This window comes from Triticum urartu, chromosome 7A, assembly GCF_056163025.1.
Source record: "Triticum urartu cultivar PI428250 chromosome 7A, HENAU_Tu73, whole genome shotgun sequence".
In the NCBI taxonomy this organism is placed as follows: Eukaryota; Viridiplantae; Streptophyta; class Magnoliopsida; order Poales; family Poaceae; genus Triticum; species Triticum urartu.
In genome coordinates this window covers 691,364,456-691,434,802 of record NC_141879.1, presented here as the reverse complement: position 1 = coordinate 691,434,802, position 70,347 = coordinate 691,364,456, and the positions used below count along the sequence as shown (strand labels likewise).

The following is a 70,347-nucleotide window of genomic DNA, read 5'->3' as shown; positions in this document are numbered from 1 at the left end:
GGGGCTCACCCCCGGTTCCATTCTATAGGAAGAAACCACGATCACAATGTCTTACAGGGCTCAAAATAAAAAACGTAGGATACATGCTAAGGAAACTACCTGCTCTCCAGGGTGACACTCTCAAAAAAGCTAAAACATCTTGTTCAAGGTTATGTCACCAGCAACTTATTACCGGATTTTAAAGCAACACGGACATGACGCGTCGTGCTAGGCAATCGTCAAAACCCTGAGAGCACCACATGGATGGAATCTGCCTCTTCAGGGTGCATCTTCTGGCACCCTAAACTAAAGAGCTCAAATGATAATAGCCTTCAGTCTTTTTTTTTAATAGTTGGCACTAGTTTCATCAGTTCTGGAGGGCTGCATTTAATTTGTGCAATCTTCAAAATGTAAAAAATGTAATCTTAATATTCTTTTAGAAAATCAGAAATGTAGAAAGTTAGTTTCTAATACAGATCTGATGGTGAGAAGCGCTTCCGCACACCCCCCCCCCCCCCCCCTCTCACAAAATGTATAAAGGGCAATATGGACCTTTGACGTATTGTACACCGCCGGATATATATGGCCGTACCTTAGCCTAGGCGTCAATACATTGTTAGTTGCTCATTAGGCGGTCATGGGCCATTTACGTTTTTCTCTTTCTTTTCAGCAATAAACTAAAAAAATTAGAAGCTGTGCTTTGTGGGATTCAAACCCAGACTGTCTACATATAGTAGTGTGGCCGCTAACCACTGGGATACTTTAACTATTTTACCATAGAACTTCTTTCCTACTTCTTATCGAAATATAACGCTAATAAAAAACACCTGATTTTCTTCAGTTTAGCCCTTGTTCTGTGTTTCTTTTTCATTTTTCCTTATTACTTTCTATTTTGTTTTCTTTTCTTAATTCACAGACCTTTTTAAAATTTATGATTTGTTTTTTAATCAATTTTTCCCAAACTCATGACCTTTTTTCAAATTCATGATTTTTTTAGTCTGCGATTTTATTTCAAATTTGTGATTTTCTTAGAAAAAAAATCATGAGCACATGGAACTTTTTCAGTGGTTTCATGGTTGTAACCAGACACACCGTCTACAATCTAGTACGTTCGGGTAGGCCGGAAGGGCATGTTTCGAACCACTTTTTTCACCTCCTCCAAATGCACCCAATTTTTTCCCACACATTGGCATCACCATGCCCAGCATGCATGACACGTTTCGTTCGACTCCGACATTTGATGTATTTTCCTGGTTTTTCCGTTGGAAAAACGCTAAACACTGGCCGGACGTGACGCAATATGAGTTCGGTATCCGAGTTTGTTCAAATTTTGCGTGGTGGTGGTGGGGGGGGGGGGACCTGGGGCATGCCCAACCTAGGGCTGAAGGAAATATGCCCTAGAGGCAATAATAAAGTTATTATTTATTTCCTTATATCATGATAAATGTTTATTATTCATGCCAGAATTGTATTAACCGGAAACATAATACATGTGTGAAATCATAGACAAACAAGAGTGTCACTAGTATGCCTCTACTTGACTAGCTTGTTGATCAAAGATGGTTAAATTTCCTAGCCATTGACATGAGTTGTCATTTGATTAACGGGATCACATCATTAGGAGAATGATGTGATTGACCTGACCCATTCCGTTAGCTTAGCACCCGATCGTTTAGTATGTTGCTATTGCTTTCTTCATGACTTATACATGTTCCTATGACTATGAGATTATGCAACTCCCATTTACCGGAGGAACACTTTGTGTGCTACCAAACGTCACAATGTAACTGGGTGATTATAAAGGTGCTCTACATGTGTCTCCGAAGGTACTTGTTGGGTTGGCGTATTTCGAGATTAGGATTTGTCACTCCGATTGTCGGAGAGGTATCTTTGGGCCCTCTCGGTAATGCACATCACTTAAGCCTTGCCAGCATTGCAACTAATGAGTTAGTTGCGGGATGATGTATTACGGAATGAGTAAATAGACTTGCCAGTAACGAGATTGAACTAGGTATTGAGGTACCGACGATCGAATCTCGGGCAAGTAACATGCCGATGACAAAGGGAATAACGTATGTTGTTATGCGGTCTGACCGATAAAGATCTTCGTAGAATATGTGGGAGCCAATATGAGCATCCAGGTTTTGCTATTGGTTATTGACTGGAGATGTGTCTCGGTCATGTCTACATAGTTCTCGAACCCGTAGGGTCCGCACGCTTAACGTTTCGATGACAGTTATATTATGAGTTTATATGTTTTGATGTACCGAAGGTTGTTCGGAGTCCCGGATGTGATCACGGACATGACGAGGAGTCTCAAAATGGTCGAGACATGAAGATTGATATATTGGAAGCCTATGTTTGGATATAAGAAGTGTTCCGGGTGAAATCGGGATTTTACCGGAGTACCGGGAGGTTACCAGAAACCCTCGGGGGCTTAATGGGCCATAGTGGGCCTTGTGGAGAAGAGCAGAGGCGGCCAGGGTAGGGCTGCGTGCCCCTCCCCCCTAGTACGAATAGGACAAGGAGAGGGGGGCGACGCCCCCCTTTCCTTCCTCTCTCCCTCCTCTTTCCCCCTCCACTCCTTGTCCAACAAGGAAAAGGGAGGGAGTCCTACTCCCGGTAGGAGTAGGACTCCTCCTAGCGCGCCCCCTCTAAGCCGGGCGCACCTCCCCCCTTGCTCCTTTATATACGGGGGCAGGGGGGCACCCTAGAGATACAACAATTGATCGTTTGATCTTTTAGCCATGTGCGGTGCCCCCCTCCACCATAGTCCACCTCGATAATACTGTAGCGGTGCTTAGGCAAAGCCCTGCATCGGTAGAACATCATCATCGCCACCACGCCGCCGTGCTGACAAAACTCTCCCTCAACACTCGGCTGGATCAGAGTTCGAGGGACGTCATCGGGCTGAACGTGTGCTGAACTCAGAGGTGCCGTGCGTTCGGTACTTGATCGGTCGGATCGTGAAGACGTACGACTACATCAACCGCGTTTTGCTAACGCTTCCGCTTTCGGTCTACGAGGGTACGTGGGCAACACTCTCCCCTCTCGTTGCTATGCATCACCATGATCCTATGTGTGCGTAGGATTTTTTTTTTAAATTACTATGTTCCCCAACAGTGGCATCCGAGCCTAGTTTTATGTGTAGATGTCATATGCACGAGTAGAACACAAGTGAGTTGTGGGCGATATAAGTCATACTGCTTACCAGCATGTCATACTTTCGTTCGGCGGTATTGTTGGATGAAGCGGCCCGGACCGACATTATGCGTACACTTACGCGAGACTGGTTCTACCGACGTGCTTTGCACACAGGTGGCTGGCGGGTGTCAGTTTCTCCAACTTTAGTTGAACCGAGTGTGGCTACACCCGGTCCTTGAGAAGGTTAAAACAACACTAACTTGACGAATTATCGTTGTGGTTTTGATGCGTAGGTAAGAACGGTTCTTTCTTAGCCCGTAGAAGCCACGTAAAACTTGCAACAACAAAGTAGAGGACGTCTAACTTGTTTTTGCAAGGCATGTTATAAGTTTTTTTATGAGATGATCATGTTTTGTTGAAGTTATCGGCAACTGGCAGAAGCCTTATGGTTGTCTCTTTATTGCATAAGATGCAAGCGTCAAATAATTGCTTTACTTTATAGCTATGCGATAGCAATAGTTGGCGAGATGACCATGTAACGACACATTGATATAGATCAAGATGATGGAGATCATGGTGTCATGTCGGTGACGATAGAGATCATGACAATACTTTGGAGATGGAGATCAAAGGCGAAAGATAATCATGGCCATATCATGTCACATATTTTGATTGCATGTGATGTTTATCTTTTATACATCTTATTTTTCTTAGTTCGACGACAGCTTTATAAGATGATCTCTCACTAAATTTGAAGATAAAAGTGTTCTCCCTGAGTATGCACCGTTGCGAAAGTTTTTCGTGCTGAGACACCACGTGATGATCGGGTGTGATAGGATCTACGTTCAAATACAACGGGTGCAAAACAGTTGCACACGCGGAATACTCAGGTTAAACTTGACGAGCCTAGCATATAACAGATATGGCCTCGGAACGCTGAGATCGAAAGGTCGAGCGTGAATCATATAGTAGATATGATCAACATAGTGATGTTCACCAATGAAACTACTCCATCTCATGTGATGATCGGACATGGTTTAGTTGATTTGGGTCACGTGATCACTTAGAGGATTAGAGGGATGTCTATCTAAGTGGGAGTTCTTCAGTAGTATGATTAATTGAACTTTGATTTATCATGAACTTAGTCTTGGTAGTATTAGCATATCTATGTTGTAGATCAATAGCTCGCATTGTTGCTTCCCTATGTTTTATATATGTTCCTAGAGAAAACTAAGTTGAAAAATGTTAGTAGCAATGATGCGGATTGGATCCGTGATTTGAGGTTTATCCTCATTACTGCACAGAAGAATTATGTCCTTGATGCACCGCTTGGTGACAGACCTATTGTAGGAGCAGATGCAGATGTTATGAACGTTTGGCTAGCTCAATATGATGACTACTTGATAGTTTAGTGCACCATGCTTAACGGCTTAGAATCGGGACTTCAAAGACGTTTTGAACGTCATGGACCATAGGAGATGTTCCAGGAGTTAAAGTTAATATTTTAATCAAATACACGAGTTGAGAGATATGAAGTCTCCAATAAGTTCTATAGCTAAAAGATGGAGGAGAATAGCTGAAGCAGTGAGCACGTGCTTAGATTGTCTGGGTACTACAATCGCTTGAATCAAGTGGGAGTTAATCTTCCAGATAAAATAGTGATTGACAGAATTCTCTAGTCACCATCACCAAGTTAGTAGAACTTCGTGATGAACTATAATATGCAAGGGATGACGCAAGTAATTCCCAAGCTCTTCGTGATGCTGAAATCGACGAAGGTAGAAATCAAGAAAAACGTCAAGTGTTGGTGGTTAAAAAAACCACTAGTTTCAAGAAAAGGGCAAAGGGAAGAAGGGGAATTTCAAGAAGAACGGCAAGCAAGTTGCTGCTCAAGTGAAGAAGCCCAAGCCTAGACCTAAGCCTGAGACTATGTGCTTCTACTTCAAAAGGGACTGGTCACTGGAAGCGGAACTGCCCCAAGTATTTGGTGGATAAGAAGGATGACAAAGTGAACAAAGCTATATTTGATATACATGTTATTGATGTGTACTTTACTAATGCTTATAGAAACCCCTCGGTATTTGATACCGGTTCAGTTGCTATGAGTAGTAACTTGAAACGGGAGTTGCAGAATGAACAGAAACTAGTTAAGGGTGAAGTGACGATGTGTGTTGGAAGTAGTTCCAAGATTGATATGATCATAATAGCACACTCCCTATACTTTCGAGATTAGTGTTGAACCTAAATAAGTGTTATTTGGTGTTTGCGTTGAGCATGAATATGATTTGATCATGTTTATTTTAATACGGTTATTCATTTAAAGTCAGAGAATAATTGTTGTTATGTTTACATGAATAAAACTTTCAATGGTCATACACCCAATGGAAATAGTTTGTTGGATCTCGATCATAGTTATACACATATTCATAATATTGAAGCCAAAAGATGCAAAGTTAATAATGATAGTGCAACTTATTTGTGGCACTACCGTTTAGGTCATATTGGTATAAAGCGCATGAAGAAACTCCATGCTGATGGGATTTTGGAATCACTTGATTCTGAATCACTTGATGCTTGCGAACCATGCCCTATGGGCAAGATGACTAAGACTCCAGAACAATGGAGCGAGCAATTGACTTATTGGAAATAACACATACTGATGTATGCGGTCCGATGAGTGTTGAGGCTTGCGGCGGGTATCGCTATTTCCTCACCTTCACAGATGATTTGAGCAGATATGTGTATATCTACTTGATGAAACATAAATCTGAAACATTTGAAAAGTGTAAGGAATTTCAGAGTGAAGTGGAAAATCATCGTGACAAGAAAATAAAGTTTCTACGATCTGATCGCAGAGACGAATATTTGAGTTACGAGTTTGGTCTTCAATTAAAATAATATGAAATAGTTTCACGAATTCGTGCCACCTGGAACACCATAACATAATGGTGTGTCTGAACGTCATAACCGTACTTTATTCGATATAGTGCAATCTATGATGTTTCTTATCGATTTACCACTACCATTTTGGGGTTATGCATTAGTGTAACACCCCCAGTGTCATGCTACAGTAATCCCCTGTTCATGGTGCCAGGTCACCGTGCTTACTGAGCTATTTATCACTTGATGAAAAATCAAAGTCAAATTCAAATTCAAATTATGAGTGAAATCCAAAATTTCTCAATCATGCAAACTAAAATGTTCATTAAATAGAAAATAATTCATAACTAATTATCTTTAGAAAAACAACATCGCATAAATTCATTATGTGACTCAAACAACAGGAAACAACATCAAACCAGAAATTTAAAGTGCCTTATCATTTATTAAAAATTCAAATGAAATCATTTTGGCTCCAAACCATTTTTTTGGTAGTGGTAAATATTGAACTATAATTGTTGAGCTAAGTCACATATTTTACAAAACTCTAATGGTGGCTAAGTAATTTGCAAAACAGGAATAAATCAAAAAAAGGAAAAGAAAAGGAAAGCAGAGGGAGGAGAGAGAAAGCCCCTGCCTCACTGGGCCAAACGGCCCAGCTGGCCGTCGGCCCACGCCAGCCGGCCCAGTCGCCTCCGTTATCCCTCCACCACCCGCAAACCCTAACCGATCCATCCCCACTCCCACTCCCGCACGATCCGCTCGACCCCCCTCGCTCCTCTCTTCCTCCCCGATCGGTTCTGGATCGGGCGAACCGCCCTGACCCCTTCGCCCCCACCGTTGTGCCCCGTCGCCGTTGCTGCCTCACCTCGCCCCCGACGCCCATCTGCGCGCCGCCTCGTCCCCTCCGACCCTGATTTGGAACTGGGGCTCGGCCTCGACGCCGCCGCGCTCGGAGCCCCCCTCGCAGGAATCAAGACGCCGCCAACCGATGCCACGCCGTCGTAGGGCCTCCCCCCGCTCACCGGATCGTCCCCGTCCTCCTTGACGCCGGCTCCTACGAGCCTCGCCGACCCCCCTACTCGGCAACGGCCATGAGCGCACCCCCCTTCATCTCCCCTCTCTCTCTATCGTCCCGAGCGCCACCGCGCTGGCACACGCGCCTGTACCGGCCGCGCTCGCCGCGCCTATGTGCTCCGCCCGCCGCCGTTGCTTGCTGTTCGTCGTGCCCCGTGCCAGCACCCCGCACGAGGCCACCCGTGGCCACGCCCCCTCGGCAGTCGCCCGCCTCTGGCGCGCACCCCAGGCGCCATGCACCGCCCCTGGCCGCGCCTCCCCTCTGGCCACAGCCGCGCATCGCCTGCGCGCCCGTTCGTGCGACGCTGCGCCCGTCAGGCGCCCACGCCCGTTACCACGCGCCCGCCCCGGTCGGCCTCCTGGGCCACTGCCGTGTGGGGCCCGATGCCCCTGGGCCACTGACGTAGGGGCCCCACACCCCTAAAACGAAAATAAAAAGGAAATGAAAATGTAATTAATAAAATTAGTTAATTAGTAAATTAATTAAGTTAAGTAATCTTGTTTAAATTAATGTAATTAATTTGTTAATTTAATTAAACAGTAATTAATTAGCTAAACCCTAATTAAACTAAACAATGTATGACATGCGGGACCCACACGTAGTTGACCCAGTCAACTGCACAGTTGACTGCTGACGTCAGCATGATCATTTACTATTCTGGATAATGTTGAAATAAATAATTAAATTCCAGAAATTAATAAAAACTTTAGAAAATCATATTAAATAATTCGTAAATCCGATGAAAATAATTTATACATGAAACTTGCTTAGAATTTTGATACGAACCCGAATACGTCCTCCATATTCCTGTCAGATGCCCATAGCTATATGATCATGGAATTTTTAGACCGATTTCAGTGAATGAATAGTGCCCAACTTTAATTAAATAAAGCCAAATAAATTCCTAAATTAACTAAATCATTTAGTTAGGCAATAGAACACCTCTGCATATCATTTAGACATGTCTTGCATATTATTTGCATTATTGCCGTGAATTTATTGTTTCTCTCCCCCTCCTTCTCTCCGATAGACCCCGAGACTGATGCCGCCCCTGTGATCGACTACGTCGACGACGACCCCTTCTTCCCTTTCGGTTGAGCTTCCAAGCAAGCCCCCCTTTGATCATCCCGATATCGCCCCTTTGATTCTCTCATGCTTGCATTAGATTTTGCTACTGTAATTGATTGCTCCTATTCCGATGCATAGCCTGCTTTTGTAACCTGCTTATTATTACCTACCTGCTTATCCTAAACTGCTTAGTATAGGTTGGTTAGTGATCCATCAGTGACCCCACCTTGTCCTTGTTGCCCCTGCTTCATCATTGAAGACCCGATCAACGGGATCGAAGACCAGGCCCCGGCACCGCACATCACATTCCCCTTTCGTTGCTCGACTCTTCAGAGTTACTATCAAGTGCCGAGGGTGAGACCTCTACAACACTTCTGATGTTAACCCTGCAGTGTAGCTATTTGGTCGTGGTTATCAAGGGTGATTCCGCCTTAACCACTTCCGATACGACTCTGTCGTGCAACCCCTCAAATGTGAACCTCGGGGTGGTTCCTCTTACATTCAACTTGATGATTACATCGAGTGGAATTCACCGGGGGTGATTCCTCGGGTTTTCCCCTTGATGTTTGGACACAAGGATAATTGGAATTTACCATGGTTACTTGGAAAGACGTGTCGGCCCCTGAGGAGTACCCGTGCGAGCTTAATTGCGAGTGATGTGGAGTCGGGTTGACCTGGAGGGTGCCCGCAAGATAATTACGAGGCGTGGCCTGGCATTCTTAGCCCTTGCAGCAAGTCCTCGAGACGGGGCGACGGGGTCACATCTTTTGTGAGTCTCTGCTTGTTACCACGCGTTCCTAATCCACTACGATTTGGATATTTTATCCGAGGGGCCTCTGGCCTGATAGCACTAACCATCACGTGGGCATAGTATGGGCGTTCTGCGTCGTATACATCAGCTGAAGCTTAATAGACGTCAGCGACTGAGCGGCGCGCGGCGGGTTGGACTGCGTAAGCACCTGCCTTGTTGAAGGAGGTAGCTAGGTCTGCTCACCGGCCGCGTACGCAACGTGCAGGAGTTCCCGGGGAGATGTCCCATGACCCCTGGGGGCATAGGTTTAGTCCGGCGTGCTGGCCTCTCTATTAAGCCTAGGTCGGGTTGCAGCGTATTGTTTGGCCGAGGCCGGGCATGACCCAAGAAAGTGTGTCTGGCCAGAGTTAATCGAACATGGTGGGTAAGTTGGTGCACCCCTGCAGGGAAGAAAACATCTATCAATAGCCTGTCCTACGGTAACGGACACTTGGAGTTCTATCCCGATCGATAGAACTAGAACTGGATACTTGTGATGAGGATTGGATTATGATGAGAACTAGATAGTCACTAGTAGAAAAAGGGTCAAACGTGAAGCACATTAGTGCCGGTTTGTATTTGAGCCGGCACTAATGTATACATTAGTGCCGGTTCCAACGGCTAGCCGGGCCGCTTTCATTAGTACCGGTTCGTGGCCAACCTTTAGCACCGGTTCGTGCCACGAACCGGTACTAATGAGAGAGGTGGCAGGATGTTGTCAGACTGGGGCCCCTCCAGCCCCTTTAGTACCGGTTCTTGGCACGAACCGGTACTACAGGTCGTCCTACATAAACCCTTCGTCCAACCGAGCTCGCTCTGTTCTTCCCCTTTCCCCTCTCCTCTCTCTGTTCTTCCCCTCTTCCTCTCGAGCTCATCCCACATTTTGCCCAAAATTTGTCCAGATTTGAAGGCCCCCATCCATTCAAATGATCACAAAGGTTAGCAACTTTGTCCTTTCATCTCTCATTGCTAGATTAGCTCTTGCAATGCTTTATATAGTGATTAATTTGTGAGTTTAGTAATTTGGGAGGATATATATATATATATGTGCTAGTATTTGATTTATATGCAATTTGAGGTCAAAAATAACACTTAGTTTGCATATGTAGGTGTGGTTTACTTAGTGCCTTCTAAATATCCGTCGTAACCATCATCGATCGCCCGCACCGTCCCGTCGCCGGCACCACCTAGTGGTGAGCCTCTTGTTCATGAAAGTTTATATAAAAATTGATGTTTGTGTGATTTGGATATATAGTTACTCGTATAGTTATCTTACCCGTACGTTGTTTGTTATACATATAGTGCCATGGTTTTGATATCCGTCCCCGTCGGCCCTCGTCCTTGTTATGATTCGGATGTGGTATATATATTCTCTTTTAAAACTAGTTGCATTTCGTGTTTATGACAAATTATGCCCATCAAGTTGACATAGAAATTTTTTCTAGGAGGTATGTGAACCGGAAATTCCAACCGACCCTATTGTCGAGAGGTTACATTTAGTTGAAAGAGAAAATGAGTACTTGAAAGAAAAATTGAAAAGAATTGAGGGGGAGAAGATGGAATTGGAGTTGCATGTTGCCAATGTCGTCGATGATCACAAGATCAAGATGGAGAAAATGCGCTTGAAGATTAGAAAGATTAGAAAATATGCCATCGATAGTGAGGCTTGGTATCATTATGCTGTTGGATCCATTGTTACCTTAGTTGCGATCTTGATCGCATTTGTTGTTGCATTTAAATGCTTTAGCTAGAGAGTTATTTGTTTGTTGCAATTAAGTGTTGTATGAACTTTATGTATGAACTTGTATTAATTTGGTCTATTCGGTGTTGTGTAATGAAGATGAGCCGGCAATGGATGTACGATGACCGATGCTCTCCCCAGTTCATTGAGGGCGTGCATACTTTTCTGCTTGCGGCTGAGGAAAACAAGCGGGCGGATGGTTTTATGCGTTGTCCATGTGCTGGCTGTAAGAATGGTCACAATTACTCTACGTCAAGAACCATTCACGTCCACCTGTTTAAGTACGGTTTCATGCCCCACTATAATGTTTGGACCAAGCACGGAGAAAGAGGGGTTATGATGGAAGACAATGAAGAAGAAGAGGACGACGACAGCTATCCTGGCCATGGGTTCCCTGAATACGATGATACAACAATGGGGGAAGAAGCTAAGCCGGTAATGCGGGAAGAAGCTGAGCCGGCAATGCGGGAAGAAGCTGAAGAAGAGGCATAAGATGAGCCCGTTGATGATCTAGGTCGGGCCATTGCCGATGCAAAGAGAAACTGCGCAAGTGATTTGGAGAAGAAGAAGTTGCAGCGCATGTTAGAGGATCACAAAAAATTGTTGTACCCGAATTGCGTAGGTGACAAGAAAAAGCTGGGCACCACACTGGAATTGCTGCAATGGAAGGCAGAGAATGGTGTATCTGATAAGGGATTTGGAAAGTTGCTGGTAATGATAAAGGATATGCTTCCAAAGGACAACCAATTGCCCGAGAGTACGTACGAAGCAAAGAAGGCTGTCTGCCCTCTAGGGTTAGAGGTGCAGAAGATACATGCATGCCCTAATGATTGCATCCTCTACCGCGGTGAGTACGACGATTTGAATGCTTGCCCAGTATGTGGTGCATTGTGCTATAAGATCAGCCGCGATGACCCTGGTGATGTCGAGGACGAGCGCCCCAGGAAGAAGATTCCTGCCAAGGTGATGTGGTATGCTCCTATAATACCACGGTTGAAATGTTTGTTCCAAAACAAAGAGCATGCCAAGGCGATGCGATGGCACAGAGGAGACCATAAGAAAGACGGAAAGTTGAGAGTACCCGCTGACGGGTCGCAGTGGAGAAAAATCGAAAGAAAGTACGGGAAGGAGTTTGCAGATGACGCAAGGAGCGTATGGTTTGGTCTAAGCGCAGATGGCATTAATCCTTTTGGGGAGCAGAGCAGCAACCATAGCACCTGGCCTGTGACTCTATGTTTGTATAACCTTCCTACTTGGTTGTGCATGAAGCGGAAGTTCATTATGATGCCAGTGCTCATCCAAGGCCCTAAGCAACCCGGCAACGACATTGATGTGTAACTAAGGCCATTATTTGAAGAACTCTTACAACTGTGGAATGGAACAGGTGTACGTGCGTGGGATGAGCACATGGGGGAAGAATTTGACCTAAAGGCGTTGCTGTTCGTGACCATCAATGATTGGCCTGCTCTCAGTAACCTTTCAGGACAGACAAACAAGGGATATCGCGCATGCACGCACTGTTTGGACGATACCGACAGTATATATTTGGCTAATTGTAAGAAGAATGTGTACCTGGGACATCGTCGATTTCTTCCGAGCAGGCATCCCGTAAGAAAGAAAGGCAAGCATTTCAAAGGTGAGGTGGATCACCGGACGAAGCCTCGCCACCGTACTGGTGCTGATGTACATGATATGGTCAAGGATTTGAAGGTGGTCTTTGGAAAGGGTCCTGGTGGACAATCTGTTCCGAATGACGCTGACGGACGTGCACCCGTGTGGAAGAAGAAATCTATATTTTGGGACCTGCCCTATTGGAAAGACCTAGAGGTCCGCTCCGCAATCGACGTGATGCATGTGACGAAGAATCTTTGTGTGACCCTGCTTGGTTCTTGGGTGTGTATGGGAAGACAAAAGATACACCTGAGGCATGAGAGGACCAGCAACGTATGCACGGAAAAGACGGCATACATCAGGGTCATGCAAGCTACGCTCTTACCAAAGAAGAGAAGGAAATCTTCTTTGAATGCCTGCTCAGTAATAAGGTACCGTCTGGCTTCTCGTCAAATATAAAGGGAATAATAAACATGGCAGAGAAAAAGTTTTAGAACCTAAAGTCTCATGACTGCCACGTGATTATGACGCAACTGCTTCCGGTTGCATTGAGGGGGCTTCTACCGGAAAACGTTCGATTAGCCATTGTGAAGCTATGTGCATTTCTCAATGCAATCTCTCAGAAGGTAATCGATCCAGAAATCATACCAAGGTTAGAGAATGATTTGGTGCAATGTCTTGTCAGTTTCAAGTTGGTGTTCCCACCATCCTTCTTCAACATCATGACGCACATCCTAGTTCACCTATGCGAAGAGAATAACGTTTTGGGTCCTGTATTTCTACACAATACGTTCCCCTTTGAGAGGTTCATGGGAGTCTTAAAGAAATATGTTCATAACCGTGCTAGGCCAGAAGGAAGCATCTCCAAGGGCCGTCAAAATGAGGAGGTCATTGAGTTTTGTATTGACTTTATTCCTGACCTTAAGCCGATTGGTGTTCCTGAATCGCGGCATAAGGGCAGACTGGATGGAAAAGGCACGCTAGGAGGGGAACAAATAATATGTATGGACGGACATTCTCTCACTGAAGCACACTACACAGTTCTACAGAATTCCGCCTTGGTGGCTTCGTATATGGATGAACACAAGAATTTGCTACGCTCCAAACACCCGGAGCGGTCTGATGACTGGATTACACGTGAACAAACCAGGAGTTTCGCCAGCTGGTTGCAGACACGTATCATGCATGACACCTCTATTGAAGATGACCTGTACTTGCTGTCCCAGTTACCATCTTCGAATATAATGACTTTCAAAGGGTACGAGATAAATGGTAATACATTTTACACGATCGCCCAAGATAAGAAGAGCACCAACCAAACCAGTGGTGTCCGCTTTGATGCAGAAACCAAGACGTGAAAGGAAACATATTATGGTTATATACAGGACATATGGGAACTTGACTATCGACGTGGTTTGAAGGTCCCTTTGTTTTGGTGCAAATGGGTCAATATGACACGAGGCGGGGTAACGGAAGACCCGCAGTATGGAATGACAACAGTGGATCTCAACAATCTTTCGTATGCAGACGAACCATTCGTCCTAGCCAATGATGTGGCACAGGTTTTCTATGTGAAGGACATGTCTACCAAGCCAAGAAAAAGAAAAGATAAGGAAGGGAATGCATCGTACGATGAGCCAAAGCGGCACATAGTTCTTTCTGGGAAGAGAAACATCGTGGGAGTGGATGACAAGACAGACAAGTCAGAAGATTATGAAAAGTTTGATGAAATTGCTCCATTCACAGTGAATATTGACCCGAGCATCCCGTTAATTATGTGTTTTGGCATTTGAAACGCGAGGAAATTTTATGTGCAAACAAATTCTTTCATGCCTTTACTGATTTTTAAAGTTAAGTTATTCACAAACTAGTGATTCACACTAATTTCAAATAATTCAAAATTTAAACTATTCAAATTTGAAAACTACGGGCACTAATAGAAAGTTTGTAATTTTTTGTACCTAAAGCAAAAATATTCACAAAGAAACTCTAAATACACAAAAAAACAACTCAAAAATAAATAAAGCAAAAAAAATAAAAAAAAGCCCGCTTACTAGGCCAGAGCGGCCTGCATACGACTAGAAACCCAACCTGTTGTTGGGCCAGGATGCAGGCCCGCAAAGGCCCAGTAGGCCAACAGGGCAGCACAGAACATGTAGGCCCAGTAGGCCTGCTTTGGAGAGGAGTTCGAGAGAGCTACCGCACGGGGGTTTATAAACCAGTGCGGTCGCCCCTCGGCTAGCGAGGTGGGACTAAACTTGCGGACCGCACCTGCGCCAGCGCACCCCCTTTAGTACCAGTTCGTGGCACCAACCGGTACTAAAGGGGGGCCTTTAGTACCGGTTGGAGCCACCAACCGGTACTAAAGGGGGTGCAGTTCCCGCCGCTTGGCCTGGCCAAAACAGGCCTTTAGTATCGGTTGGTGGCTCCAACCGGTACTAAAGGTTCCTTCTATATATACAACACTTACGAAAATTTCATTCTCCCTCTGTTTCTTCCTTTGTTTCCCCATTGAAGTACCGCCCGCGCGCCCCGATCGATCGACGCCGTCGCCGTCGCTGCCCCCGTCCCTGTCGCCGCCCTCATTTCCGTCGCCGCCCCGGGCCCGTCGCCGTCGCACCGTCCCCGTGTCGCCGCCCCCGCGTCACGCCCCGGCCCGTCGCCGCCCCAGGCCGTCGCCTCGCCGTCGCCGTCGCCCCGCTGTGAGCTCTCCCCCTCTAACCCCTCTCCCTCGCCCCCGGCGGCCACCATGGCCGCCGCCCCTCCCCGAGTCCATACACACACACACAAGCATGATGAACACACACACACATACATATGTATGAATTAATGCATGTATATATTAGTATATACGTATTTTGTATGTTTAATTAGTTTAGATTTTTTAGATTATTATTTTTTCACTAGTATATATGTATGAATGCATGTTAGATGGATATAATTAGTGTTTAATTAGTATGGAATTTTTTTATATAATGTTGTTTTTCAGTTTTTTAATGGATGTATAAAAGTTGTGTTTTCTGTTTTTAGTGTTAGATGCTTAATTAGTATGAAATAGCATATAGAATTTTGACATATGGAATGATAGCATAATTAGTGTTATATAGAAATGTTAGAAATTTTAGTTATCAAAATCCAATCATTAAAAAAATGTTACTTTTTGCGGGCATATAGCTAGTATTTGTTCTCGACGATGCCCGGCCCGCATCCTCGCCGTCAACCCGTCCGCGACGACGTCCGACTGACCCATGTCCGGGACTGGGCTCCGTCGGGCTGGCACTGGGAGGTGCTGCCTGGAGGGGCGCGCAGCTTGATGAGGAACCCGGCCCCGGGTCCCGTCGTCGACCCTGATCTCGTTTGGTGGCGTTTGCGTGGGCCAGTTTCGGTGCGGAGGGAGCCGGCCCCGCCGGAGGTGGTACGTCGCCGTGTCAGGGAGGAGGACGAGCATGTCCATCGCTACATGGTTGCGTTAGAGGGCGGAAGGTTCTCCAATACCTGGCAGTTTCTTCAGGGATCTCACTTCAGCTATGATCCTGTGAGGGTTCCTTCTCTTTGGGTGTCCACCGCCCGCGCCGCAGGAACCGCGAGTGTCCTAGATTCTTCTGTAGTATTCGATCTTTAATTAGCTACCTAGCTAGTGATGTACTATTCAATATTATATATTATTTGAGACGATGTATTCGAGATTATATCTATTATTCGAGACGATGTATTCGAGATTATATCTATTATTCGAGACGATGTATTCGAGATTATATCTATTATTTGAGACGATGTAATTTGAATACTAAATTGTTTTATATTTCTTTTGGCATAGTTAAATAAAAGCTATGGTGGACAATACCAACAGAGAGGGAGAACAGACTATGTTCGATATAATACGTGGGCCAGATGATGATCAGAATGAAGAAGATTATGACGGCTCCGAATTTCTAAACAACACCGGAGAGGGTGATATGATATTCGATCGCGACGACCGAATTGATGAAGTCATGACCGGCGAGGTATATATATTTATATAAGCAGGCATCTAGTGATCATCACATGTTTTAAATGAGTTGAAGATATATTAACGAATCGATCTTTCTTCTTTCAGCCATCCGGATCGAGCAAATCTTCAGGCAATAGGATGAAACGAGGCCCGAACAAAAAGTTGAAGGAGGGCGTAAAGTATAATATCGAGGCAATCAAACCTAATGGTGAACCATTAGCGCCTAACAAAATTGCGGACAAGTTCGTTCGTCAGTGCGGAGTTCTTGTGAAGGACCAACTCCCGATCTCCCGTCAAGAATGGAGAGAGCCAGCAAAGCCACGTCGAGATCTTACTTTTGTCGACGACAGTCAAAAAAGTCTGCTTTGGGATACTCTCATGGAACATTTCACCCTACCAGATCATTTCACACAAGCAGATGTGCAGAAAGTCAAGGACGCTGCTCTTAGGAAGATGACGGTTGCATTCAAGAACCACAAGAATCGTGAATGGGACAAGTACGTCAAGGGAGGAAGGAAGACTCCAGTATTCGAGGGAACAGTAGAGAATCAAAGTGCTCATTGGGACGATTTCATGAAATTCAAGGATTCAGAATTAGCTAAGGAACGGTCGAGAATAAACAAGAAGAATGCCGAAAAAAAGGATAAGTTCCATAACCTGGGGCCAGGTGGCTACGCGGTGGCAATGCCTAAGTGGGATAAGTCTGAGAAAGAGATGGAGGATGCAGGTGTCACTCCGGTTACTAAGAGCTGGCCCCCCAGGTGAAGGACTTGGTTCTATGCGCATGGGGGGGAGTTGGACCCGAAGACAGGCAAAGTTTCAACGAAGGCATGTCTGAATGGAGCCGACGATAATATACTTGTTGTAATAGAAGAGGCTCGAACGGGGGTGTTCCAGCCCAACAGAGAGAACGATGAGCTTAAGCGTGCCCTGGGAAATCCTGAACACCCGGGAAGAACACGAGGCAAGGGCGCTATTCCGTGGTATGAGGGGTTTTCGGACTGGAACGCCGACTACAGAACCCGTGCGAGAAGGAAGATTGCGGAGGAGAAGTAGAGGAAGATGGAGGAGGAGAAGAGGAAGCTAGACCATGAACGCCTTCAAGGCCTAGAATCAGCGCACGCGGACTTGGTAGTCAAATTCCAGCGGCAGCAGGAGCAGATCGACTCACTTAGCCAGCAAAGGGGGTCTCAGCAACTGCAGCAGCTAGCGGATGATCCAGCATTGGATACCACCGCCCCATCCATGCCGAGAAGCAGCGTGGGTTCCGCCCCGTTTGACGCAATGCTGGATAGATACCCCGTGGATGACATCGCGAAGAACACTAACTGCGAGCTACACTTCAAAATTAAGAACATATCCTTGAAGGTGGCGGACGACGTTGCTTATACAAATTCCCCCGATGCAACCTTCCATTGCAACCCGATTCCAGCAGGCTATGCTCGTGTCGTGGTTGATGAGGTGGTGGACCAATATTCGGGGCTAGAGCTTGACATTCCTGGAGGTGACGAGGAGCACACACTCGGAGATGCCAAACATCGTATCATCCTATGGAGAAAGGATTGCATCATCTTTCGAAGGCCACCGACACCGCGTCACCCGACTCCTCGTCGAAGTCCGCCATCGAGTCAGCAGACTCCCGCTCCTCCAAGTCCACCAACGCATGAGGCCACTCCTTCTCCTCCAAGTCCAGCACAACCTCAGGCCACTCCTCCTCCAAGTCCGGCACAGCTTCAGGCCACTCCTCCTCGTCCAACTCAGCCCCGTCAGCCGTCTCCGCCGCCTCAGCAAACGCAGAAGAGACACCCCGCAGCTATGATGCGTAGCGGTACGAGTCGAGGTCATAGTACAGGAAGTACAGGCGGAGGCAAGCGATATAAATATGGTCCAAACCTCACTACTCCTCTTCCTGAGAGGGCTTACGACAGGACCGAGGAGCAAACCAATGCCATAGTGCGGGCAGAAGTCGACGCCCATTTTGGACCGAAACCGCCACCGCCGCCAAGGGAGAAAGTGCCTATGGAAGTAGTTGACCACTTCATTCATATGGCTCAACCACCAGCTCCTAAGCCTGTTGACACAGACTATGAGCGCCACATTAGGAAGTTACATCGACAACGTCTACAGAAGGAGGCGAGCTCGAGCTCGAGCAAACAACAAGCAGCTGTCAAAAAATGCGGGAAAACCGTTGCCCAGCTGGGAGAACAGGCGGCGCAATCGATCCCCCCGTTTGTTGTGCCGCCAACAACACGTGACAGTACACGCGCCCAATATTATTGTGGGCAAACAGTTTACGTTCCCGAGGTGGGCGATGTGGTAATAACCCAGGAGCATATAATGCAGACTGAAACTCTCAACATCACTGTTGGACAACTCCTCGAGATCGAGGACATGCCTGTGCTTACAAAGGAGGAAATAAAACGGAAATATGCCCGGGGCCAACCTTTGGTCAAGCCAGAAGAGGTCAAGAAGCTCCCAACGAGAATGTATGAATTGCATCAATGGTACATGGACATTACCAAGAGATCCGATCGAGAGTCCCTCATGGTGCAATTCAAGAAGGATCATTACTACCATGAGAAACCTGTGATCGTTGAGTATTCTGAATTGTTTCAGTTATACAATCAAGACACACTCGACAAATCTATCGTCAGTTGCTATTGTCTGTAAGTGATTTCTTTCTGTAATTTAAGTCTCAAGCTAGCTGTAGTGATCCTTTTGATCAATCATTACCTGTAATTATCCTCACTATATTCTTTTCTGTGGTATTATGCAGGATGAAGATGTATGAAATGAGAAAAGGTGGACGCTATGGCATTGGGTTCATTGACCCAAACACCGTTAATGAATACACATGGGAAATAAACAAGCATCATGAAAAGTAGGTAGAGGATAGCATGCTAGAGTTCTTGAAGTGCCTCAAATACAATGAAGATATACTACTTCCTTACAACTTCCAGTGAGTCACACTTTCTTGTACTACAAATTCTCTGTTTTTGCCTACTAGCTAGCTAAATGTTTTTGCTTACATATGCCCGCTTAATTAAGACATGCAAACGTGTGTGCATGCAGATTTCACTGGATCTTGTGTATCATTAAAGTTGACGCCGGAACAGTTGAAATACTGGACTCACTACTCAAAGCAAATAGTGACTATAACATCTTGTTTGGGATAGTCAACATGTAATTTCAATCATTATTAACTATATATCTTGGCCTATTTAGTTCGTCATTTCATGATATGAACTATTTAATAACCCCTTTATTCATTTTCTTTGTGGGCGGGCAGGGCTTGGGCAAGGTTCATCAGCGTCACGGAAGGCGAATGGAAACGACAGCTGAAATGGTTTCGACCCAAGGTAAGTAATTAAGTAGTACTAGCTAGCTAGCTAGCTACCATCTCTTTAATTATCATGCTTGATTAATTATTATCTGATCAAATTAAATTCCATTCTCGTAATAAAGGCCCTGAAGCAGGCGCAGGGGACTAATCTATGTGCATTCTGCGTTTGCAAGAACATTCGCATGATGGCGTCCGAAAGGAGCAGATCTCAAAGACAGGAATGGGTACGCTTGTCAGAACACTATTCACAATTTTTACACCATTATCGATATCTAGTCACACAACTAATACACATGCATATTGATCTCCTTCTTAACAGTTCACAGAGGTGCGGGACAAGCTCCTAGAAACGGAGCGCGTAGAAGCACTTCAAGAGGAAATAGCGGGATTTTTGCTCGACCAGGTCATAAATCCGAAGGGAGAATACTATTACCCGCTACCGCCCCCATCGACCAGGTCATGAACCACTTCCAATTGTCATTGTGCTCCGAAGGCACCAATTAGGCTAATGCCACTGGCTCCGAAGGCAACATGCATATGTAGGAGAAATTGTATATAGCTATATATACATGTGTGTATGTGTGAATTAATATGGTGGTTTGTGAGACATTGATGATATATATATGATTGGTTCTACTAGAAATTCTATTTATATATATATATATGCATAACGTGTACAATGTGTAGTATCGTAAAATACCAGCAAATGAAAAAGAATTAAAATGGAAAACACAAAATTAAATGAAAAAGAAATCATAAAACCAAAAACCCCCCAAACATTTTAGTACCGGTTGGTGTTACCAACCGGTACTAAAGGGCTCCCGGCCCCCGGAGCTGGCTCATGCCACGTGGTTGCCCTTTAGCACCAGTTCGTGCTGAACCGGTACTAAAGGGGGGGGGGGGCTTTAGTGACCACACATTAGTGCCGGTTATGGAACCGGCACTAAAGGGCCTTACGAACCGGTGCTATTGCCCGGTTCTGCACTAGTGAGTATGGCTCTGGGATTGCTTTCTCGCAGGGAGTCGAGAAAGGGTCTCTGGCCGAGGTTGATAACACTTCTACTACTTTACTTTATGCTACTCTACTCCCTCCTTTTCCTGCAAGATGGTGGTTTCCAGAAGATGCTAGTCTTCGATAGGACAAGGTTCTCCCCTCTATTCTGGCATTTCTGTAGCCCAGTCCACATATACAACCTTCCTTTGATAATGTTGCATATGTAGTGTAGATCCTTGCTTGCGAGTATTTTGGATGAGTACTCACGCTTGCTTTGCTACCCCTTTTCCCCCCTTTCTTCTTCTTTCCGGTTGATGCAACCAGATGTGGGAGCTCAGGAGCCAGATGCCACCGCCGATGCCTACTACTACGTGGAGACCGACGATGACTGAGGGAGTCCTGGATTAGGGGGTGTTCAGGTAGCCGAACTATACCTTCAGCCGGACTCCAGGACTATGAAGATACAAGATTGAAGACTTCGTCCCGTGTCCGGATGGGACTTTCCTTGGCGTGGAAGGCAAGCTTGGCGATGCGGATATTCAAGATCTCCTACCATTGTAATCGACTATATGTAACCCTAAACCTATCCGGTGTCTATATAAACCGGAGGGTTGTAGTCCGTAGGCAATCAACTCCATATACAACAATCATACCATAGGCTAGCTTCTAGGGTTTAGCCTCCTTGATCTCGTGGTAGATCTACTCTTGTACTACCCATATCATCAATATTAATCAAGCAGGACGTAGGGTTTTACCTCCATCAAGAGGGCCCGAACCTGGATAAAACATCGTGTTCCCTGCCTCCTGTTACCATCCGGCCTAGACGCACAGTTCGGGACCCACTACCCGAGATCCGCCGGTTTTGACACCGACATTGGTGCTTTCATTGAGAGTTCCTCTGTGCCGTCACAATCAGGAAGGATGCCTCCTCCCGTCTTTAAGACGGCGCCGTTGCTAAGGGAGCCTTGGCTGTCGGCCAAACCCTCCGGCTAGGTGGTTTCCTCATGACCGCCTGTTCAGCTGTTGCGCCGACGGTGACCTCTCGGGTCATCAAAAGCATCCTACACGTCAGCTCGGAGCTCGTCGAGCAGCTAGATCCAATGGAGCTCTCTTCCGTAAACGAGCTCTTGGATCGCATAGCCGCCCTGGGGGTCGCTATGGATTACGACCAGGTTGGGCTTAAACCCGATCTAAGAGAAATTAACTCTCCCCAAGTCACCCACCACGTTGTCGTGGTAGAGGCGCAGTGCGGCGACCCTTCATCTATTTTAAGGACTAGCCACGTCCGAATTCCTGACTCCTCCAAGACGGATACCCACGGAGAGGAGGATGTAACTCAAGACATGAGCTTAGGATTAGGCAACGGGCTAGATTCATTGGAAAACATCCAAGAATCCAAACTTCAGATTTCGGAAACTCTTCGGCCTCCGAATCTTGGATTGGGTGAGGTTTCAGATTCAACGACACCCGCCCACCCGAACATAAGCGATCTCTCCCAAATCAGGCAGAGGCCCGAGGAAACAGTACATCATTACTGGGCCAGATTCCTCCTGGTTATGAACAGTATAAAGGATTGCCGCGAGGGAGACGCAATCTCAATTTTCTGCAGTAATTGCACGGACGAGGGAATCCTTAACGCTGTAAGTCATCGTGATATTACACGCTTCACTGACTTGGCGTCCATAGTACAAAAATACTGTGCGATGGGAAGCGCCTGGAAAACCGATATAAAATTTTGGGATAATCCGGCCTTGAATAGTAATCTCGTCCGAACTAAGAGGGTGCATCATCATAGGACACCCGGGATGAACACCAAAAAGCCAAAACCCTCTACAAGGCATGGAACCGTACTGTAAAGGTGTCTTGATGGACCCTGTAGAATTCACAGTACAGAGGACGCTACACCAACTCACAGCCTTAGAGCATGTTGGATACTCTGGCAGGTGGCCAAAATTGGCGAGGACCTCTTAATTCTGGAGGCCGCAGAAAGCCAGCCCGAGGACACCAGTACCATTCTCACAGTCTTCGAGACTTTCGCATCAAACAATATGCGAAAAAGAACACTCTGCAGCCTCACCGAAGTCTATCTAGTTGCAACAATAAATCCATGGAGCGACACTGCTATTACCTTCAACGCAAGTGATGAACCTAGATTCCGAACAGCCTGAGCACCAGCCGCATTGGTCCTCAGTCCCATAGTGGACGGCTTTCGCCTCACCAAGGTGCTCATGGATGGAGGCAGCGGACTGAACCTCATTTATGAGGAAACCCTTCAAAAAATGGAAATAGACTGGAACCACATCGAGCGAAGAAGCACAACCTTCAGAGGAATAATCCCCAGTCAGGAAGCGCGCTGCATAGGAAAAATCACACTAGATGTGGTGTTCGGCACGCCGGATAATTACAGGTCCGAAGAAGTCACGTTTCAGGTGGCCCCGTTTAAGAGCGGATATCACGCTTTACTAGGGCGGGAAGCATTCACAATCTTCCAAGCAATACCCCATTATGGGTACATGAAGCTTAAGATGCCCGGGCCGAATGGAATTATCACTCTAGCTAGTGATCCGGACATAGCACTCCGCGCCGAAAACAAGACGGCCGCATTAGCCCTTGAGGCGCTATCCGAAGCCTTAGTGGCCGAGGAACTAACTGCGCTGCGCTCCACGGTTAACAGGGATGATGTGATACTCGATAAGAGATCCAAATCCACATCCTTCAAGCCAGCCGACGAAATAGTCAAATTCCAGGTCCATCCAACGGACCCCAATAAAACAGCTTCAATCGGGGCACGACTGAACCCTGATGCATACGCCGCACTACGAGAGTTCCTACAAGAGAACTGGAACATCTTCGCGTGGCACCCTTCAGACATGCCAGGGATCCCATGCAGGCTGGCCGAACACAGCTTAAATATCCTAAAAGGATTTAAACCTGTCAAACAAGCCCTTCGGTGTTTTTCCGAACCCAAGAGACAGGCTATGGGAGAGGAGCTAGCCAAGCTACTGGAGGCCGGATTCATCAGAGACATAAAACATCCGGACTGGCTAGCAAACCTGGTGATGGTACCAAAGAAGGACAAATCCTGGCGCCTATGTGTCAACTTTAAAGACCTTAACAAGGCTTGCCCAAAGGATCCCTTCCCCCTCCCCCGCATCGATCAAATTATCGATGCCACCGCAGGACACGATTTGTTGTGTTTCCTCGACGCATACTCCGGTTACCATCAAATCAAGATGGCAGAATCAGACCAAGCTGCAATAGCATTCATCACACCATACGGCCCATTCTGCTTCAACACAATGCCCTTCGGGCTAAAAACGCCGGCGCAACATATCAGCGCATGATCCAGACATTTCTGGCAAACCAGATCGGCAAAACAGTGGAGGCGTATGTGGATGATGTGGTCGTCAAATCAAGACATGTCGAATCCCTAGTAAACGACTTGAGGCTTACATTCGATAACCTCCGACAATATGACATCAAGCTCAACCCAGAAAAATGCATCTTCGGCGTTCCAGCTGGAAAGCTCTTGGGCTTCATTGTATCCGGTAGAGGAATTGAAGCAAACCCAGCCAAGATCCGAGCTTTGTCACAATTGGATGTCCCAAAGGACCTTAAACAAATACAAAAATTAACCGGGTGCGTGGCAGCTTTAAGCCGCTTCATCTCCCGCTTGGGAGAAAAGGCACTACCCCTTTATCACCTCCTTCGGCGCACCGAACACTTCGAGTGGACGGATGCCGCCACGGCTGGACTTGATGAAATAAAAGCCATATTGGCAACAAACCTAGTCCTTGCCGCGCTAATCACCGGCGAACCAATGTTATTGTACATTGCAGCAACACACCAAGTTGTCAGCGCAGTGCTCGTTGTCGAGCGGGAAACGGACAGACACAAATTCCCCCTTCAAAGGCCGGTCTACTACGTGTCCACTGTCCTCACTCCATGCAAATCACGGTACCCGCATTATCAAAAGATTGCATACGCGGTATTCATGGCATCCCGGAAGCTACGACACTACTTTCAAGAGTGTTCCATAACAGTAGCCTCGGAAGTGCCACTAAACGATATTATCAACAACCGCGATGCAATGGGCCGGATTGCAAAATGGGCCATCGAGCTTCTCCCATTCGATATAATCTATAAGCCACGGCGAGCTATTAAATCGCAAGTTTTGGCCGACTTCGTCGCAGAATGGACGGAGGCCGAGCTCCCTAAAGAGTACGGCACATATTCAAACTGGATTATGCATTTCGACGGCTCCAAAATGTTGGCCGGACTAGGGGCTGGCGTCGTCCTGACGTCCCCCACAGGAGACACAATCCAATATGTGCTCCAGATCATGTACACGGATTCCAACAATGTAGCCGAATATGAGGCCCTCCTACATGGTCTCCGGATAGCAGTATCCATGGGTATCCAGCGCCTAGAGGTACGCAGGGATTCAAACCTCGCGATATCCCAAATAAATGGAGACTTCGACGCCAAGGACCCAAAAATGGCAGCTTACCGCAACGCCGTCCTAAAAATGTCAGCTCGGTTCGAAGGGATGGAGTTTCACCATATAGCCCGAGAAAACAATCAAGCAGCGGACGTCCTGGCACGCATCGGAGCAAACGCGATGCAGTCCCCCCCAACATCTTTTTGGAAAGATTGTTCAAGCCATCCGTAGCATGGGAGGGGGAACCCGCAAATAATAGCCCGGACCCAGCCGCACCACTCGACGCCGAACAATCTGACACAATCGGAGGCTCTGCCAATGAAATTACACCTTCAGCCCACGTAATAATGGCGGTTATCGCCCCGTGGACAGAACCATTCCTAGCCTACCTTACTAGGCAGGAACTCCCGGAGGACCAAAACGAGGCCCGCTACATAGTGCGGCGATCTAAAGCCTATAGAGTCCATGAGGGAGGGCTTTATAAGAAAAGCACTACCGAAGTCCTTCAAAGGTGCATCTCCGAAGAGGAAGGGAGGAACCTTCTGGCTGAAATTCATGCCGGACTCGGTGGTCACCACGCCGCTGCTCGGTCCCTTGTTAGCAAGGCTTTCCGTACAGGCTTTTATTGGCCGACGGCCCGGGCAGACGCTCAGGACCTAGTACAACGATGCACTGGTTGCCAACTTTTTGCCAACCAAAGCAATATGCCACCCACCGCACTCCAAACTATACCCATCACCTGGCCTTTTGCGGTATGGGGGCTTGACATGGTCGGACCCCTTAAAGGTGGGACCAATAGGAAAAAATACTTACTGGTCATGGTGGATAAGTTCACCAAATGGATAGAAGCCAAGCCTGTAAAAACGGCCGAATCCGGACCTGTGATAGACTTCATATCTGGGGTTGTACACCGTTATGGCGTCCCCCACAGCATCATAACCGATAACGGTACAAACTTTACCGCCGACGAGGTAAAACTCTGGTGCAAAAACATGGGCATCAAGCTCGATTATGCTTCCGTCTATCACCCACAAACCAACGGCCAGGTCGAACGCGCAAATGGTCTTATCATGAGTGGCATTAAACCCAGACTGGTGCGGTCCCTCAAGGAATTTAACACGCACTGGGTAGAGGAGCTTGACTCCGTGCTATGGGGGCTGCGGACCACGCCAAATCGCACCACCGGATACACACCATTTTTTATGGTGTACGGCGCAGAGGCAGTTCTGCCCTGCGACATAATTCATGATTCACCTAGAGTGCGCATGTACGAAGAAAGAGAAGCCGAGCTCGATCGGCAGGACAACTTGGACGCCTTGGAGGAGGAGCGTGACGTGGCAAAAGCCCGTTCCGCATTTTATCAACAGCACGCCCGAAGATATCAAAGCAGAGAAGTACGGGCCAAAAATTACAATGTTGGCGAACTAGTTCTACGCCTGCCGGATAAGAAAAAGGACAAACTCAAGCCCAAGTGGGAAGGTCCATTCATAATCGACCAAGTCCTGACTGGTGGGGTGTACCTCCTGCGAGATGCATCGGATAACCGACTCGAGCCGAACCCGTGGAACGCCACCCCTCTCCGAAGATTCTATGCCTAGCGCCGGACTCTGTGTTCGTCTCCTTCCTCTGTCCATTTTTTTTGCATTTTTTTACATTTCTCGCCTTCCCCTCTTTTCTTTTATAGCCCTTAAAGGCTCATCTAGTGACGCGCCACTCGCGCTCACTAAACCTAGGGGCTTCTTTAACAGAAGCTTATTTATACGGGCTTCACGCCCAACACATGCGTCAAACTTCCGCATGTACCTTTTTCTTCACCATTATATGCATCGATATGACTTAAGTTTTGGCCAAGCTGGGTTGCCTGGCTCCTGTGCTTACCCCTACGTTCCCGATTGTTCGGCTAGGCGGTAAAGGGAGCACCTCTGCGATTGTTACTGCCGGGTCAGCCGGATGTGTACCTCAGACTGGGTGAAGCCGAAAGCTAGCGTTCTTAAGAGAATATTCGGTCGGTGAAATAAAAGATGATCTTTTTACTCATTTTATGCGCCCCCAGATGCTTTTTCTACGTCTTTTCACGCATTCCGGACATGCACTTTAGGGCATGCCTCCGAGCGAAAGGATCCCTTAATGGAACTATTCTCTATGGAAGGTGTTTCTTACTAACCATGTAATATAACATAACTAGTTGGGCACTTGTCTGATAAAGCACTAATGACCCCTACACCTGGTCTCCACGCATACCCCGATTCTTATATAACCGCTATGGTATTCGGACACACTCCGGACCGTTAGGTCCTGAGGTTGAAGCGAAAGGTCGGCAACGACAAACGATCTACAATCCGGCTAGAAGGAATTACACATGTCAATTCAAAATTACATAGTCATTCTGACTGATTGTATTCCTCTTCTATACCATCTAACAGGCTGTCTAATTTACAGTCCTGCTGGGAATACTTCGCGGCTAACTCTACTTGGCCGTATACTAAGCTTACAGGGATCTCCTTCCCGTCAGGCCCCACTGGTCCGACCTCGGCCATGTGGTTTGGGTCAGACTTCGTAAAACGGGTCTTCACCATGGCCCAGGCCTCCCTAGCGCCTTGTCGGCAGGCCGATATCTTCCACAACCGGAAGCGCCGCCGAGCTCCCTTCAGTTTCTCCGCAAGATCTCCAAGGCCCTCGGGCATGGAGTGGGCAGGCCATAAGGCTTGGGCAACGCCTCGCATCGCCTGCCGAATTCGCTCGTACAGTTGCGTGAGTTCGGGAAGAAGGTCACCCGTAGAACCGGGCATCTCCTCTGCAGGACGACCTGTGAGCATACCTACAGACATTACTCTGTTAGTCGACTTTCTCGCCGAACTCTTTTTTCAAAGTTCGTTCAAGCACTTACTAAATATGCCGCGTCGAAGCCGCTGATTCTCCTTTGTGGAGTCCGACAGCTGGCCACGAACATCTTTAAGTTCGACGTCCAGCCGGGTGTTGGCATCCTGAAGATCATTCTTCTCTCGCCTCACCTTTTTCAACGTACTCTCACCGGCCTTTAGCCGGCGTAAGAGTTGTTGCTTTTCCGGATCGAGTCCGGCGCCATCTGCAACATGATTTGTCAGATTTGCACCCACACCGCACAATATAAATCCTTCGAAGTGTATCTTACCTAAGGGGGTCTCTTTGGGCTCCCCTGCTGCGGCTAGTGCGGCCTCTAGTTGGGCCTTGCACTTTTCCAGCTCCTGGGATAGTACAGTATTCTTCTTTGTAAGAACCTGCATATTAAATGATCCTTAAATCAGTTGCTCTAACTGTTTCAAGTCTCGGGGGCTACTGGTATATATATATTTGACCAAAATTTTCTTACCCGTATGTCTTTTACATACTGCTCCGTGGCTCTGGCTAAACCATTTTGAGCGGCACGGAGGTACGCATCTCCCGAATTAAAGACATCTAAAGCCTCTTGGGAGAAACAAGCGTCACGTAGAACTGTCCGGCGACGCCTGTGGTTCATGGCACTCTCCACTTCAGAATTTGTGGCAGACAGCCTGCCCGCATCCTCCGTCAGAGGAGCGTCCGGTGTGCGCCTTGTGCTCGCCTCCGCTTCCTGGCCAGACGTTGGAGCCTGGCTGGTGGAGGCGCGATTGGCAACCTCTCCGGATGTATTCCGACGAGGTCTCTTCATCCTGAAGATAGCACGAACGTTAATATGCCCTGACAGAATAACACCAGGGAAACAGAGGGTGCGCTATATCTTTGCGCCGGCATCTCAGTCCGGACTCCTTTTTGCCCCATGGGGCCCTGCGGCCCCTCGTTGGCTAGCCGCCGCAGGATCGGCCTCCTGCCTCGGAAATCTCCCCTGCAAAACACGGTTGTCGTCAGAAACACCAGAATACGTGAGAGTGGAATCTCTCTCAAGGGAATGAGACTCCGGTTTCTGGCACCTGGGGGCCGGGATTAACCCTGGGTAATCAACCGTGATGGCTACCAAGGTATTGTCCTTGCTTAGCTGATGGAACACCCCGTCGATAAGCTCCACCGATATGTCCGGATCCTCTTCGGAGTCCGGATCGAGGGACCGTTCTGGGTCCTCGGGCTGTGGAGGGCGGCTGTTTATATCCTTTACCACCTGTCGCAGTTCCTGCATTGAAGTTGTTAGACTACATATCTAACCGTGGGAGTATAAAACAAACGGGCAAGCGCAGTTGTTCACTTACGCAACTTGGAGGATCGTACATAGTAAATCCGGCATGCGGGTTGACGCGGAGGAATTCCTCCTTTTCTCCCTTATACAAAGAGGATAAGATCTTTACTAGAGCGGCAGCTGAGGCGGGCCCCTTACGACCGTAACGGGTGGCGTCATCCTCCCCGTTGAAATCCCACATGGGGTGGCCTCTATATTGAAGTGGCTGCACCCCCCGCATAATGCATGCGGCCATGACTCCAATCATGGTTAGTCCGGAATGAGCCAACAGTCTTATCCGGCCCATCAGGTAAAGGACGTCTCTTTCGCTTTCTCTCTGAGAGCTCCGCGGACGCCAGCTCAAGCGTTTCTTCAATGGAGCACTGTTGAACTCAGGGAGACTGACCCGGATAGGGTCCGGTAGCGGGACGTCATCTACGTAAAACCATTCCGAAGGCCAGTCCTCGGACGCCTTCTTTGGGGTACCGGATAGGTATCCGGTCCCGGCGATGCGCCATACTTCGGCTCCGCCCACTTGGTATATAGACCCCTCTCGAGAATGGGGCACCAGGCAGAATAAACTCTTCCACAGCGTGAAATGAGCCTCAACGCCTAAAAATAGCTCGCAAAGGGCGACGAAACCCGCAATATGTAATACGGAGGTGGGCGTGAGATTGTGCAGCTGGAGGCCGTAGAACTCCAGAAGCCTGTGGAGAAATGGATGAATTGGAAACCCCAGTCCCCTTATTAGATAGGGGACGAGGCACACCCGCTCTCCTTTAGAAGGATTGGGGGTGCTCTCCGCTTGTTTTCCGCCATTGTAGGTGGCGAGACCGGCTCGGACCGGGACCATGTATGCCTGAGGGAGAAATCCCTTGGCCTGAAGCGACACTAACTCGCTATGCGGGATGGTGCAACTCTCCCAGTCCCCGGGTTTGGGACCGGAGGGGCGAGGGGAGGAGCTGCGACGGCTGGTCATGTTGGAATGGACCTTTGCTGGAAGCGCTCTGATGATAACTCGCGGAGAGGAGAAGATGTGGTTTGGACCTAAATCCCCATCCCGTTAAACAGGCGGCTCGTTTATACGGCTAGGGGTGTGGATGTAAAAACGCCCTGGCTTTTCGCATTCGTTTGACACGTGGAAGACGGCCATTATTGGGCGTGGGAGCCGAGGAGCGCTACATTACAAAAATTGGACATTATTCCTACAGGTACACAGGATTTCGAGAAGAACCCGCCTTGCAATGCCGAACAATCTGCGCGCCGGACTCGTCGTCATTGAAGCCTGGTTCGGGGGCTACTGAGGGAGTCCTGGATTAGGGGGTGTTCAGGTAGCCGGACTATACCTTCAGCCAGACTCCAGGACTATGAAGATACAAGATTGAAGACTTCGTCCCGTGTCCGGATGGGACTTTCCTTGGCGTGGAAGGCAAGCTTGGCGATGCGGATATTCAAGATCTCCTACCATTGTAACCGACTATATGTAACCCAAACCCTATCCGGTGTCTATATAAATCGGAGGGTTGTAGTCCGTAGGCAATCAACTCCATATACAACAATCATACCATAGGCTAGCTTCTAGGGTTTAGCCTCCTTGATCTCGTGGTAGATCTACTCTTGTACTACCCATATCATCAATATTAATCAAGCAGGACGTAGGGTTTTACCTCCATCAAGAGGGCCCGAACCTGGGTAAAACATCGTGTTCCCTGCCTCCTGTTACCATCCGGCCTAGACGCACAGTTCGGGACCCACTGCTCGAGATCCGCCAGTTTTGACACCGACAACGACCAGGAGTAGTTAGGAGGCTCCCAGGCAGGAGGCCTTGCCTTTTCGATCGTAGATGCTTTTGTGCTAGCCTTCTTAAGGAAAACTTGTCTAACTGATGTCTGTACTCAGATATTGTTGCTTTCGCTGACTCTTGTGTTTTCGGGCTTATGTATTTGAGCCCACGAGGCCCTTGGCTTGTAATATAAATCTTGTATGATTTTAATTTGTGTCTAGAGTTGTGTTGTGATATCTTCCCGTGAGTCCTTGATCTTGATCGTACACATTTGCGTGTATGATTAGTGTACGATTGAATCGAGGGCGTCACAAGTTGGTATCAGAGCCGACTGCCTGTAGGTAGCCCCCTTTCCAACTCCTTGGCCGAAGTTGAGTCTAGTCGTTCAAAACTGTTTTACTAACTTGGCTGTGTGTCTTACGGGCCCACGTCGCCATTGGGTGGTATTAGGATCTTTTATTCCTCGTCTATACTCTGGGATTCTGATCTCTCTTCTATTCGGGTTAAATGATTTTTCTAAAATCTAACTTTAGGTTCTCGAAAATACTTCCTCCTGGAGAGCCCCTTTATTCCAGATGATGGTTTGGTTCATCAGAAGACCCCGAGATACTTTTCGATGTTTTTCCGAGACCCTTGTGTCCATCGCTTTTGCAATTCCCTTCCATCGATAAATCCCTATGGATAACTAAATACACTTGCCGTTCATACAATCATTCCCAGTTGCTCTTGTTGTTACAAGATATGTCGAATTATTCTCCGACTTTTTAAGAATCCTTTGAGCTACTGCCTTGTAGATAACTTGTGGGCTAAGATTGCCCGGTGTACCTAGCTAAACCGGCCATAACACTTCTCCCCGCCTGCACAAATAGCTCGTCCTCGAGCTGTAAGGTGGGGAAGCGCTTGCGGAACTCCTGGAGGCGATCATCCAGCGTCAATCACCTTCTCAACAGCTGGGGCGGCCAGGTCGGCGGCGACGGCGTCCTCCGGAATGTAGTCTGCAACCTGAGTCGCGGGCAGGCATGGCCGGGCGTGTAGGGCTCGTCGCAGTTGAACCACAACCCTTGGCGGCGACGCTCGAGTAGCTCGGCTGAGGTGAACCGGCGGAACGGTGCGCCGCGGTCACGGCGAGGGGTGCCGCAGAAGTCTGTGCAGGCCGACCCTGCGCGGAATCCGGCCCGGGTAGCAACCCAGCGGTCCGGAACGGTGATTCCTGCTGGATGGCCACCGCGCGGCGCTCGAACACGCGGGCATAGTACATGGCCGACTAGAGATCCTGGGGTCCCCGAAGCTCCACGTCCATGCGGATGTGATCCGGAAGTCCACCGACTAAGAGGTCGGCCCGCTGCTGTGCCGTCACACCCGACGCATAGCATCAAGAATCCAAATCTTGAGTTATATATAACGGTGTTATTACGTCAACGACAGGAATTTGCTGAGTAAATCTGAAAGGTAGCAGCGAACAAAATCAAAATATCCAATATAGAGAACATTTTTATTCTCTAGCACGACTAATATGTATAATTGGGATGAAGATAGTCAGCTGGTGTGATAATTTAAACTAAAATTTACAATCAGAAACGAGCATGCACATGATGAACATCATAAACGAGATAAAGTATTAGCTGAGTTAACTGCAGGAAACTAGACCACAGCACTAAACAGATGAATAAAAGGCAAACCTTGCAACGTTATTATTCCGGATCTCATCCTAACTTTATCGCAGGGAATTTAGGAGGCCAGACCATCAAAAAGGGAGTGACACTGAAATAGAGTTTATCGCTTGGTGTCAGCTTGTAGACCTGCCTTGCTGCCTTGCGTTTAATATCCAAAAGGTAGAGGACACCATCCAACTCCATGAGAACAAACTCAGAATTGTCCCAAACTGCATGCATTGTAAGATCAGAATCACCAACACCCTCGAAGATGTGAGTTGGTATCATATGATTAGCACAAATCTCAGGCAAATAAATGGTATCCACAAGAAACCAGCTGTGGACTCCGTTGCTATCCATCCCGATAAGCCAGATGCGGAGCTGACAGTCCTTTACATGGGTCAGATGAACCCCAGTACCGTGCGTGAGCTTCAGACCCATTGTCCAACCATCTTCAGCTTCAGGTAGGTTAACTAGTGAGAAAGATGAAGACACAAGATCTAGCACGAATAACTTAGCAATCTCGCCCACACTGACCAGATTGTAGATCTTCATGTCAGCGATCAAACTGGCGGTTATCAATTCGACCTTCGGGATTTCAATTACTACCGAAGTGTGGATGGCACAGATATCGTCTTGTAACACATACAGATGCACAATTGTCTGTTGCTCCTTCCAACCTAATGCCAAACAGAAGAAAGACAGGGCATTGTCGCCACCGTTGGGGAAGATGTCATGATCCCAGTAGCCTACGAAGCCGTCATCGAGATCGAAGAAGGTGGGGACTGGTGGGAGGATGGTCGTATTTCTCGTAGGGTACAGGGGCCAGCGCACCGTTCTTGTGCCCTGCTCGTCGAGGGAGGTGAGGAGGAGGAGGCCGTTCCAGCATTGAGGTGCTTCCACGTGGCCGATCAAGGAGTCTAAATTGAAGCTGCCGCTATGGAGGACGGCCTGGAGCTCAGGGGGCTGAGGCATCGGCACGAACCGCGGTCCATTGTTATACATGCTGAAGACGTAGACGCCGAGGAGGCTGGGCGGGTGGAGCTTGCGGAAGCGGCGGAGGAAGGCGGGCGCGGAGGCGAGGCTGAGCCAGCGCTTGCAAACGAGGGCAACACGAACGAGGCTGGTGGGGAAGGTGACGCGGAGGATGATCTCGCCCAGGAGATCATCATCATCGAGCACGGCCGAGATGGCCGCCGGCCGCGATTGCGGCATCTCCTGCCCTTGCATATTTTGGGCCAAGAGAAATAACTTGGAAGGGTTAGGGTTCGGGTCATGAAGACACCTTATAATAGACGGTTCGAGTTGTAATCAGATCGTATTTCACCACTTCGTCAGCAACGGGTCCTTACGGATATGTTAATTACGCGATGGTGCAGCTTTGCTTGATCTGTTACCCTACCTAGTTCATTCACAAAATTCCATTCAATTTGATCTGTTGTTGAATAGTAATTATGTGCTAACCATCTTTCTTAATGAGAATATATACGTCTGTTCCATAATAAGTGTCGTGGTTTTAGTTGAAATCAATATTTTTCAACCAAACATTGTATTAGTATTCTTCAACCAAAGACCCGTCCGTCCATCCTGCTGGCTCTTATCCTCGCTCACCTATTCGGCGGCTTTAATGAGAATATATACGTCTGTTCCATAATAAGTGTCGTGGTTTTAGTTGAAATCAATATTTTTCAACCAAACATTGTATTAGTATTCTTCAACCAAAGACCCGTCCGTCCATCCTGCTGGCTCTTATCCTCGCTCACCTATTCGGCGGCTACTACGAGCGCCACAACGTCACAATGGAGGACGACCAACGCTTCTCCTTCTCTGATGCCAACACCGGGATCGTGGCTCTCATCGCGAGCTTTGAGTATTTCAAATGGCTCGGCATCCTTCTGCGCTTCCCCAACCCGGCTACGACATGATGCACGTCCTTCTCATCATCACTCTGTTGAAGAACTTAGACACTAGTGCAGAAATGTTCAGGCAAAACAGCACGCGGCCGCTAAATTGGCTTATCTTCCCAGACGTTCAGATGGAAAGGTCAACGTCGGAATGTTGGATGTGTACAGAGCTTCTCCACTAGCCAGAATTCCCTCGCGCGATCGTCATAAGGTTAGGCGCCTGGCATTAGATTGACATGATGCGCGTAATCATATAAAGTTTAAGTACCACTCTGAAAACAGTACTGATGTCTTTCAAATCCGCGTCCACCCTTGTGTGATTTTTGGATTTGCTTTGTCTCCAGTTGTGTTAACCCCTTGTTGATGCTTGTGATTAACACCCTTGACTACTTCTCGTGCAAAAATGATTTCGAAGCTATTAGCATCCTGATGGTTTTTTCAAATCTTTGTTCCGCTGAGGTCAGAGTATTTAACAGAAAACTATCATAATTTGACCGACCCTGACGATAAAGGGTCAATAGCTCCTGTGCGACATCTTTGAGGTGCAATGGAAGGAGTGCGACGTAGTTGACGAAAATAGCTGTAGTGCTACGTTTCAGAAGTCCAAATAGCCAAGGCCCACTCGGGCGATTAAACTGGTCGTCAACGGGAGTGAGGTTATGTTTAAGACATGTGGGTCCCACTTGGCAGTGCATCTAGTTACGGGCCCCACTTGGCAGTGCATCTGGTGAAACGTGTCCCCGTGCCTGTCTGAACGTGTACCCCTGTCTAAAGCCGTTGCTCCCACCCCCTCCTCTTCGTTCTCGGCGGTGAGCCAGTGACCGCACCGGAGATTTTGTTCTCGGTGATAGCAGCGTGGAGCTTTTGTTCTCCGTGACGGCGGCGGCTGTGGTTAGTGAATCCGGAACCATGTCCCGTTCCCTCCGTGTCGAGCTAGATCTCACCGCATCGCCTCTGTTCCCTCTGTTTTTTTGGTGTTTTTGGTCGATTTGATCCAGATTTGGGTGGGTGGGAGAGGGGGCTGACCGCGATGGAGCCGCCAGAGACAACAACATCGACTAGGTAATCCCTTAATGTGCATCCTTTCCAAGCTATGCGATTTGTGCCTTGTCTGCTTTCGTTAGCTCACCTCACACCGCCCCGCCATTGACAAACAGGGGGGATGGTGCTCGGACATTCGAATTCAGTGTGGAATTCCTTCCTTCTAAGGCGTAGCTAGGTGATGGTAGCATCCGGGACAGAGAGAGAGAGATACAATTGTGAAGTGGGAGATTGATTTTGCAGAGATTGATCCACAAGACCTACAGAGCATGGAAGAGAAGGCCGTGAAGAATGTGGTGGAAAAAATTGGGGAGAGCATTTTTTGGGGTCCCGGGCAAGAGATAGCATTGTTATAGTTTCATAATTGGAAAGGAGAGTGTGAGAATTGAGGATGGTGAAGAGATGCTTGATGAAATCGATCGACAAGATGGCTAGACAACCAAACAGACTATGTTTCATGCAGAGCTTGTTGATCTGAAATCAGATTTTAAGGTTGGATATGTGCCTTCAAAATTAGCTTCACAGATGGTAGATGATGATTGGGCTTCGGAGAGGCAGATAATGCCCATGTGTACTGGTGAAGTGACAGTATTACCTGAGGGGGGTGATGCAGACGAGGGCTCTGATGGTGTTGCAAGTGTTGTTTCTATTGATTGGAATTCAGTAGGATTAAATGACCCAACTGATTTAGTCATTCACCCATGGATGACACTGAGATGGCCAATTTTTTTGGCATTCTAGTAGCTGATGAAGATAAGGAGGATAAGGATGGTGAATCTAGTATGCCTACTGATACTCATGCTAACAGAGATAGAACTGAAGGTGTGGATGGACAGCTGATGGAAGATGCTGCAAATGATGTAGATGATGATGAGTTGGTAAATGTTATTGCAGTGGGGAAGTTGTTCCCAAACATGGATGAGTTTAGGATGTGTTTCAAGACTCATGCAGTCAAACATGAGTTTGATGCCAAGACTAAGTGGACTAATAGAAAGAAGTTTTATGCAAGATGTAAAGGTTTTGATGGAAGTGTCAAGCCTTCCAAGTGGTACATATCTGCTAGACGCCGACATGATGGAAGTACCATTAGGGTGAATCAAATCCCACACCAACATACTTGTATTACAAGTTCACAGAGAGTATCAACCATGACATCACAGCTTTGGAATGCAGAAAAGATCACTCCTATTTTAGCCAAGAAACCAAAGACTACTGCAAAGAAACTTAAAGTAGACTTGGAAAAGCAATACCCCATTAAGGTGAAGTATAACACGGTGTGGAAGGCAAAACAAAGGGCAATTAAACAATTATATGGTGACTGGGCAAGTACTTTTAGGATGCTTTATAATTTCAAAGCAGAGGTGGAGAAGAGGTCACCTGGTAGTGTTGTGGAGATAGATACTGAGGTAACAGAGGATAGAAGAGTCCTTTTCTCTAAGTCTTTTATGGCTTTAAAGCCTTGCATTGATGGCTTCAAGGCAGGCTGTCGTCCATATTTGAGCATAGACTCATCATTTTTGACTGGAAAGCGGAATGGTCAGTTGGCAGCTTGCAATGCTTTGGATGGACACAACTGGATGTTCCCTGTTGCTATTGGCTTATTTCAGTCAAAGACAGAGGTCTTGTGGACATGGTTCATGATGCAGTTGAAAAGATGCATAGGGCCAGTGTCACCTTTGACAGTCCACACAGATGCATGCAAAGGGCTAGAAAAAGCAGTGAAGAATTTTCTCCCCCATTGTGGGCAGATGTAGTGCTTCGGCCATATGTGGATGAATTTGATCAAAAAATTCAGAGGGGAAGAATTTGGTCTCATGTGGCCAGCAGCAAGATCTTACACTAAAAAGACACATTCATATCATCTTGGTAAGATAATGATAGCATGCCCTGAGTACGGTCCATGGGTGAACACCTACCATTCTCTATTATGGTATAGGTCAGGACTTAACACTGCCCTCAAGTGTGATCATATCAACAACAACTTGGCACAAAGTTTTAACAACAAGGTGAAGCAGTTAAAAAATTTGCATGTGCATGACATGGTTGACCAAATCAGGATCATGATCATGTGCTTGTGGGAATTGAGAAGAAGGATTGGTGGTTGTCTACAAGGGGATAAGCTTCCTGCAGTGGTACAACAGGTGGTCAACAGGAGTAGAAATCTTACGCACTTATCTGTTGAAAAATCTTCTGTGTGGGGTGCTGAAGTTAGAGATACCAAAACTGGTAGAAGGCATGTTGTTAACACTGAAATGCATGATTGCACTTGTTTGGAGTGGCAGCACACTTGGAAACCATGTGATCATGCCATACTTTTCTTGGCCTCCCGACGGAAGATAAACGTGCACCCATATTTGCACGAATACTACTCAGTAGCAAGATTCAAGGCTGCATATGCAACTCCAATTCCAGCACTTACAGATCATTCTCAGTGGCCTGAAGTGGAATATGAATTTTCCATGTGTTCTCCCCTAACAAAAAGAAAGGTTGGCAGGCCTAAAGAGAGTAGATTAAAGGCATGATTTGAGAAAGGTGAGAGTAGTAAAAAGGGCAAGGGAAAGAAGGATGCAAAGCCAAAAAGGTCCCAAAAAAGTAACAAAAATAGATGCAAGTTGTGCCAGGAACTTGGGCACCGAGTTGAATCTCCCAAATGTTGTTACACTTCTGAAAGGCCAAAGTATGTGGGCATATGTTTGCATTGTTTACTATTTTGCTGCATTTTTCAATTACTAACCAGTTGACATGCTTTATCTTTTTAGGAGGAAGCGTGCAGGTGAGCCCCTTGTTGTTGAAGAGTACTGGACAAAGAAAAATGCAAGAGGCAATGGCTGTATAAGAAAGAGAAGTTTTGGTGAAACTATACACATTCAACTAGACTTGGATGGTGTGGTGAAAAATGAGCAAGACTTGGATGTGTTGCTGCAAGATGAGCAAGATTTTGATGTTCTGGTGCCGACTGAAGATATGGGTACCTCCGAAGATATTCCAACTGATGTTGTGCAAGATGAGCCTATGTTGGAACTTGAGTTGCCAACTGAAGATATTCCAGCTGATGTGGTCCCCACTGAGCCTATATTGGAAGTTGTGTTGCCAACTGGTGATATTGGGTCCGATGATACTGCAACTGTTGTGGTGCGTAATGAAGCTGCTATTCCGGGCAGTCCATTGAAGAAAATCAAGAGCTTGAATGAACCGGGTGTTGTACAACAAAAAACAAGCATTGGTAAAAAGAAGAAGAAGAAATCGAGTGGTAGGAAGAAGCAGAAGTGATAATTTGTTGAAACTTGTGTATTGCTACTATATTGTAGTAATAAAACCTTGCCTGAATTTTTGTAATGGTACTTTTACTTTGATATGATGTGTATTTGTGTAATACTATTCATGTTTGAGACAAAATTCAAATTTGAGCCAAAATTCAAATTTGAAGTTATTTGGTCTGTGGTATGGTGTTACAATGATTTCTGGACTATTATGCATGTTGGTTGATTAATTGAAGCACTTTTATTATGTGGAACTCTCGACATGAAAAATATGCTCCACATGAGATCCAAAACTCCTCCAAAGCTAGGGAAAACAGACCCATTTGTAAGCAAGTGTTTTTCGACCTTCTCTAAATGAGCCAAAAAAGGAAACTTGACATCTAATGTGTGTATATAAGAGTACTTCCTGATATTGGATCGTTGCGATCAAGTATGACATGTTTAACACTAAACCCTAGCTCACTTCTCTTCAAAACCCTACAACCACGTTCTTGATAGCCATCTTTTGTGAAAGCTTTTTCATGAAAATATTCGTAGTCCAAGTTTCTTATTTTTCCTAGATACTTAGTCACATAGAACGATGATCGGCACAAGTTATATATATATTTTTTATTTTTTTTGAATTAGTTATGCTCAACCCTAACCCTTGAAAACCTCTCAAAACCCCATCAAAACCCCGCATTCCTCTGGGCCATTGGATCGCTGTGAATGGATGGTCTGGATCAGGCACTAGGGCTACGCCATCGATCCGCGGGATCCACTCTGATTGGCTGATTCGAAGATGCTGAATATTATAACACGCAGCATTGTGGACCATTGGATGGATGTGAACATAAGAAACGGTCTGGATCAGGAGCCACGTCACAGATCTGCGGGTTGCACTTTCATTAGCTGGTCATTTTAGCCCATTTTTTTACGTTGTATAACACTGAGCAGGCCTACCATGTGTTGTTGAGCTTAATTAATGCGGCCCACCCGTTGGACCGATGGACACCACGCAGCATTTGAACAGGCCTGAAAAGCATGCACGCGTGTTCAGCCCTGCCGCGGCCGCCCTTGTAGCATTCGACGTTGCATGCATGGCATCGAGCATGCCCGCCGACACCCTGGTTGCATTATGGCTATTTACCCATTCTAGATGGGTCTAGATGCCCGACTATCGCTAGCCGTTGCATGCATGGCATCGAGCCCATCTCTCGATGTGTTTTTAATTGCTAGAGTGCTACGCGGGTCGTTGGCATTACTACCACAATGCATGCGCGTGTACACACGGGTTGGCTTGGGTTACTCGATGGCGCATTGCCCGTTTCCCATGCCATTACGAGGGAGAGGAAAAAAACACGTTAAAATGGTGCACCTTGGCTATTTAAGCACACCCAAGCCTACATCTTCCTCTCGCTCTCCTTCATCTCCCATCTTCACCACAAGCCGTCCGAGCCGTCCCAAGATCCACTCGAAGCAAGCAAGATGCAATTCACTGGGGGGCTACCTACCGTGTGCCACCCACCTACCCCGAGAGGCTCTACCCTGCCGGAGTCCGGGTGGAGAACACCCTACAGGTGTGGGTGATCTCGAGGTGGAGGGGGGCAAGAGGACTGACCGAGTTCTTCCTCTCCGCCGGCTACCTCCATCTCCCGAGGGGCTCTCCGGCCATGTTCCGTGTCGAAGAGGTCAGTAACAATGGCCATCCTATCAGGCTCATCGTGAGGTTCACCAACCCCTTCGATGCCTACTACCTCCTCGGCCATGTTTTTGGTGTGGACGCGAGTTCATCGCATTCACCATGTACAACATCTTCACCGACTTCGGCAGCGTCTTCCCCGCCGATGAGCGCATGCACACCTTCCCGTACCCCACCAACGATGACGAGTGAAGGAGTTGTCCATGGAGGAGAGGAGTTGGCCTTGGAGCAAGCAAGCACGTCGGTGGTGTTTTATTATTGTCGTGTTGGGTTGACCTATGAACTATCTATATAAGTTGTAATGGTACTATTTTTGTCGTGCTACCCTTATCTATATTAGTTGTAATGTGTATACTATCTAGCTCATGCAATGCTACTACTTATGCTACTACTTATGCTACTATATTGTGATGTCTTCGGATGTCGTCGTTGTTCATTACGTTCGTGTGTCTTTGGTTTGGATCCTTCCAATCTACGTTATTTTTCATCGGCGGCGGTTGCTGTTCTGGGGTGCTGGTCCTATGGGGCCTTAGCACGATGACTTCCCTACTGTCTACTACAACAAGTTTTGCCCGGCTCCGGCGATGGAGGGGCGATGATGACGGCGCGCCTTCGGCTCGCTTCGGTGCTTTTAGTCGTCACTAGGTGGTCTACGGATCTGGATGTAATTTTTATTTCTGGTGTTCGACGTACTGCCATGATTGAAGATGAATAGATTGGAAGTTTTTCTGCAAAAAAAATATTGTGATGTGTTCTATCTGGGTTTTTTTCTATCTAGTCGATATTGGTGTTCTATCTAGTTGATCTATGTGTTACTAATAAAAGTTAGATTCCACTATGGACATGCAAGTGTATGGGTACCCAAATTTTTTTGCAAAAAAAATCATATCTTGCTGTGCTACATGTGTGCATGCATGTATCTAGGCCTTGGCTAATAGGGTCACCCTAGCTAGTAGGTGTACGGTGCAAATTTTTGTGCAACCATGAACATGCAACTAATTTAGTTCACGCAAATAATTATTGGATTAACTCAAATCCACAAACAAAACATTTTTGTGCTCCTAAAAATATTGGTTTGAATTTAACCTCTGGCCAATTTTTTCAGAGCAAAACAGGAACATTTTCTTCGGCCTATTTGAAGCGAATTTTAACTTGATCTTTTCCAAAAAAAGTTACAATACATACGGCCCAACATTTATTCGACAGAAAAAATTGGCTAAAGAAAAAACAAGTAAATAAGTATATGTTTGTTAAAGGTTTATTTGCCGAAGCAACATTTTATTTTAAGGTTTTAATTGAAGCATTTTTTTCTAAACATGGGTGCCTCTATGCTATAAAATTGGGTTGGGGCCCCTACGCGGGGGGGATTGTCTCTATTTGGGCCTCATTATTTTTTCATGGTCCAACATCTATTCAGCAGCAAGATTTTTTTAATAGAAACTGAATTTGGGGGTGTGCACTCTGTTAACTGAAGAAACAAGAATAGAGCATGAACCTTGAATATTTTTGCTTCGATTCAACTTGGCATGGCCCACAGATTGCATCCTCTGCCCTGACAGACCTAATGCCCCCTCTAATGACGGATGAACAACAAGTAAAACAAAAACAGAGCAACACTACTAGGAAAAAGCCTAGTAGTAGCGCGGGTAAAAGACTAGTAGTAGCGCGGGTGCCCGTGCTACTAATACGGCGCTACAGCTAACTCGTAGTAGTAGCGCGGGTGCCACCCACGCTACTAGTACGTGTGTTAGTAGTAGCGCGGATTCCACACGCGCTACTACTAACTATCTGTAGCGCATGTCTGTGACCCGCGCTACTACTATTAATTTCAAAAACCAAAAAAAAATCTCGACCCCATGCATGTTCTCAATGGTGTCAATGGTTCGATCCAGCGACGACAGGCGTCGCCGGAGGTGCGGACGGGTAGTGGCAGACTAGATCCGGCGACAGCTGTTGGAGAGGCCTGGATCTGTGAGGATCCTCTTCGCGGTCAAGGCGGAGAACTCCTGGTTGGCCATGTCGACGACCTATGTAGGCATGGGCATGTGAGGTGAGTAAAACCAAAGGGAGAGGGAAAAAGATAAACAAGGGAGAAACGAAGGAGATGGAGGGCGCATCGGGGATGCTCACCGGTGGTGAGGTGCTCTGCCGTGGTTGCATGGAGGCGAGGGGGAAGACAGGCGAGCTCCTGGACGCCAGCGATGCGAGGAGGAGGACGTTGGGTGCCATGGAGGAGGAGATGTTCTTGGGCAGGAGCACCATGGAGAGAGGGGGACAGTGAGGGAGAGAGGAGGAAAGTGAGAGAGGGGGAAAGTGAGGGAGAGAGGAGGGATTCGGCCGAGGATATGGAGATTTCACATACCTCGTACTTAGTAGTAGCGAGGGTTATAAAACCGCGCTACTACTATCAACTTAGTAGTAGCGTGGGTTTGTACCCCTCGCTACTACTATCGCATGTCCAGGAAGGGAACGGTAGAGACCGCTTAGTAGTAGCGAGGGTTAAAAACCCACGCTACTAGTATCAACTTAGTAGTAGCGAGGGGTAAAAACCCGCGCTACTAGTAAGTAGCAGTGGCAAGGGTTATAAACCCGCGCTACTAGTAAGCGTCTGCCTATAAGCTTTTCCCTAGTAGTGCAATGACACAACAATAGAACCCCCCTGCCATGATATTTGCTTGCTTCTGCAAATCGATCATCTCCATTTGATTTTTCTTGACCTTCTTCAGTTCCTCTGTTAGTTCAGACTCCAAGTGCAGTTCAGCATTGCGCGCATACCTCTCCATCAGCACGACTCTGCCCGCCCCGCTGTTCGAGCTCGACCGCCCCCCCCCCCCCCCCAATTCTCTGTTGGGGAACGTTGCAGAAAACAAAAAAAATTCCTACGTTTCACCAAGTTCAATCTATGGAGTCAACTAGCAACGAGAGGAGAGTGCATCTACATACCCTTGTAGATCGCGTGCGGAAGCGTTCAAGAGAACGGGGATGATGGAGTCGTACTCGCCGTGATCCAAATCACTGATGACCAAGCGCCGAACGGACGGCACCTCCGCGTTCAACACACGTACGGTTGGGAAGACGTCTCCTCCTTCTTGATCCAGCAAGGGGGGAGGAGAGGTTGATGAAGATCCAGCAGCACGACAGTGTGGTGGTGGATGCAGCAGTGATCGCAGCAGGGCTTCGCCGAGCTTCTGCGAGAGGGAGAGGTGTAGCAGGGGAGAGGGAGGCGCCAAGGCTTGAGGTGTGGCTGCCCTCCCTCCCCCCCCCCTTTATATAGGCCCCCTAGGGGGGTGCGCCGGCCCTAGGAGATGGGATCTCCTAGGGGGGGCGGCGGCCAAGGGGGTGGAGTACCCCCCAAGGCAAGTGGAGGCGCCCCCTCCCCTAGGGTTCCCAACTCTAGGCACATGGCGGGCCCAGGGGGGGCGCACCAGCCCATTATGGGCTGGTTCCCCTCCCCACTTCAGCCCATGGGGCCCTCCGGGATGGGTGGCCCCACACGGTGGACCCCCGGGACCCATCCGGTGGTCCCGGTACAATACCGGTGACCCCGAAACTTTCCCAATGGCCGAAACTACAATTCCTATATATAATTCTTCACCTCCGGACAATTCCGGAACTCCTCGTGACGTCTAGGATCTCATCAGGGACTCCGAACAACTTTTGGATTACTGCATACTCATATCCATACAACCCTAGCGTCACCGAACCTTAAGTGTGTAGACCCTACGGGTTCGGGAGACAAGCAGACATGACCGAGACGATTCTCTGGTCAAGAACCAACAGCGGGATCTGGATACCCATGTTGGCTCCCACATGGTCCTCGATGATCTCATCGGATGAACCACGATGTCGAGGACCTAATCAATCCCGTACTCAATTCCCTTTGTCAATCGGTACGTTACTTGCCCGAGACTCGATCGTCGGTATCCCAATACCTTGTTCAGTCTCGTTACCGGCAAGTCACTTTACTCGTACCGTAATGCATGATCTCGTGATCAACCACTTGATCACATTGAGCTCATTATGATGATGCATTACCGAGTGGGCCCAGAGATACCTCTCCGTCATACGGAGTGACAAATCCCAGTCTCGATTCGTGCCAACCCAACAGACACTTTCGGAGATACCTGTAATCTACCTTTATAGTCACCCAGTTACGTTGTGACGTTTGGCACACCCAAGGCACTCCTACGGTATCCGGGAGTTGCACAATCTCATGGTCTAAGGAAATGATACTTGACATCCAGAAAAGCTACAGCAAACAAACTACATGATCTTTGTGCTATGCTTAGGTTTGGGTCTTGTCCATCACATCATTCTCCTAATGATGTGATCCCGTTATCAATGACATCCCCATGTCCATAGCCAGGAAACCATGACTATCTGTTGATCAACGAGCTAGTCAACTAGAGGCTCACTAGGGACACATTGTGGTCTATGTATTCACACATGTATTACGATTTCCGGATAATACAATTATAGCATGAATAATAGACAATTATCATGAACAAGGAAATATAATAATCATTTTATTATTGCCTCTAGGGCATATTTCCAACATTCTCCATCTGCGGCACCCCGTCCAAATTGAGCTCCCAGGTTGCGGCCCCGCTCGAATCAATGTAGCCCTCGAAGTGAATCCTCTCAACATAATCATCAATCCACTCGAAATGTGTTTTCAGAATCCGAAAACAACCACATGAACCCTAAATTCCAAATCAGAGAAAACGACAGTGAAAGAACGGGCTAAGAACTGAGATCTAACCTTGCCATCCCTTCCGGCCATTGTTTTGCTCAAGCACTTCACAAATTCCCGCCCAAGATTTCCATTCTCATTAGTCCTACTGAACCACCGTTTCAGAGGCTCTGGGTGTGGGCAGACAGTGCACCATGTGAGTGGCACTGTACCATACTGACGCCATTTTGAGTGCTTGGTGGAGGAGGTGGACATCTGCACTAGGTCGCCGGAGAAGAGGAAGAATGGGGAAAGGGGAAGCAATGGGCGGTGGCGGGAGAACGGGCACGGGCGATCGTCTCTTCTAGCTGCGCAGAGGTGGGTCCCGCGCTTACTGGAAAATTGGTGGGTCCCGCGCTTACGTGGATAAGTTGTGGGTCTAGCCCATAACAGCTAATGAGGGCATCAGTTCAGCTTAAGGGCCATGTCGTGTCTTGGCTATTTACTCGCCCAAAAATGTCACCCCAAAGCCATTTCGGTCAACAACGTCACACTCCGACCAATTCCCACGAAAGATGTCGCACAGGAGCTATTGACCCGACGAAAAACTACCACTTCATATATTTTTTCTGAAAACTACCACTATACGTCAATTTTTTTGCAAAAAGATTACCAAGTCTGACAATTGCCCGATTAAACCCGATTATGATAGGCTGGGCCAACATGTCAGGACTAAAAAAGTCAATACCGTTAACTTTGACTGTCGACATATGGGGCCTATATGTATGTTCTATGGATGACAGCTAAGCGTCACAGATGACTTAGCCTGCGCGGACGTCAGCGGCGTGCCCGACCACAATGACTCCCTCAAGGAGAACACCAAATCGAAGCTCTATTATTAAGCCGAGGGACAAACATTTTCGTGCTTCTAAATTAACAATTTGAACCAAATCTAAACTCAATATCTACTTGTTATTCTGTGCCAACAAATGAGCAATTGATCATAGTTAAACTCTTGAATACCACAAGAAAATTCAACTTCATTTTATACCGGTTGCAACTAACGGGTTCTTTTGCGAGTCATGTATAGTTGGCAAGTGGCTTGATTGATTGGCCATCTCATCCCTTGAACCGTGCATCAGCTGGAAGACAAATACGGCAAGAAAATAAACAATTCCGGCAAAACTTATTCAGCGTTACTTTTGCAGAAAACATATATGTACTTTAATATGGCGAACAGATAGTTGTAATTTGGTCACGGTATCAATCAAGGAAAAGCTGGACATCTTGACTCAATTCCTTACACCATCCTGTGGATGGAGATAGGAACTAGTACAACATTGGATCCATTCATCGAAACCAAAACACAGCGTGATCAATCCTTTATTGCCCTCTCTCTAAACATGTCATGAAATTTTTGATTGCTGCCGCTTGTCGCCAGAGGGTGGAGGGAACTCCGCCTGCGAGCAGACCTTCGTGCACTCGTCCTCGTCGAGCCAACACGGACTGTCAGGGGTCGCCAAACAGCAGAAGCATTTGTCGTCTTTGCCGTCATGACATATACTCAGCTTGCACTCTTTGGGCAGTACATTGTAGTATGCACCATCTAGATGGCGGCTGCCTGCATAAGATGGAATGGATCCGAGAAGATGCTTATTAGCATCGCATATGCTGCGTGAGATGGATAATCCTTTGATCGATGGATCACTCGCGTATGAATGAACTTACAGTGTGCAGAGAACGCATGGCATACAAGGAGCACGAGGGCTAAGATAAAGGCCGCCTTGCCTCTCATCTGGCTGCCGGATCTGCAGCACATCATGTTCGAATGATGATTGTGTGTTACGTAGATCTACGAATATATACTGCTCATGTGGTTGAGTCCAGCCTTGCGGTATATATAGCACATCATGCATCTATCCAATGAATGCTAGTTTTCTTTGGCAGTAATATTATTTCCTTGTTATGGCTTGCCACATAAAGAGATCCAACATTGAAAAGATGCTAGTTCTTATTTTGGTCGGCAATTCACATGCACTGGGAATGAAGAATAGGTTCTTTGTTTTTGGTAATAAAATATGGATATTTATTGTCTTATTTATATATACTATTTTAAAAATAGTGAACTGCCATAACCATCACATCTGAGGCACAGATGATACACATTTGATTGCCTTCCATCTACATAAGCTTTGTCAGATTGTCTTTGGTAGAATAGCCCATATTGCAGCAGATTTGCAAATCAAATATTTTATTTTTCATAGAAGGATCTTCAGTTTATTTTATTCTTTTAATTAATTCTTAGTCGACCGAGAATAAGTTAAGTCTAAGTCTGATGCGAGAGGTGTCGAATCTACTTGCATCATGATTCATGCTCCTGGCCACTGAGCCACTAATATGTCATAGTTTCCTAGAAAAATTCGTCGTAGCCTCATAGTTGCGTTGCACAAGGCGAAGCAAGTGCCATTCGACGCAGACCAAACCGCAAGGCAAGATCTGTTGTTGTGGCCCGTTCTTTCACGACACTCATTTTTCAGAGTCGGGTAGCAACAGTCTCTTGTCACACACGAGATATATGCGAAGTAGAGGGTTCGAACCTTGTTGTGTGTGTGTGTCCTTAGATTGCACTATATATTGCTTTTGGGCTTGTTTTTTTCCTTTTGTGATTTTTTCTTTGTCCTTTATAGAGGGGAATTGTTTTGCCCGTTGTGCAACTAAGGCGGAGCAACTAAGCAGATGTTGAGTAAATAGGCAATTTCTTGATTAAATTAATCCATGAGTAAATCACTAGCATGGCATTGACACAAATAAACGCATACTGATATTCAGTCAAGCTAGCACATACTACGCTAATTGCAGAAAGATCTACGTATAACGCTAGCATGGCTAAAACAGAAAACAGTAGGAGCGGGATAAACGAGTTATACGCTCCAGTAGGCCATGCAGAGGCCGTGGCTTTGGTGGCAGCAGCGGTGTCCTCGGCGGCCTTCTTGTCTGCTTCAGGTTTCTCGGCGGCGGCACGTTCGGCGTCGGTGGACATGGTGATGATGAAGGCGACGCAGACGTAGAGGAAGTAGACGATCGGAAGTGAGCAGTCGCGTAATCGCTGCCCAAAAACCTATTCGCCCCTCACCCTGTACAGGAACCAGAAGGGCCTGGGCGTGGTTTCGGAGACCTGCTCGACCGTATACGCGGCGGACGGGATGGAGTCACCGGCGGCAGCAGCAGCAAGGGAACGACGGTGGAGCAGATGTGATCTGCTCGTGGAGTCCGTGACAGCCCACGATCTGACTTCTCAGATCGTGGCCCAGCTGTCAGAGAACTCTCCGTTAGTGACTGACAAAAATAAGCGCGCAGGTGTGAGCTCGGTTCGGCTCAATCCCGCAACCCGCGGCGCGGCGCGGCGCGGCGGGCGGCGGAGGAGGAGTGCGTGAGGGCCTCTTTTCTTCTCAAGCTCCAATAGCATGTAGAAGAGAAACACTTATAAGGAGGTCCAACTCCTCTTCCACTTCCGGGGTGGGACTAAACTTTCCACTACACCTAGTGCCATATAACCGACATGGGCCCTTAGAGATTTTTCAGTAATTGCTATATGGGCCTAGAGCCCATCTCAAATTTCAGCAATCCCCCACCAGATCTCGAGGGCCCATTGTGTCCTCTGTTCCAATTACTGTTTTGATATACCAGTGTTTCAGTGAAGACCTGTTAAGGTTGAGCTTCACCTAGAGCAAGTAGCTACACTCCTTCACAACTAAACAATGGACTATGCCTTGAATTGTCAGTTTGGCGTAAAGAAGTTTCACCACATGTCTTACTAGTACTAGGCTGCCGAAGGCTGACCCCTCGGGTGGAGCATATAAGTCACACTCCTGGCCTATTCATGAGCTTACTAGAGATCACCCCGATCTCATAGACTGTGACCAGCAGTCAGGCTCATATAGGTGTGTTCCTCCAAAGATCGCTTTGTAGGATAGCATCTTGCTTATATAAGCTTCAGAACACATTAAGACAGTAGTCATCCTACCATACAGTATCGACAGTATTGCATCTCCAACGGAGTGGGTTAGTATAGTTACTCTCCTCAGTTCACCACTGGCTTGTTTTCCCAGGTCCTAATTCACGGGATCTCCGATCACATAGGTTGGGTTACTACCATGGCAACTCATGTGGGTCTCATACCCATCTCCCTCGATGCATTATCTATCACAACACGTGATAGCCCTTTCGTAAAGGGGTCTGCCAGATTCTTAGCCGTATGGACATACTCCAACACTATCACTCCGGAGTTTCTTAATTTTTTGACAGCCTTTAATCTCATTCTTATGTGTTTGTTTGACTTCATGTTGTCCTTTGAACTTTTCACCTTGGTGATGACAGTGTGATTATCGCAGTTCATAAGGATAGACGGAACCGGTTTATCAACCAATGGCAAGTCCATCAAAAGATCTCGAAGCCATCCTGCTTCGACACCAGATGTGTCTAATGCTGTTAATTCTGCTTCCATTGTCGATCTCATTAAGATCGTTTGCTTGCAAGACTTCTAGGAAACAGCGCCACCTCCAAGAGTAAACATATACCCAGTTGTGGCCTTCATCTCATCAGCATCAGAGATCCAATTTGCATCACTATACCCTTCAAGTACCGACGGGTATCCGGTATAGTGAAGTCCATAGTTCATAGTACCTTTCAGATAGCGCATAACTCTTTCAACATCATGCCAATGTACATCACCCGGTTTGCAAACAAACCGGCTCAGTTTGCTCACAGCAAACGTAATCTCAGGCCTCGTTGCACTCGCTAGGTACATCAGTGAACCAATGAACTGAGAGTGTCTCAATTGATCTATAGCTGTGCCTTTGGACTTTTTAATCAACACGCTAGGATCATATGGTATTTGAGATGGTGTGCAGTCTGAATATCCAAAACGACTCAACACCTTCCCAACATAGTGGGATTGCAGAAGTGTAATCCCACCCTCATTATCTCTCAGTAGCTTGATGTTTAAGATAACATCAGCCACACCAAGGTCTTTCATCTCAAAGTTCTGAGACAGAAACGACTTGACCTCCTCAGTGACTTTGAGGTTGGTTCCGAATATCAGTATGTCATCAACATACAAGCACAGTATAACTCCTTCGCCCCCACCATGGCGATAGTATACACATTTGTCAGCCTCATTAACAATGAAGCCAACAGATGTCAGAGTTGTATTGAACTTATCATGCCATTTCTTAGGTGCTTGCTTCAGGCCATATAAAGATTTCAGCAACCTACACACCTTTCTTTCCTGATCATCTATCACAAAGCCATCTGGCTGTTGCATATAGATTTCCTCATTTAGCTCTCCATTCAGAAAAGCCGTCTTAACATCCATCTGGTGGACGAGAAGACCATGCGAGGCCGCCAACGAGAGTAATACTCTAATGGTGGTCAGTCTAGCCACAAGTGAATAAGTATCGAAGAAATCTTCCTCTTCTTTCTGGTCATAACCCTTGGCCACAAGCCTTGCCTTGTACTTTTCAATCGTACCATCGGGCCTAAGCTTCTTTTTGAACACCCACTTACATCCCAATGGTTTGCAACCATAAGGACGCTCAGTGATCTCCCATGTCCCGTTAGCCATGATGTAATCCATCTCGCTACGAACCGCATCCTTCCAGTAGTCAGCTTCTGAAGAGGCATACGATTCTGAAATAGAAGTAGGAGTATTATCCACGAGGTACACGAAGAAATCATCACCAAAGGTCTTTGCAGTCCTTTGTCTCTTCCCCCTACCAAGGGTTTCCTCGTCATCCTCCTCAGGATTTTCATCATGTGTTTGTTCATAATATTCCATAGGGATGGCAGGTTCAGGAGTCTCCTCAGATTCCTGTCTAGAAGTGCTTTGCATATCTCTCATAGGAAAAATATCCTCGAAGAATGTAGCATCCTTAGACTCCATATTTGTACCGACCTTCTGGTCAGGTACCTCAGATTTCACTACTAGAAATCTATAGCCAACGCTGTTCTTAGCATAGCCCAAATTAACGCAGTCCACAGTCTTTGGTCCAAGCTTACGCTTTTTGGCGATCGGCACATTAACTTTCGCCAAACAGCCCCAAGTACGCAAGTACGAGAGTGTTGTCCTTCTCTTTGCCCATTTCTCACAGGGAGTGATCTCATTATCCTTTGTCGGAACTTTATTCAAGACATGACATGCCGTCAATATAGCTTCCCCCCACCATGCCTTGGATAAACCCGATGTATCTAACATGGCGTTAACCAAATCAGTTAGAGTAAGGTTTTTCCGCTCGGCAACCCTGTTTAACTCGGGTGAATAGGGTTGCGTCCTCTCATGAATAATGCCGTGTTCCGCAAAGAAGGAATCAAACTCACTCGAGAAGTACTCTCCACCACGATCTGACCGGACTCGTTTAATTTTCTTTTCAAGTTGATTCTCAACTTCTGCCTTATAGATTTTAAAGTAGTGTAGAGCCTCATCTTCAGTATTTAACAGATACACATAGCAATATCTAGTGAAATCATCTATCAATGTCATGACGTATTTCTTTCCACCTTTACTCAACACACCATTCATCTTACAAATATCAGAATGTATGAGTTCTAATGGTGCCAAGTGTCTCTCTTCCGCGGCCTTGTGAGGCTCGCGATGTTGTTTAGCTTGCACACATGAAAGGCACTTAGAACCTTTGGCTAAAGTAAAACTCGGGATTAAATCCAACTTGGCTAGCCGCGTCATAACACCGAAACTAATGTGACAAAGACGTGAATGCCAAACTTCAGATTCATTAACATTCGAATGAATATGGTTCACGACTTTATTACAAAAGTCTGCGAGGGAAAGGCGGAACATCCCTCCGCTCTCATAAACTTTTCCAACAAAGAGTCCGTATTTCATAACAACTAATTTATTATACTCGAAAACCAACTTAAACCCTTCTCTACATAGAAGGGAGCCACTAACGAGGTTCTTAATGGCGGGGACATGTTGCACGTTCTTCAGCTGCACGATCCTTCCCGAAGTAAACTTCAGATCGACCGTGCCAACACCATGAACAGAAGCACTCGCGCCATTCCCCATCAATACGGACCCGTGGCCTGTGACCTGGTAAGAAGTGAACAATGAAATGTCAGCACAGACATGCACACCTGCACCTGTGTCCACCCACCAATCGGTGGGCTGAAACACTGAAAACAGTAAATAAATTACCGTACCCAGGTGCACCATTCTCATTGTTGTCCACAATCATGTTGACGGACTTGGAGTCATATCCTGACTTCTTGTACTTGTTTGGACACTTGTTGGCACAATGTTCAACCGAACCACAAGTAAAGCATCCCTCATCCTTCTTGTTCTTCTTGAAGGTCTTCTTACCCTTCTTCTTAAAGTCGGTATTGTGTTGGACACCGTTCTTTCCCTTGGGCTTGTGGGAGTTGAAGTTCTTCTGGTTCACCATGTTGGCGACAGAAGTCCCTTCGGCCCCTTTTCCGTGCAAGTCCTTTGCCCTTGAATTCTGCTCAACACTCAGATGGCCAAGGACATCCTCCACAGAGAATTCACGCCTCTGATGTTTCAGAGTGGTGGCAATGTTCCTCCAGAAATTAGGGAGTTTAGCGATTATGCAGCCCGCGACAAACTTGTCCGGTAACTCGCACTTAAGAAGTTGAAGCTCCTTAACAATGCATATTATCTCATGAGCCTGCTAAAATACAGGACGGTTTTCAACCATCTTGTAATCGTGGAACTGCTCTATAATATACATCTCGCTCCTAGCATCGGCTGCCCCGAACTTAGATTCGAGCGCCTCCCACAAGTCCTTGGCGACATGCACATGTAAATATGCGTCGACCAGTTTATCTCCGATCACGCTAAGAACTGCTCCGAGGAACACAACTGTGGCCTCCTTGAACGCCTTCTCCTGTTCAGGAGCAATCATTCCCGTGGAGACACCGGTGACCCAGAACACGTTCATAGCCGTGAGCCATAAAGTGGTCTTAGTCTGCCAACACTTAAAATACGAACCGGTAAACTTATCCGGTTTCAGTGCAGCGGCAAAGCCACTTGCCGAAAAATTCCTACACATATTAGGTTTTTGGATTATTGAGTAAATAGGCACTTTCTCGATTATATTAATCCACGAGTAAATCACTAGCATGGCATTGACACAAATAAACACATACTGATATTCAGTCAAGCTAGCACATAGTACGCTAATTGCAGAAAGATCTACGTATAACGCTAGCATGGCTAAAACAGAAAACAGTAGGAGCGGGATAAACGAGTTATACGCTCTAGTAGGCCATGCAGAGGCCGCGGCTTTGGTGGCAGCAGTGGCGTCCTCGGCGGCCTTCTTGTCGGCTTTAGCTTTCTCGGCGGCGGCACGTTCGGCGTCGGTGGACATGGTGATGATGAAGGCGACGCAGACGTAGAGGAAGTAGACGATCGAAAGCGAGCAGTCGCGTAATCACTGCCCAAAAACCTATTCGCCCCTCACCCCGTACAGGAACCAGAAGGGCTTGGTTTCGGAGACCTGCTCTCTCGCCGACCGTGTACGCGGCGGACGGGATGAAGTCACCGGCGGCAGCGGCAACAAGGGAACGACGGTGGGCGTGAGCGTGGAGCAGATGTGATCTGTTTGTGGCGGCCAGGGTTAGGAGACACCACATACTTATATAGGCGCAGCCGCGTGGAGAGACGTGGGCTCGACCCACGTCCGAGTCCGTGACAGCCCATGATCCGACGTCTTAGATCGTGGCCCAGCTGTCAGAGAACTCTCCGTTAGTGACTGACAAAAATAAGCGCGTAAGTGTGAGCTCGGCTCGGCTCAATCCCGCGGCACGGCGGGCGGCGGCGGAGGAGTGCGCGAGGGCCTCTTTTCTTTTCAAGCTCCAATAGCATGTAGAAGAGAAATCCTTATAAGGAGGTCCAACTCCTCTTCCACTTTCGGAAGGGCCTAGAGCCCATCTCAAATTTCAGCAGCAGATGCCCCTAAAAAACTAAGCATATGTCAGCAAATTTCCGTCCCGGTAGGGGGTCACCCGAGGTGGGGAGGGGTAGTGGAGTCCATTTCGACAATTGGGGCGGCAGACGGAAGGTAGGATGGCTACTGGCGGTTAGCTTTAGCAGCAAGGAGAGGCTATCAAGAGAAAGAGGAGGGTCGGGAAGGAGGAGAGAGAAAGCATGGAGAGTGACCTCTCTTGGATTAAATTTGGACTAGTGGGGGTTAGTTTTGGGGGACAACTAAGTTTTCAAGGGAGTAAACGTAGGAAGGGTACCTAGGGCTAGTTCCCTATACATTTTTTGTTAGAGCATGGTTAATAATATAGCCAACAATCGGCTATAAGAAGTTGTCATGTCATCTAGAGCCAACCTAATAGCCAGCTTGCACAATATTAAGTTTTTAACATGTACCACTTTACTAATAGTTGGTCCATCTTACAATCTCACAAAGTGTCTAGAGTCTCGTGCTATAGCCGACTCTTATTCTACAACCCGCTTTTCTTCTCCCTTCTCTTCTCCCTCCTCCAACTAAGTAAAGATATAATATTTTTAGTGCTTATAGCTAACTTATGTCACCTTATTGTACTTGCTCTTAGGGATTAAAGATTTTTACGGGACCGCTAGAGGGGTTATTTGTGTTTGCTCTCCCTTTCCGTCGCCTGCTAGCTTTATCTGCAAGAAAATTAGAAGTTCGCAGTGCACCTAAACCATGGTCGTGGATGCAAAAATACCCAACAATGTTGGCCTAAAATATTTCCATCATAATTCCGGAGGGCTTGCAAACATTTTTTTGTTGGAACTAAGGACATGCATCCTTTTTTTGAGGGCGTGCATCCTTGGGGAAGAGAACTTGAAATATTTTGTGCGGCTTTGCAAAAATCAAATTGAAACTTTAGGCTTAAAATGGATCCACGGTCTCGTCTCACACCGGGAAACAAGTGATCATACATAATTACATCTTTGATTTTTTTTTACATTGTTTACTTCTCTGATCTTGTTGGTACCAGCGCAACCAACTCTTTCACGTTCAAGGTTTTCCCTCTTCGTTTCCGTTGTGTAAGCCTTGCCCCTGATAGCCTCGTTTCTCGGTCAAGCCTGGCAACCAACTCCTTTAGTCTTGGAGTACTAGTTTTCTCGATGCCATAATGAAAGGGAGAAATCTCTACTCCTAAAGGGGAAATTGGGAGCTTCCCATTCATGATTTTTGTTCCGCCTCATCTCCGACCACCATCTATTTCAACTGGTTTATTTTTGCCTCACCTCCCATAACCATTTTCACTGGTTTTTTCTCCCTCTCATTAAAAAAACAAATACCATTAAATGGGAGATCTTGTTTTGTGATTCCTTTCGTAGGTATTGATTCAATTAATTCACATAAATAATAAGTAACTAGAAATTCAGAAATCACGCCATATATGTGAAATCACTTTCCTAAAAGACAAGCATAATATGTTTCTTGATAACCTTATAAAACAAAATAATATATTTCTCAATAACAAGTCGCTAATCGTGTGCACATATTAAATGACAACCACAACTTTCCTAATACAACAAAAAATAACATTTCTTTTTTCTTATCTGATGGAGGAGTTCAATATCAGTGTACGCATATGTGCGCCTCTGCGGAGGGACGCCATGCGCGACACCATGGAGGACGTCGTGGCCGGGCCTGATGCCGCCTCGATGATCGAGAATGCCAGGTCATGCAGCAAGGCGACGAGGATGGCCGTGGTGACAGGCGGGTCGTCAGACCGCACATACATGTATTTGTGGACGCGGTCATGTTATATTTCTTCTCAATCATATACAGAGAGCCAGCTAGGCTACATTAAATCAAATATGTACATTTAAATGTCAAGATTTTCGCTAAGAAAATGTGTCCTACAATACTCGGTTGGCCTTGCATAAATGAATCCACAACAAATCTCTACTCCTAAAAGGTAGAGTTAGTAACTTCCCCTGCACGGTTTTTTTTTCCGCCTCAACTCTCACCACCATCTATTTTGTCTTGTTTATTTTCACCTTACTTCCCATCATCACCTTTCATTGGTTTTTTCTGCATCTCAAAAACCAAATCCCGTTAAAGGGAGATCTTGTTTCATTCTTGCTATGGTAGGTACTGATTCAATTAAATCACGTAAATAATAAGTAATTAAGAATTCAGAAATCACACCATATATGCATGTGAGATCACCTTCCAAAAAGACAGACATAATATTTTTTCTTGATAACCTTCAAAGCAAGATCATATATTTCTTAATAACAAATCGTTAGTCCCGTGCACATATTAAATGACAACACAATATTCCTAATACAACAAAAAATAATGCATCCCTTTTCTTATCTAATGGAGGAGTTCAAGATGGGCGTACACATTCGCGCCAATGCGGAGGGTTGCTATGCGCGACACCATGGAGGACGTCGTGGCTGGGCCTGAAGCCAGGTCGATGCTCGAGAATGCCAGGGCGTGGAGCACAGTGTCGAGTGGCGGCAGGCAGGTTGTCTGACCGCACGTGGCCTTCGTGGATGCGGTCATTTCGTATTTCTTCTTAGTCATACAGAGAGCCGGATAGGTTACATTCTTAAATCAAGTGTGTCCATTTAAATGACAAGAAATTTCTTAAGGAAATGTGTACTGCAATACTCGATAGGCCTTGTAGAAATGAATCCACTACAAAAGCGACTTTACCACAATTCGCAGCTGAACAATATAAGACGCATGTCAAATGTGTAATTCTCTATTATCAAAGGGACTACTTACGTAATCATCGTTCATAGCAGCCGCAAATGCAAAAATAATTTGGAAATCGAGCAATGAATCAAACTAAATCAAACCATTAATGTAATTAATTAGGTCCATTTAAATACGATTTCCCCATACCGAATCAATTTTAAAACCTAGTCATTAATGCATTTAGAAGTAATGGTTTTTCCCAAATAGGCAGATAATTAATTTAATTGGTCGACAGTTAATTTGGGCATGCAAGGAATACGGTAGGCAATGAATTATTTGTGTAATTAATTAATGAAGCAAACAGTTAATTGCGTTAAATCATTTAGAAAGCGCTCGCGGGCATGGACGGTCAACAATCTCTCAGTGACATGGCTGAGCACCACTTGCCAACATATGCAATGGCCACCATGAGCTCGCGACATGGGCGACCAAGCATTCACCCAGATGGATGACGACCACGCTCTGCAAGATGTCCACACGCTAACGGTTGTCAAAACGTTCACGGGCGAAGAAATCATGACACTACATTGGTTCATGCTATAGTAGAATGGAAGAGTGCTTCAAGAATTAGAAGGAAAAATAAATTAAAGCGGCCAAATGGTCCATGGTGTTGGAGAAAGAAAGAGTGTTCCAGAAAGTAAAGCGAGAAAAGAAAGAAATTTTATTCGAGGAAATAAGTATGATCAAGAACTAAAGCTGGTGAGGAAGGAGGACTAAGAAGATGAGGCAGCGCAGACGTGGTGCTAGTTGGCGCCAACAACACTGGTTGGCGAAGAGGATAGGAGAAGAATGTGTAGCCGAGGAAGGCGGCACACTCATACATCATGATACAAAATTGCAGAATTCAGTGGACATATAATGTCATTTCATCATGACATTGACATGCTGAAATGAAGGTGTTGCACACTCTAAATAGATGCCAGATATGAGAAATGGGATAAAAATATTGGCACGTGTTGCGACACAATTAGAAACCCTAGAAAAGATGACAATTTACTACATGCATTTGTAAAGTTGAATGGACCTTTGAATATGATCTCTATAGTTATTTATTGTTTTGTTTCAATAGTATGTGTTAGTTTAACCCACTATATTAGTATATTGTAAATATGAAAAAAAATCGTTTGTGTTACAATGCATGGCGAAGGTGAGGTAGACGTCATCCGATTTTAAAGAAGTGGTCCAGCGAGAGATGTCTCGTTACGGCGAGAAAAGCCAGCAGCAAGGGGAAGGTTCGACAGAAAAATGGAAGGATGCATTGTAGGGTGGGGTTTTTGTGTTGGGCCCAAACATGGCGAATAATCCGGGAAACCATATTTCTCCCCATGTATGGTCTGGATTTGGGGAGGCTATTGGGCGCCCGTTTGATATCCGAACACACCCCACTGGTAGAAAAAGGGCCTGTTGTCCCGGTTCGTAAGGGCCTTTTGTCCCGGTTCTGGAACCGGGACTAAAGGGTCAGTACTAATGCCCTGTCCCTTTAGTCCCGGTTCAATCCAGAACCGGGACAGATGGGCCTCCACGTGGCCTGTGCGCGGAGCCCAGGCAGGAGACCCTTTGGTCCCGGTTGGTGGCACCAACCGGGACCAATAGGCATCCACGCGTCAGCATTTCTATGGCTGGGGTTTTTGTTTTTTTGAAAGGGGGGGGGGTTGGGGGGTTAATTTAGGTGTTTCATATATTGTGTTAGCTAGCTATAATTAATAGAGAGAAGTGTCCTCTCTTATGTCCGTGCTTGGTCGACGCTACGTACTATACATACGTATAGAGACGACTAGACACGCTAGCTAGCTAGTAAGCAAACGAAGGAAATAGAAGATCGTCATGAACATATATGCATACAGAGAGAAGTGATATCGACCACCTCTCCTTCTCCGAGAGATTGGTCGAACAACAAGTTCTCGTATATCTATCCGACACTACCGGCTACATATATACAATAATTATCTCTTACAAATATAATCATACGGACTCAGGGTCCACATAGTATTCTCCGACTTCAGGGATCACGTGGTCAAGAAAGAATGCCGCCAATTCCTCTTGAATTGCTCGCATGCGAGCTGGTGCCAGGAGTTCATCCCGCTTCCGAAACATCTAATTTAAAGAAGGGGGTCAATACATATATATATGAATGAATGAAACTCAACACAAATGATGGTAATAAAATAAAATTGTGAATGTTGTTATTTACGTACTTCATATTGTTCGTCAGTGTAGCCCCGCTCACAGGTCATGTGGCGGATGGACTCGCAAACGTAGTATCCACAGAAATCATTCCCTTGTTCCTGCCACAACCACTTTACAAGAAATAGAGGTCAATCAAACTGATAAGCAAGAATGCCAAATGGTATTGATCAAACTAGCGCTTGAATGACTAGTAGATGCGCGGAACATGCTACTATAGTACTTACTTTCGGGTGTCTAAATTGCAGCTCCTTCGGCAGTCCCGGAGCTTTTCTGGTGAATTTTCTCCAAACCCTGCCGGACAAAGAAAACAATTACTTGATATATCAGAAAATGAACAAAATTGCTGATATGGTGGATAATGATCGATTTAACTTACTTCTCGAGTATTTGAGTCATGTCTGCATTGTCTTGGGGATCTTTTCGTCTTGAGTCTAAGACGGTTACTAGTCCCTGCTCAAGCTTAATCTCTAGGAGAATATAGTGGAAACTGCACACACATGCATAACTCATCAATTACATTACTATAACCTTGACTAATATATAAGTGAAACCGAATACGCATAAGACAGTAACACTCACTTGAAGTTGTAAGGAAAGAGTATTATAGCTTTGTTTTCATTTATTACCAACGATCATAGCAAGTTGGCCTCGGTAGCTGCGGCATGAAATTTAACCTGAGTTGCATCTATGAGATATGTGTTAATGAACCCAATATCACCGACTTGTCTTTTCTTCAAGTCGGCGATCTTCAATCTGCATAATATAGTGAGGATGATTATAAATACATGCAATGAAAGAGCTGAGCTATATAGAGAGACTTAATGACAGAAGTAGTATTACTTACAGACAATAGCAGGCGACCGTTGTTTTATCGAGGGCCAATTGATTGAAAAACTGGTAGAACTCCTCAAATGGAACAGGCAACAGTTCAATTCCAACGAGGTCATGCTCCTTTTTAACTTTCACATACAAAGTACTCCTCCCCCCAGAGTCTCTGCAGATTTTCAAGTACAAATCATGCAATCTTCGCATCATCGTTGATAGAGATCTTTCATCTTTGACGAGAGGTTTCCCGTACTCGTATCTTTGTATCTGCACCTCCATGGGTTCATAATGTACATCGTCGGGTAGGTAATCTGCAAAATTGCTATAACCGGGCACCATCCTTGGATCATTAGCGACATTGTGGCTAGGCACCTTGAGCAGGGGGCACGATTGCTTCGCTTGTTCGCCGAGCTGGGCAATTTGTTTCCCAGCTCGTCGTTCTTTCAGCCTTTGATCACTGACAGTACTTCCCGACCGCTCCGCTTCGGCAAATTCCTTTCCAATAATGCGCTCATAGTTTCCTTTCGGCGGAGACTTGGGTGGTTTTTTCAGGGCAGCCAGAGTGCGCTTCGCTTTCACCGGATCTACCTTCTCCTCCGGAAGTGGATGTCTCTTTGCTTTCAACCCTTGAAACCAGTCATCCACTTCGGTTCGTGCGATCTCGGCGTTCTCCTCCGGGGTCCTCTCGTATGGTGACTTCTCTGGAGTCTTCAGAGAAGGACCGAATCTGTATGTCCTCCCGCCTCTGGCTGTACTGCTAGACGCCGGCCGAGCAGACGGAGCGGTTGTCTTCTTTACTTGCTTACGAGGCGTAGGAGAAGGACTACGACGCGCCGGAGCAGCCGGAGCGGCGGCAGGTCTCTTCCGCCCTTGCTGATGAGGCGGAGAAGGAGGAGGCTGGCTGCTCGGGCGCGTCGGCGCAGGCGGAGAAGGAGGCGGAGTGCTGCCACGCGCTGGAGAAGGAGCCGGTCGAGTGCCCTGATCGTCACTCGCCGGAGGAGGAGGAGGTGGAGGAGGCGGAGTGCCCTGACTCGCCGGAGGAGGAGGCGGTGGAGGAGGCGGAGTGCCCTGACTTGCCGGAGGAGGAGGAGGCGGAGGCGTCCAGTTCAGAAGGTTGATGAGCTCCTTCCGCCATAGGCATGGAGTCTTCAGAGCAGACCCTAGCCTAGTCTCCCCTTCACCGGTAGCGTGGTCAAGCTGGAGGTCCTCAAATCCCTCCGTTATTTCATCCACCATCACCCTAGCATATCCTTCTGGAATCGGCCGGCAGTAAAAAGTTGCGCCGGGTTCAGTAGGATAAACAGAGCCAACAACCGCCTTGACCTTCAAATTCATCCATTGCGTCATAAGGTGGCAATTTTGAGACTCCGTGATAGCATCCACGGGATAGCTGGCAGGAGCCGTCAAGGCATGCTCCGGCTGAAGCAGCTCGGTGGAAGCCACGCTGCTTCTCCGCTGAGATGGCGGGGTAGCTTCGGGGGAAGCTTCGGCAGTACGTTTGCTGCGATTTGCTTCTCGTTCCTCTATCGCTTGTACCCTTTCTTGCAGCGCCTGCATTTGGGTCTGCTGCACTTTTTTCCTCCTCTCATGGGATTTGTAACCGCCAGCGTCCGGAAACCCAACCTTCCACGGAATGGAGCCTGGCGTGCCTCGTGTCTGTCCAGGGTGCTCAGGATTCCCGAGGGCCATTGTGAGCTCGTCGTTCTCTCTGTCTGGAAAGAACATCCCTTGGTGCGCTGCTTCGATATACTGCTGAAGCTTCCTGACTGGTATGTCCAGTTGATCGTTCGTCCAAATGAACTTCCCTGTTACAGGGTCCAAGGTTCTGCCAGCCTCGAAGAACCAAGTCCGGCAACGGTCTGGCCAGTTAATTGTCTCTGGTTCGATCCCTTTATCAATCAGATCATTCTCAGTCTTGGCCCACTTAGGCCGGGCTACGAGGTAGCCACCTGACCCCGTGCGATGGTGATGCTTCTTCTTCGCAGCATTTTGCTTGTTTGTTGCCGACATCTTCTTACTCTTTTCCGATGTCTTGTGGGCCACAAATGCGGGCCAGTGATCTCTGATCTTCTCATATCTGCCCTTGAATTCTGGTGTCTCATTATTTTCGACAAACTTATTCAGCTCTTTCTTCCACCTCCTAAATAGTTCTGCCATCCTATTAAGAGCAAAAGACTTGATTAATTGCTCTTTAACTGGGTTCTCTGGATTATCCTCTGGCGGTAGGGTGAAATTTAACTTCAGCTCGGTCCAAAGATCATTTTTCTGCATATCATTGACATAAGGCACCTCATGGTCTTCTGTAGCCGGCTTAAACCATTGCTGGATGCCGATCGGGATCTTGTCCCTAACCAGAACCCCGCACTGAGCAACAAATGTGTTCTTTGTTCGGATGGGTTCAATCGGTTGGCTGTCGAGCGCGATTGCTATGATCTCAAACCTTTCATCCGAGCTCAACTTTTTCTTTGGGCCTCGTCTCTTTACCGAAGTTGTGCTCGATCCGGAGGGCTAGAAAAAAGAACAAAGACTTAATTAATATGTGTACATACCAAAACAATGAATGCATCAATTAGCTAGTCAGCACAGGCTTAACTAATATATATACCTGGCCGGACTCGGTTCTGTCACCGGAGCCGTCATCACGGTCTCCTTCTTGCACCGGCATTGGGTCACCGGAGCCGTCCTCATGTTCTTCTTCTTGCACCGGCATTAGGTCACCGTAGCCAGCTTCTTCACCCTCTCCTTCCAGACCATCGGTGTCGTTGAGAAACAATGAGATGACATCACTTCCTTCTGCGATTATGTCCCTCAACAACGCTTCTTTTGCTTCGTCTCGGGTGGTGTCCATAGTTTCTACAAATATTTACAACATGGCAATTATTATTCAAACATGACAGATGGATATATTAGTGGCAAACGTAGAACTAGCTACCTAATCATAGTAAGGAATCATATATATTAATTAGTGGCCTCGACGCTGCTTCTCTAGGGTTTGGGGTGGCCTCGACAATGCTTCAAGGGTTTGGGGTGGCCTCGAGAACACTTCAAGGAGGGGGTAATATCGACCCCCCCCACGTGTTGAAGCTATCGGGAGGGGGTATATCGACAACGACGACAATACATCTATGTCCCTCGACGACCCTCGTTCCCGATAAAAAAAGAGGAAGAAGAAGAAAAAAAAGAGGAGAAGAAAGAATAGAGGAGAAGAACTCCTCTATTCTTTCTTCTCCTCTTTTTTTTTCTTCTTCCTCTTCTTTTTTTATCCTCTTCTTCCTCTCATGTTTGAGAGGATCTCCGAGGGGTCGGGAGGTTTCCTAGTGTCAAAGGATTCAAAAAAACCATGTCTTCATCATTAGGCGAAAGTAACAGGTGCATGATGGTACGAAGCTCTCCAAAGTTATTTTGGAACGGAGTCCTAGATAGGATAATTCACTTTTTGGTACAAAGTTCAGCAAGAACCTTCCAAATATCGTTATTTCGAAGGCCTTTGCTGAAATTCATACAAAAAGGCAAATTATCCTATCCGGGGCACCATTCCAAAATAACTTTGGAGGACTTCGTCATGCCCTGGTTACTTCCGGCTAATGATGAAGCCATGGATTTCTTCAATACTTTGACACTAGGAAACCTCTCTCGACCCCTCGGCGATCCTCGACCCCTCGAACCCTCGACGACCCTGGAACCCTCGACCCCTCGGCGATCCTCTTCTTCCTCTCATGTTCGAGAGGATCGCCGAGGGGTCGGGAGGTTGCCTAGTGTCAAAGGATTCAACAAAACCATGTCTTCATCATTAGGCGAAAGTAACAGGTGCATGATGGTACGAAGCTCTCAAAAGTTAATTTGGAACGGAGTCCTAGATAGGATAATTCGCTTTTTGGTACAAAGTTCAGCAAGAACCTTCCAAATATCGTTATTTGGAAGGCCTTTGCTGAAATCCATACAAAAAGGCAAATTATCCTATCCGGGACACCATTCCAAAATAACTTTGGAGGACTTCGTCATGCCCTGGTTACTTCCGGCTAATGATGAAGCCATGGATTTCTTCAATACTTTGACACTAGGAAACCTCTCTCGACCCCTCGGCGATTCTCAACCCCTCGAACGCTTGACGACCCTGGAACCCTCGACCCCTCGGCGCTCCTCTTCTTCCTCTCATGTTCGAGAGGATCGCCGAGGGGTCGGGAGGTTGCCTAGTGTCAAAGGATTCAATAAAACCATGTCTTCATCGTTAGGCGAAAGTAACAGGTGCATGATGGTAAGAAGCTCTCCAAAGTTATTTTGGAACGGAGTCCTAGATAGGATAATTCGCTTTTTGGTACAAAGTTCAGCAAGAACCTTCCAAATATCGTTATTTGGAAGGCCTTTGCTGAAATTCATACAAACAGGCAAATTATACTATCCGGGACACCATTCCAAAATAACTTTGGAGGACTTTGTCATGCCCTGGTTACTTCCGGCTAATGATGAAGCCATGGATTTCTTCAATACTTTGACACTAGGAAACCTCTCTCGACCCCTCGGCGATTCTCGACCCGTCGAACCCTTGACGACCCTGGAACCCTCGACCCCTCGGCGCTCCTCTTCTTCCTCTCATGTTCGAGAGGATCGCCGAGGGGTCGGGAGGTTTCCTAGTGTCAAAGGATTCAACAAAACCATGTCTTCATCATTAGGCGAAAGTAACAGGTGCATGATGGTACGAAGCTCTCCAAAGTTATTTTGGAACGGAGTCCAAGATAGGATAATTTGCTTTTTGGTACAAGGTTCAGCAAGAACCTTCCAAATATCGTTATTTGGAAGGCCTTTGCTGAAATTCATACAAAAAGGCAAATTATCCTATCCGGGACACCATTCCAAAATAACTTTGGAGGACTTCGTCATTCCCTGGTTACTTCCGGCTAATGATGAAGCCATGGATTTCTTCAATACTTTGACACTAGGAAACCTCTCTCGACCCCTCGGCGATCCTCGACCCCTCGAACCCTCGACGACCCTGGAACCCTCGACCCCTCGGCGATCCTCTTCTTCCTCTCATGTTCGAGAGGATCGCCGAGGGGTCGGGAGGTTTCCTAGTGTCAAAGGATTCAACAAAACCATGTCTTCATCATTAGGCGAAAGTAACAGGTGCCTGATGGTACAAAGCTCTCCAAGGTTATTTTGGAACGGGGTCCTAGATAGGATAATTCGCTTTTTGGTTCAAAGTTCAGCAAGAACTTTCCAAATATCGTTATTTGGAAGGCCTTTGCTGAAATTCATACAAAAATGCAAATTATCCTATCCGGGACACCATTCCAAAATAACTTTGGATGACTTCGTCATGCCCTGGTTACTTCCGGCTAATGACGAAGCCATGGATTTCTTCAATACTTTGACACTAGGAAACCTCTCTCGACCCCTCGGCGATCCTCGACCCCTCGACCCCTCGACGACCCTGGAACCCTCGACCCCTCGGCGATCCTCTTCTTCCTCTCATGTTCGAGAGGATCGCCGCGGGGTCGGGAGGTTGCCTAGTGTCAAAGGATTCAACAAAACCATGTCTTCATCATTAGGCGAAAGTAATAGGTGCATGATGGTACGAAGCTCTGCAAAGTTATTTTGGAACGGAGTCCTAGATAGGATAATTCGCTTTTTGGTACAAAGTTCAGCAAGAACCTTCCAAATATCGTTATTTGGAAGGCCTTTGCTGAAATTCATACAAAAAGGCAAATTATCCTATCCGGGACACCATTCCAAAATAACTTTGGAGGACTTCGTCATTCCCTGGTTACTTCCGGCTAATGATGAAGCCATGGATTTCTTCAATACTTTGACACTAGGAAACCTCTCTCGACCCCTCGGCGATCCTCGACCCCTCGAACCCTCGACGACCCTGGCACCCTCGACCCCTCGGCGATCCTCTTCTTCCTCTCATGTTCGAGAGGATCGCCGAGGGGTCGGGAGGTTGCCTAGTGTCAAAGGATTCAACAAAACCATGTCTTCATCATTAGGCGAAAGTAACAGGTGCATGATGGTACGAAGCTCTCAAAAGTTAATTTGGAACGGAGTCCTAGATAGGATAATTCGCTTTTTGGTACAAAGTTCAGCAAGAACCTTCCAAATATCGTTATTTGGAAGGCCTTTGCTGAAATCCATACAAAAAGGCAAATTATCCTATCCGGGACACCATTCCAAAATAACTTTGGAGGACTTCGTCATGCCCTGGTTACTTCCGGCTAATGATGAAGCCATGGATTTCTTCAATACTTTGACACTAGGAAACCTCTCTCGACCCCTCGGCGATTCTCAACCCCTCGAACGCTTGACGACCCTGGAACCCTCGACCCCTCGGCGCTCCTCTTCTTCCTCTCATGTTCGAGAGGATCGCCGAGGGGTCGGGAGGTTGCCTAGTGTCAAAGGATTCAATAAAACCATGTCTTCATCGTTAGGCGAAAGTAACAGGTGCATGATGGTAAGAAGCTCTCCAAAGTTATTTTGGAACGGAGTCCTAGATAGGATAATTCGCTTTTTGGTACAAAGTTCAGCAAGAACCTTCCAAATATCGTTATTTGGAAGGCCTTTGCTGAAATTCATACAAACAGGCAAATTATACTATCCGGGACACCATTCCAAAATAACTTTGGAGGACTTTGTCATGCCCTGGTTACTTCCGGCTAATGATGAAGCCATGGATTTCTTCAATACTTTGACACTAGGAAACCTCTCTCGACCCCTCGGCGATTCTCGACCCGTCGAACCCTTGACGACCCTGGAACCCTCGACCCCTCGGCGCTCCTCTTCTTCCTCTCATGTTCGAGAGGATCGCCGAGGGGTCGGGAGGTTTCCTAGTGTCAAAGGATTCAACAAAACCATGTCTTCATCATTAGGCGAAAGTAACAGGTGCATGATGGTACGAAGCTCTCCAAAGTTATTTTGGAACGGAGTCCAAGATAGGATAATTTGCTTTTTGGTACAAAGTTCAGCAAGAACCTTCCAAATATCGTTATTTGGAAGGCCTTTGCTGAAATTCATACAAAAAGGCAAATTATCCTATCCGGGACACCATTCCAAAATAACTTTGGAGGACTTCGTCATTCCCTGGTTACTTCCGGCTAATGATGAAGCCATGGATTTCTTCAATACTTTGACACTAGGAAACCTCTCTCGACCCCTCGGCGATCCTCGACCCCTCGAACCCTCGACGACCCTGGAACCCTCGACCCCTCGGCGATCCTCTTCTTCCTCTCATGTTCGAGAGGATCGCCGAGGGGTCGGGAGGTTTCCTAGTGTCAAAGGATTCAACAAAACCATGTCTTCATCATTAGGCGAAAGTAACAGGTGCCTGATGGTACAAAGCTCTCCAAGGTTATTTTGGAACGGGGTCCTAGATAGGATAATTCGCTTTTTGGTACAAAGTTCAGCAAGAACTTTCCAAATATCGTTATTTGGAAGGCCTTTGCTGAAATTCATACAAAAATGCAAATTATCCTATCCGGGACACCATTCCAAAATAACTTTGGATGACTTCGTCATGCCCTGGTTACTTCCGGCTAATGACGAAGCCATGGATTTCTTCAATACTTTGACACTAGGAAACCTCTCTCGACCCCTCGGCGATCCTCGACCCCTCGACCCCTCGACGACCCTGGAACCCTCGACCCCTCGGCGATCCTCTTCTTCCTCTCATGTTCGAGAGGATCGCCGCGGGGTCGGGAGGTTGCCTAGTGTCAAAGGATTCAACAAAACCATGTCTTCATCATTAGGCGAAAGTAATAGGTGCATGATGGTACGAAGCTCTGCAAAGTTATTTTGGAACGGAGTCCTAGATAGGATAATTCGCTTTTTGGTACAAAGTTCAGCAAGAACCTTCCAAATATCGTTATTTGGAAGGCCTTTGCTGAAATTCATACAAAAAGGCAAATTATCCTATCCGGGACACCATTCCAAAATAACTTTGGAGGACTTCGTCATTCCCTGGTTACTTCCGGCTAATGATGAAGCCATGGATTTCTTCAATACTTTGACACTAGGAAACCTCTCTCGACCCCTCGGCGATCCTCGACCCCTCGAACCCTCGACGACCCTGGCACCCTCGACCCCTCGGCGATCCTCTTCTTCCTCTCATGTTCGAGAGGATCGCCGAGGGGTCGGGAGGTTTCCTAGTGTCAAAGGATTCAACAAAACCATGTCTTCATCATTAGGCGAAAGTAACAGGTGCATGATGGTACGAAGCTCTCCAAAGTTATTTTGGAACGGAGTCCTCGATAGGATAATTCGCTTTTTGGTACAAAGTTTAGCAAGAACCTTCCAAATATCGTTATTTGGAAGGCCTTTGCTGAAATTCATACGAAAAGGCAAATTATCCTATCCGGGACACCATTCCAAAATAACTTTGGAGGACTTCGTCATGCCCTGGTTACTTCCGGCTAATGATGAAGCCATGGATTTCTTCAATACTTTGACACTAGGAAACTTCTCTCGACCCCTCGGCGATCCTCGACCCCTCGACGACCCTGGAACCCTCGACCCCTCGGCGATCCTCTTCTTCCTCTCATGTTCGAGAGGATTGCCGAGGGGTCAGGAGGTTGCCTAGTGTCGAAGGATTCAACAAAACCATGTCTTCATGATTAGGCGAAAGTAACAGGTGCATGATGGTACGAAGCTCTCCAAAGTTATTTTGGAACGGAGTCCTAGATAGGATAATTCGCTTTTTGGTACAAAGTTCAGCAAGAACCTTCCAAATATCGTTATTTGGAAGGCCTTTGCTGAAATTCATACAAAAAGGCAAATTATCCTATCCGGGACACCATTCCAAAATAACTTTGGAGGACTTCGTCATTCCCTGGTTACTTCCGGCTAATGATGAAGCCATGGATTTCTTCAATACTTTGACACTAGGAAACCTCTCTCGACCCCTCGGCGATTCTCGACCCCTCGAACGCTTGACGACCCTGGAACCCTCGACCCCTCAGCGCTCCTCTTCTTCCTCTCATGTTCGAGAGGATCGCCGAGGGGTCGGCAGGTTGCCTAGTGTCAAAGGATTCAATAAAACCATGTCTTCATCATTAGGCGAAAGTAACAGGTGCATGATGGTACGAAGCTCTCCAAAGTTATTTTGGAACGGAGTCCTAGATAGGATAATTCGCTTTTTGGTACAAAGTTCAGCAAGAACCTTCCAAATATCGTTATTTGGAAGGCCTTTGCTGAAATTCATACAAACAGGCAAATTATCCTATCCGGGACACCATTCCAAAATAACTTTGGAGGACTTCGTCATGCCCTGGTTACTTCCGGCTAATGATGTAGCCATGGATTTCTTCAATACTTTGACACTAGGAAACCTATCTCGACCCCTCGGCGATTCTCGACCCGTCGAACCCTTGACGACCCTGGAACCCTCGACCCCTCGGCGCTCCTCTTCTTCCTCTCATGTTCGAGAGGATCGCCGAGGGGTCGGGAGGTTTCCTAGTGTCAAAGGATTCAACAAAACCATGTCTTCATCATTAGGCGAAAGTAACAGGTGCATGATGGTACGAAGCTCTCCAAAGTTATTTTGGAACGGAGTCCAAGATAGGATAATTTGCTTTTTGGTACAAAGTTCAGCAAGAACCTTCCAAATATCGTTATTTGGAAGGCCTTTGCTGAAATTCATACAAAAAGGCAAATTATCCTATCCGGGACACCATTCCAAAATAACTTTGGAGGACTTCGTCATTCCCTGGTTACTTCCGGCTAATGATGAAGCCATGGATTTCTTCAATACTTTGACACTAGGAAACCTCTCTCGACCCCTCGGCGATCCTCGACCCCTCGAACCCTCGACGACCCTGGAACCCTCGACCCCTCGGCGATCCTCTTCTTCCTCTCATGTTCGAGAGGATCGCCGAGGGGTCGGGAGGTTTCCTAGTGTCAAAGGATTCAACAAAACCATGTCTTCATCATTAGGCGAAAGTAACAGGTGCCTGATGGTACAAAGCTCTCCAAGGTTATTTTGGAACGGGGTCCTAGATAGGATAATTCGCTTTTTGGTACAAAGTTCAGCAAGAACTTTCCAAATATCGTTATTTGGAAGGCCTTTGCTGAAATTCATACAAAAATGCAAATTATCCTATCCGGGACACCATTCCAAAATAACTTTGGAGGACTTCGTCATGCCCTGGTTACTTCCGGCTAATGACGAAGCCATGGATTTCTTCAATACTTTGACACTAGGAAACCTCTCTCGACCCCTCGGCGATCCTCGACCCCTCGAACCCTCGACGACCCTGGAACCCTCGACCCCTCGGCGATCCTCTTCTTCCTCTCATGTTCGAGAGGATCGCCGCGGGGTCGGGAGGTTGCCTAGTGTCAAAGGATTCAACAAAACCATGTCTTCATGATTAGGCGAAAGTAACAGGTGCATGATGGTA

At 46.8% G+C, this 70,347-nt stretch overlaps 1 protein-coding gene across 1 annotated transcript; it reads right to left on the bottom strand.

Moving 5' to 3' along the window:
• Positions 1 to 32,711: 32,711 nt before the first annotated feature.
• Positions 32,712 to 33,890, bottom strand: LOC147961578 (uncharacterized). Its single transcript, XM_087531814.1, has one exon. The coding sequence runs from the start codon at positions 33,888 to 33,890 to the stop codon at positions 32,712 to 32,714; it is 1,179 nt and encodes a 392-aa protein (XP_087387940.1).
• Positions 33,891 to 70,347: the final 36,457 nt, after the last annotated feature.

Coding starts and splice junctions, on each gene's coding strand:
- LOC147961578 (XM_087531814.1), bottom strand. CDS start 33,890: ATGCAAGGGCAGGAGATGCCGCAATCGCGGCCGGCGGCCATCTCGGCC.